Raw genomic sequence first — 72089 nt, forward strand, 5'->3', positions numbered from 1 at the left:
CTGTGAAGCCAATGGGTGGAGCGTTGATGACTTTTGGTGGAGTCTGACCTGTTCCTCAATATTAGTTTGTTCATCACTATATACCCTTAGACTGGATAGGAGTGTCTATCTGTAGAGTAGTTATGAGAATTCAAGTATATACAGTCACTAACCAGCTAATTAATAAAAAGAATGGTACCAGTTAAGCATTCAGTCATACTCATTAATAACCATGCCATTTTCTTTAACAAGACATTCAGAAATTCATGATTCTTTATGTCTGAGATGTTCAAAGAAACCAAAGGGAATTAAATGCCCAATTGCCATGGAAAATCTCTCAGAATTGGGCTTCTAACTCCCATAGGTCCCTTTAAAATCCAAGGTGGCTTTATGGGTAAACATTATGTTATGTGTATTCACAGAGTATCTCCAGATTGCAAGAACAATTAAGGTTTTAAAGAGTTATTTTATTCTGAGTAGCATTATTTATTATTTTATAGCACACACAGGTATGCTAAAAATTTCACAGAAAATTACTATTCCATAAGAAATGAGTTTATGATCCCACTGAATGACATTTTAAGATACATCAAAACTTCAGCAATCCCATGATATACATAAGTGATAAAAATGCTTGGCACTTCTAACCTAGATGAGGTTAACATGAGCTTGAATTTTTACCTCTGCTGAATGGCTTTTGTTTTACATTGGTTTAAATTAGAGGGGAATCTGTACTATTGACTTGAGTGAATTTTTCATAGAATCAAACATTTTAAGGCCAGTGGGGACTTTAGGCAATCCCATCCGTAGAATCTCAGCTGGCAGCTCCTCAGTATAACCCAGCAAGTTCAGCTGAACATAAGGATACTTTTCAGAGAGATACCCCACCCCTTAGATAATACACAGATTCTAAGGCCAGAAGGGACCATTCTGCTCATCTGGTCTAATCTCCTATAGAGAACAGGCCAGAGAATTTTCCCCAAAATAATTCCTTTTGAACTAGAGCAAAACTTAAAAAAAACCCAATCCAATCTTGTTTTAAAACTTGCCAATGATGGAGAATCCACCACAACCTTTGGGAAATTGTTTTCATGATTAATTAGTCTCTCTCTTAAAAATTATGCCTTATTTCCAGTCTGTAATTAAGTTATTACTTCCCCTTCACTTCAATAAGCAAAATACAGATAGCTCCTTCAGTCTCTGCCATGAGACAGTTTTCTAGACCATGAATCAGTCTTCTAACCTTTCTCTGAAACCATTCCAGTTATTCAACATGGTTTTTAATGTAGGGCCACCAGGACTGGGAACAAAATTCCAGTGATGGTCTCACCGACATATTATACATTTACATGACCGTGAACGTAAGGAGAAATAATCCTTCAATGGAGAGACGCATGATTTGCACCTGTCTGAGAGGAGAACACTGAAGGCGGTTTAGACATGAATATTACCTATTTAAGACAAGGATGGAGCTGCACAATTTCCCCACTCCCAGAGTTTCCCAAGCACAGCACACAACAATATCATACCATAGATTTTGCCTGAGGGAACCTTTTCCTTCCTGTTGATTTCCTGAGAGCACATTTTATCTCCCTGTTCCTCGGGCTGTAAAGAACAGGGTTAAATGTTGCAGTTAGCACCAGGTAAATCAAGAAAAGGAGCCTGTCTTATACTGGTATCGTATACTGGTATAGCTTATTGCCCCTGATTGGTATCATATTGGTACCATAGCATCTGCACTAGGGGGATGTTACACTTTTAACAATATGGGTGTGGTACAATTTGTGTGTGTAGATGAGCCCTCAGTCTCTCCTTCTCACTCAGTGACTTCTTTATTCCTCTCCCATCTCTGTTTTCAATCTATTTCCTATGAATTTGTATTCCGCACCCTTGTATCTGAAAAGACTTAAGTCCCTGTGTTTGATCAGTGTTCGGGTACAATTTTCAAAAGCACCTAAGTGACATAGATATTATATTTTTATCATTTATTAGTTGATTTTTTCTTACAATAGCTCCCCGGTCATGGACTAGGACCGCGTTGTTCTAGGCGCTGTACAGATGCCGAACAAAAAACATGCGTCCTGCTCCAAAGAACAAAACTGATGGAATTTTTCACAGTAATAAATTTAAGCTTGTGGGGCTATGGCCCCATTGACATTCATGGCACTGTGGTGACAGGATATGTCCTACGTAGCAAAACTTCTCCACAGACTTGAGAGGAGTGTTATTGATCTTAATAACTGGGTAGACATGAATCCCTGGGCAAAGCTTGGTGCTGACCCATATAAACTGGGAAGACTAAAGCCTTTCAGGCTGCAGGAGACTAAACTGTTTGAACCCAGGCAGAAACAGAGAGAGTGAAGTTCCACCAGTGACCAAGGTCCCTGCAATGGCATGGAATGGATTAGCTGAGGTATGCCCAGGTGATCCCAGCAGGATCCCCACGCTGCAGAGGATGGTGAAAACCCTCAAGGTCCCTGCCCAATAGGAACTAGGGGAAAAATTTCTTCCCCATCCCAAATCTGGTGATTTGAAGACCCTGCACACATGAGCAACACCCACCAGCCAGCCATCTAGAAAGACGATTATCCGAACCACCTCATAGCTCTGTCTCATCTCATTCCATGTCCCATCATAGTTGTAGCCAATCCCTGATGCTTCACAGGAAGCTGACCCTGCCAGCCCTCCCCCCATCTGTGCAATTGTGCACTGTTAAAAAAAATCACCATAGTATCTGCGCATCGCATAGTCTTTAATGTACCCTTCATATGCCACAGCTGTAACTGTTATGAAAATTAATGTATGTAGTGTTGTTGTAGCCGTGCTGGTCCCAGGGTATTAGAGGGACAAGGTGGGTGAGGTGATATCTCGTATTGGACCAACTTTTTTGGCGAGAGAAACCAGCTTTCTAGTTTACACAGAGCTGAGGAAGAAGTCAGTCCAATAACAGATATTACCTCACACACCTTTTCTTATGAAAATTCATGACAGAGATCGGTTTCATTGACTTAAACTGAAGGAAACGCATGTGCAGTAAAAACTGTGTGTAATCCGTCTGGAGCCTGTGCCTTATTTTTTACTGACTCCTTATTAGAGGGAATGGAGCTGAATCTCTTTTCACTCACATGGTGTAAATCAGGAGTAACTTCACGGGAGTGAATCGGGCTCATTTTCCTCTGGCACACCTGGTGTAAATTAGAGTCTTTTGTTCCTTCATCTGAAACAACTAGATCTGTCCACCGTTGAGGATATGTCAAATTTCAGAATTTATGTCATAAAATGACCAATGGTACAGTCAGGGAGAAATGCCTATCGAACAGTGAGGGTGGGGCTATTTATGCATCCCAGGAGCGAATGTGATGCTGGGATGCATGAACAGGGGAATGTCAAGTCAGAAAGGAGAGGTTATTTTACCTCTGTATTTGGCCCTGGTGTAACCACTGCTGGAATATAGTGTCCAGGTTTGATGTCCACAATTCAAGAAGAATACTGATAAAGTAGAAAGGGTTCAGAGAAGACCCACAAGAATGATTAAAGGATTAGAAAACATGTCTTATAGTGAAAGGTTCAAGGAGCTCAATCTATTTATCTTCACAAAGAGACAGTGAATGGGTTACTTGATTACAGTTTATAAGTATCTACTTGGGGGAAAATATTTAATAATGGGCTCTTCAATCTTGCAGACAGAGGTCTAACTCCATCCAGAGGCTGGAAGTAGAAGCTAGATAAAGTAGAAGCTAGACCCAACTGCTGGGCAGCTAAATTGCAGAGAGAGGGGAATCTCAATATCTTTGGAATTAAATGGAAGATGTTAGTTACAAATTTAATTGATTTTCTTCTCTCCTTTAGATGCAATCAGTGGAAAACACTGAGCGGGGAAATCAAGCCACCATCACAAAATTCATTCTCGTGGGATTCGGAAATCTCCCTGAACTGCAGATTATTCTCTTCCTGCTGTTTTCATTAGCGACTTTGTGACGATGGCCAGGAACATCCTCATTGTTGCTCTGGTTGTGGGTGATCAACAACTTCACACCCCCATGTATTTCTTCCTTAGAAAATTGTCCTGCTTGGAGACTTGCTACACCTAGCCCACCCTGCTCAGGATACTGGCCAGTCTCCTGACTTGGGACAGAACTATTTCTTTTGACGGCTGCATTGTACAAATGTATTTCTTTGGTTCTCTGGAGCTAAAGAATCTAGCAGCAATGTCGTATGATCATTATTTAGCAATGTGTAAACTCCTGCACTATGTAACCCTTATGAATAGGGTTCGGTCTCCTGCTTGCAGCTGGCTCTTGGATAAGTGCATTTCTGGCTCTTACCATAATAGCATTGTTCGTATCACAATTAACTTTTTGTGGCCCCAATGAAATGGACCATTTCTTCTGTGATCTCAGCCCTGTGTTAAAGCTCTCCAGAACTGACATCTTCTGATGGCACTTACAGCTTTCATATTCGGCTCGATTTTCACTTTCCCCCCAATTCTGTTAATTGTTATGTTGTCTGTTGCTATTATAGGCACCATCCTGAGACTCTCGTCTGCCACGGGGAAGCAGAAGTCCTTTTCTATCTGCTCCTCTCACCTCATGGTGGTTGCAGCTTTCTATGGGACCCTGACGATTGTGTATGTCTTACCCAACAATGATACCCTGGGGGACCTGAACAAAGTGGGCTCGGTCTTCAACATGGTCCTGACTCCCTTGCTCAATCCTCTCATTTACCACCTGAGAAACTGGGAGGAAAAAGAGGCCCTGAGAAAAAGGTTAAGTAAATTTGTGCTGTGCACGAGAATGCAGACACTGTGAGCCAATTTATTTAGGATAAAATGAAATGGAGAGAATCTATGGTCCCATTGCAACAAATGGGAGTTAGGCACCTAGGTGCTCCTGAAAGTCTCAGTAGGTGCCTAAATATCTTTAAAGTTCTGGCTCCTGTATCCTAAGTTACTCAAAGGTCATCAAAGTTGAATTCAACCATATTAATAGAGAAAATAGTTTTTTAACAAAAAAAAATTAATGTAAAAAATGACTTATTTTACAAAAAAAGTTGTCACCGAAAAGATAGAAAACTTTTTTTAAAAATTCCATTTTTTAATGAAATTATATTTTTATAAAAAAGATTTGAGAGGTTCTTCCTCCTCTCCTTCCTTTTTGCCCTTTTTGTCCCTTTTTTTCAGTGGCAAAATGGGAAAAGGACAAAAGGTGCGTGACCATTTGGGGAAAATCGTACCTCTTATGAATGCTAGTGGATCCTGGGGATTGTCCATGCTTTTCTGTGTCAGACTGCAAACTTCTGTTTGATTTTAAGGCTGGTCTTTGCGTTCCTGCTGTCTTTTTGCTTCCACCCTAGACTAACATTCTAAGAGGTATAGTGAAGAACTAACAGCAAAGGGTCATTCAACTTTGATGATCATTCATTTAAATGGAGCACTTGCTGTGATGGAACAAATAAATCCCACACTATCTTAAGGGAGTAGCAGGCTTAATTAGGGATGAGCCCCAGTGGGTGGATAATATAAAGGAAGGACTTCAGGGCAGTAAAAAGGAACAGAGTGAGTGGCTAGGAGTCCTGATTGTCTCTCCTAGGTAAGGAGACTGAGGGGGAGAATAGTACTTGGCATTCTCTCCTGTGATGGGAGCTCTGTCAGAGAGACCAGGAGCAGTAAAGGCTACATAGGGAGTTTTTACCCTGGTATTGGCCCGAGAGGGGGAAGGGCAGCAAGGGTGAAGAGACTCCTGAAGCATGCCTGGGAGAAGAATTCTAGGGAACAGCCCTGAGGGTCAGCGACTTGGGGGAGCTCAAACTCCAGAAAAAAAGCCCTGGGAACAAGCAATCTGTAGTAGATCAGGAAACAATTTTCCAGAGCCTGGGAGAGTTGATGAAGAGTTTGCCAAGGACTGGGCCCAGGGAGGACAGAAGAATTTATGTTCTTTTGTATTTTGCTGGACTCTTTGTTTTACCCCAGAAGGGATGGGACAGAAAGTGTCCTGGCTGGTGGGCCAAGTCACTGAACAAATGGACCACTAGCAGGCCTGAATAGTGTCTGGTGGAGGCAGCTGAGGAAAGCACCCTGCAACAAGGCACACAGCCATAAGGGGGTTGCATGCTGGTGAGACACCCTTCCACAATCCGCCTTGCACAACGGCCTTGCCACCTGGGGCAAACCCACTTTTTAACACCGAACTCCAGGGGTGTGGAAGTGTCCAACAACGAATCACCTGGTAGGGTGCATAGGCTGGGTCTACACTACTACTACTTAGAAGTTAGATGGCCTTAGCTATGTCTTTCAGGGCTATGAAAAATGTTATGCACTGAGTGCTGTAGTGGGATCAACCTAACCCCTGGTGTAGATGCAGATCGACAGAAGAATTATTCCATTAAACTAGCGACTGCCTCTCAGGCAGGTGAATTAACTAAACTGATGGAAAATCCCCTCCTGATGATGAAGAAAGTGTCTACATTATGGTGCTAGAGCTATTCCATAGCTATGCTGGCCGAGCCCCCTCATCTAGACACCGCATACGCTGACAGAAAAAGGTTTTCTGCTGGTGTAAGAACAGCACCTCCCAAATGATGTTAGCTCTGCAGACAGTACCCTCTTCTGTCCACATAGCTGTGTCTAAACCAAAGGTTTTCTTGGCATAGCAATATTGCTTGGGGTGTGGTTAAGGGTAGGCCATGGCTTTGATCACATGCTCAGTCTGACTTGGGAAGTGGTCACCTGACAAAGGGGATGGGAGGTTAGAGAGTCTCTCACCAGTTAGTTGAAAGAGAGAGTAGAAGGACACTGACTGCAGGGGTCAGAGATAGAGATTCAATTCAATTCAGAGAAGGAGGCATGAGCTACAGGAATGGGAATCCTAAGTACCATAAAGGATTCTGGCTCAAGTCCTAAGAATGCCCCAGATGGGTGAGGAAACTGAGGCAGGGAAATATGCGTAAGTTTTCTACTGTTTTGTTCAACACAGTGTATTTCTCATTCAATCTAGGTAAAGAGTAATTGTGTTTAGAGGCCTTCGCAAAGCCTGTGCATCTGTTTGCTTTATCTTTCATCTGCCCCTGGAGCAGTGAACTGTAAACTGAGAGCACCTACGTGGGTGGATCTTTGGGATCTTTGGGATGGGAGGTCCTTGACGTACTATGGCATCTGGGGCACCTCGGGGACTAAGGTAACTGGGTCATGTTGTTCCATTTCCATGACGGGTTAGAAAGCAGAAACCATGCTGCAGCCTGCTGAGATCCGGGAAAGCTTAATGCACACATGGCTACAGTACTGGGACCCAACCCAGCTGCCTGGCGAATATCCAATTTTGGTTCCAAACAAACCAATTTTTTCCTCTTTTTTTGAGTCAGCCACTGAACCAAAATCAATTTTTCGCTCAGTTCTAATCTTCAGGCACCTTATTATCTATAAGGCCTGGCCCTAAATGACTTATAAATACAAGTCCAACTGGCAGGTAGATGATTTAGGTAATAATATGTATTATCCACACCATATATACGTTAGTGTGCATTAAGCACAAATAATATTAAGCACAAATAATACAGCATAGCCTAAATTGGCTTACGCCTTAACTATACCCAATTCTCTTATTCTAAGTATCCCATAAAAGCCTGCATTATCAAAAATCAGCTTTGACTGAAGTATATTGTATAGTTGCCCAGATCAGGATAGATGATAATTTTAGCATAGTGACAGCTAGGGAGTTATTTTCACAGGTGTGTACTGGAATGACCCAGACAGGACAAGACATATGTCTGTTCTGCCCTAGTACAGGCCTAGCAGATGCTTTCATGCCCTTTGGTGCTTGAAATGCATCTCTTCAGACCAAGGAGATAATGGGTACACCATAGAAAGCTGAGACTGAAGCAGCTACCAGAAGCTCTCCGCTACCAGAAGCTCTCCTGTCCCACCGCTCCTGCCCTGCGGAGATGGGGTACATGGGCAGGGGGGAGTGAGGGAGGGGGACACCCTGACATCAGCACTCCCCTTGCCCCCCCTGCTCTGCACAGCAAACAGCAGAGTGCCAGGAGCCGCTTGCAAGGGGCTACTCTGAAACCTGTCATTATGCAAGGCACTATATAGTCATGTGTCCCAGTTCCCTCAGCCTCTCCCATCCTTATTCAAGATGTGGGCATACCCTGCATTTATATAGATGCTGTATGATATTTTCTGTCTTATTATCTATTCCTTTCTTAATGATTCCCAACTTTCTGTTACCTTTTTTGACTGCCACTGCACATTGAGTGGATGTTTTCAGAGAACTATCCACAGTGACTCCAAGATGTCTTTCTTGAGTGGAAACTGCTAATTTAGACCCCGTCATTTAGTATATATAGTTGGGATTATGTTTCCCAATGTGCATTACTTTGCACTTATCAACATTGAATTTCATCCACCATTTTGTTTCCCAGTCACCCAGTTCTGGGAGAGCCTTTTGTAACTCTTCGCCGTCTGCCTGTCACTTAACTATTTTGAGTAGTTTCGTATCAACTGCAAATTTTGCCACCTCACTGTTTACCTCTTTTTCCAGATCATTTATGAATATGTTGAATAGGACTGGTTCCAGTACAGAACCCTGGGGGACACCACTATTTACCTCTCTCTATTCTGAAAACTTACCATATATTCCTACCGTTTGTTTCCTATCTTTTAACCCGTTACTAATCCATGAGAGGACCTTCCCTATTATCCCATGACAGCTTACTTTGCTTAAGAGCCTTCAGTCAGGGACCTTATCAAAGGCTTTCTGAAAATTTAAGTACACTATATGCACTGTCCTCACAGTTGTTGACCCCCTGAAAGAATTCTAGTAGATTAGTGAGGCATGATTTCCCTTTACAAAAACGGTGTTGACTCTTTCTCAGAAAATTACGTTAATTTATGTGTCTGACAATTTTGTTCTTAACAATAGCTTCAACTAGTTGTCCTGGTACTGAAGTCAGGCTTCTAATTGCCTGGATCACCTCTGGATCCCTTTTTAAGAATTGGTGTCAAACTAGCTATCCTCCAGTCATCTGGCACAGAGACTTATTTAAATGATAGGTTACAGACTACAGTTAGTAGTTCTGCAATTTCTCTTTATCAATTTGTTCCAAAACCTCCTCTAATGACACCTCAATCTGGAACAGTTCCTCAGATTTGTCGCCTAAAAGGAATGGTTTGGGAATCTCCCTCACAACCTCAGCTGTGAAGACCAATTGAAAAAAATCATTTAGTTTCTCTGCAATGTCCTTATCATCCTTGAGTGGTCCTTTAGTATCTCGATCATCCAGTAGCCCTACAGTTTGTTGAGCAGGTTTCCTGCTTCTGATGTATTTAAAACATATTTTTTCTATTACTTTTTGAGTCTTTGGCTAGCAGTTTTTCAAATTCTTTTTTTCCTTCCTAATTATATCTGTACACTTCATTTGCCAGAGTTTATGCTCCTTTCTCTTTTCTCTCTAGGATTTAGCTTCCATTTATTAAAGGATGCTATTTTGCCTCTCACTGCTTCTTTTACTTTGTTGTTTAGCCACGGTGGCACCTTTTTCTTTCTCTTACTATATTTTTTAATTTGGGGTATACATTCAATTTGAGCCTCTATTATGGTGCCTTTAAAAAGTTTCCATGCAGCTTGCAGGGATGTCACTTTTGGTGCTGTACCTTTTAATTTCTGTTTAACTGAACCTCCTCATTTTTGTGTCGTTCCCCTTTTATGAAATTCACTGCTAAAGCGTTGGGCTGCTGTGATGTTTTCCCTGCCACGGGGATGTTAAATTTCATTATATTATGGTCACAATTATCAAGAGGTTCAGCTATATTCACTTTTTGGACCAGATCCTGTGCTCCACTTAGGACTAAATGAAGAATTGCCTCTCCTCTTGTGGGATCCAGGACTAGCTGCTCCAAGAAGCAGTCATTTAAGGTGACAAGGAACTTTATCTCTGCGTCCCGTCCTGAGGTGATATTTACCAGTCAATATCAGAATAATTGAAATCCCCCATTATTATTGAGTTTTTATTTTAATTTTCCCTCTAATCTCTCTGAGCATCTCACAGTCTTTCTTCTAGCATTGGTATATAAGCACTTTAAAATCTTGTCACTTTTTAGCTGTCTGCCATTACATGATGTAATTGAATGTGCCTTTTTACATTTGACTCTTTCTCATCAGATCCTACCTGTATTTTACCATCTTCCATCCTTTCCTCCTTACTAGGACATAGAGAGTCTCCATTAATAGACTCTCCCCTAAGAGATGTCTCTGTCCAAACCATGTGCTCCTCTGCACCTGTCGGCTTTCCCCCAGCCCTTAGTTTACCTCTCTTACCTTTTTAATTTTAAGTGCCAACCTCTTAAGGATAGGAGTCTTCCTCTGTTTATTGACAACGTCACTTTTCCAGTGGAGAGATGCAGTGGCACGAGGTTACCTGCTCCAGGTTTCTGCCAGTGTAACCGACAGCACAACCTGACGGCGTGTACTCCATCAATATTTAATGATTTTCTGTTTCTAGGTACATATTATGGAGAAAGCAGAAGTAAGAAATCAAATGCCCATTGTGGAATTCATCCTCTTAGGATTTGGGAATGTCCCTGAACTGCTCATAAGACCTGACTTTCCTCCCCCACCTAAATAAAAAGAAAGGAATGAATTAAAATGAATAGGAAATGAGACCAAAATCACTAGAAAACTTTTCAAATCTCAGCCTAGATAGTGTCACACGGGCCTCCCTCATCACAGACAGCAATACGCTATACACCTAAAAATATTTACCACCCAAGTTTGACAAAAATGAATTAAAGAATAAAATCTCACTGAGACTCCCTGGTATTTTTGTTCTTCCTCCCAATTTTTGGGCCATGTGTTTTGCCAAAAAATATCATGATTCCCCTGCTCTCCTTGAAACTGGTTAGGTGTCCATTGCTATCCTGACCACTCATCCCACCCTCCTGCTGTCCCCTGATGCAGGGCCATGTGGGGTTCATAGACAGGGGTATGTACAGTTTGTGGCCTCATGTATCAGGCTTTGTTTGGATGGAGAGTTGATTTGGTCAGCTCGAAGTGATTCATGAATTTAACTCAAATTAACTGAATACTTTCAGCAAATATCAATCCAGATCTTTCAGGACTTAGATGCTGGGCAGCAACCCGGCCTGTTATAACATTTAACCTGATGGTTAGAGCACTCATGTGGAGTGTGTATGTGTGTGTGTGGAACACCCACGTTCAATATCCCCCCTGCCTGATGCGGAGCTGGAGTCTTCAGTCTCCCGCACTGGAATACTCTCTGCAGGAGTTCACTCTCTCTTGCTCCTGTTAAAGTGGTTCCGTTTGGTATAAATAATTAAATAATCATTGAAACAGGGAGTTGAACCTTGATCTCTTTGTAGCTAAAATGTGCATCTTAACTACCAGGCTACAGAGTCATCCTTGGACTCGCTTTCAAGCTCAATGTCTATTGTGGTAAACCCAGGACAAACAGCTACAAAAGGGGGGTAGTAACTAGTACTAGGGGATGAAAAGATATCCCCTGAGGAGAGATAACCAGGGGGCAATAAGGTTCAGCTGGAAAAGGGGTTGCTAGGGTACCAATTAGGTTCAGCTGACTCCAACTACTTGGGACCTTTTTAAACCCTCCCCTGGGTGGAAGGAGGGAAGAGTGAGAGGAGCGAGGAAGCTGCCAGTAGGCTGTTTGCAGCAAGACACCAGACCTTTCCAGTAGGGAGGCTGCAAGGGACTGACTGAGGAGAGGAGTAGCAGGACCCTGTGCCACCTATAAGGATTCATCTTGCCCCAAACCTGAGTTTCCAAGGCTAAGAAGGACTGAGCCTACTGAGGCAAACAAGGTATTTTGCCACACTATTCATTCTCCTCTTGAATGACACTGACTAGTCATTGGGCTAGGACAAGCAAGTGAGAATGACTTCATAGCTTGGTGGTAAGGCTTTTGTTTTCCATAACTGCCAGAGAAATGAAAAATCTTTGGTTCACTGAGCTCTAATTGTCATCTTCTGCCACAGAACATCTGGCAGGTCAGAAATACACGCTGAATGGGTTATCCATCAAAGGTTGTGTGTCCTGTGGTTAAGACATAGGTATGAGAATCATGAATCTTCGTTTCTCTTCCTAGATCAGCCACCTCTCCCTGTTGGCCTGAAAGTTTGTCACAAAGAAATTCATCCTTATCCAGAGTGTAGTGTATTGAAAACTGTGTTAAAATTACAAGCTATCATTCTGAGTGTAAGGGGTTTTTCTGGTCCTGCTTGCAGATGTGGAGCTCTGTACGGAAACATATGCTCTGGTTGTTGTGAGTCATTCTGCAGCCTCCCAGCCTAGAGTTAAGCCTTTTTGTTTGAGGGAGCAGCCTGCTTTGTCTCTCAGTTTTTGTGTCGTATGGGTCTGAATTCTATGAAATATAGTAATGTTACATTGCAACCTTCAAGCAAGACTGTTTTATGTTTTTATCTGACTGTGAACATAACACAGATGCATGGAAAAAGAGGTTGGGAAATGGGATTTTTTTCTCATGGGGGGTTGTTTTTAAGCACAATACAAAAAAGGTGACTTACAGCTGGTCAAAAGTCAGTGTTTTTTTGCAGCAATTGTGAATAACTTTTTTTGTTGAAAAACTAAAAAAGTTCTGTTTTTCTGCAACCACAAACCATAATGTTTGGGCTGAAGATTGTGGAGGACTAACAATTTTGGGATGGAAACTAAACACTTAGCAGCTGAAAACTGATTTTGTATGTTTGTTTCTTTGTATCTGATTTATTATTATTATTATTATTTGGAGGTTGTCTATTTCTGACAAAAAAAAAAATTAGAATGTTTGAGGAAAGCCGACACAAATGTTCATTTTACTGAAAACCTATTTTCTTGAAAAGAAAAATTGATGGAACAATGTCAACACTCCTGATGTGAACAATAACTGATTTTCCAAAGCGTCTGAGTGACTTAGGAATGTACGTCCCAATCAAAGTCCATTGAAACTGCGCACTTAAACACTTAGGGATGTGTCTACACAGCAAAGAAAAACCCTGTCTGGCCTGTACCGCTGACTTGGGCTGAGGGGAGGTTTCATTGCTGTGAAGCCATTCAGGTTTGGGCTGCAGCCCGAGCTCTGGGCCCTCCCACATCACAGGGTCCTAGAGCCCACGTTCCTCGAGTCTACACCGCAATGAAACAGCTCCGCAGCCCAAGCCCCATGATCTTGAGTCAGCTGGCACGGGGCAGCTGTGAGTTTACTTTGCTGCATAGACGTAGCCTTAGGCACTTTGGGGAATCCTCCCCAACATCTCTTGCTTTTCAACCCTAAGAGTAAAATCCCCCATTTTAGTGTAGGGTTTCAGAAGCACTCAGTGCAGACCTATCTCTGTGTCTTTGATAATATTTAAGCACGTTTGCAAATCCCACATCTACCTACAAATTGAATTGTTATTATGTTTCTGTTAAGCAGTAACACAGAAAACTGAACAGGTCAGTGAACTACAAATAAAGAAACAGATTCAGAGTAAGTGCTTCCGACTCCTCAGGCAGTGCTATTCAGCCATATCACTATTACTATTATTCTTACTATCCTAGTACCTTGGCACACCATTGTGCTAGGTGCTGTACAAACAGAGAACAAAAAGCCAGTCCCTGCTGCAAAGATTGTACTATCTAAGTAATCCCAGTTTAATTGGACAGTTTGCTCTTGCTCCTTTTCATTTTGCAGGAGAAGCTGAAAGCTGCTAGAGATTACTAGGGAATCAGGCCTTAAAATTAAGATAAATGAAATGATATCTACGTATATGGAGGCCAGGGTTGCAGGCCCATCCTTAAGGCTGATATCCATTTTGTATTTAAGACACGGATTTTGTCCTTGTTATCCCAGGACAAAATAACCTGTGCAGGAGAATTTTATCATGGGTGTCAAATCACAGAAGAAATGGCTACTTTCACTGGGACCAGAAAAATGGAGGCACAAGATGTTGATGAGGAGATTTATACACTAATCATGGAGCTGCTAAGCCTGGAGCCAACTGCTAAATGGGTACAGGCCTTGAAGTCTATGAGAGGTGCACAGTGCAATGGGTTCCCTACAGGAAACGCTCTGTAGTTGCCAAGTACCCAAGGAAATATTATTCTGTGATATAGGCTCTGACAGAAAATATTATTATTCTCAGTCGGGCAATACATCAGCATCTGGGGTATGATGGAGGATGTTTAACAGGTCTCCAAGCAGAACAAATTTCCCAGGACCACAGGCGTGTGAAGGTGGTGATGAACGACAACTAAGGTGGAAAGGTAGATGATGAGAAACACCAGGAAGAGTAGGATCTGCATCTCATAGGGGTTCTTAGATCCCATCAGTGTGAAAGTGGTGATGGATGTTTGGTTTCCTCTTCCTCTACTGAGCATCTAGCTAAATGAAATAAATGAGAATCAAGGGAGATTATAAAATAGAAGCAAAATGTAGTATCACCTGTATAATTTTAATGTGTTCACAAATATCTCACTGTTACATTATTCTTCCCTTATATGTTTGCCATCTTCACATCACTTAGATTTTAGGGGCCAGAATTTCCACAGATACCATTGTCACCATATAGTCTGACCTCCAGCATAACACAGGACAGAAACAATGAATCATAGAATAACAGAGTTGGAAGGGACCTCTGGAGGCCACCTAGTCCAAGCCCCTGCCCAGAGCAGGACCAATCCCAACTAAATCATCCCAGCCAGGGCTTTGTCAAGCCTGACCTTAAAAACTTCTAAGGAAAGGGATTCCACCACCTCCCTAGGTAACAAATTCCAGTGTTTTACCACCCTCGTAGTGAAAAAGTTTTTCCTAATATCCAACATAAATCTCCCCCACTGCAACTTGAGACCATTACTCCTTGTCCTGTCATCTGCTATCACTGAGGATAGTCTAGATCCATCCTCTTTGGATCCACCTTTCAGGTAGTTAAAAGCAGCTATCAAATCCCCCCTCATTCTTCTCTTCCATAGACTAAACAATCCCAGTTCCCTCAGCCTCTCCTCATAAGTCATGTGTTCCAGACCCCTAATCATTTTTGTTGCCCTTCGCTGGACTCTCTCCAATTTCTCCACATCCTTCTTGTAGTGTGGGGCCCAAAACTGGACACAGTACTCCAGATGAGGCCTCACCAGTGTTGAATAGAGGGGAACGATCACGTCCCTCCATCTGCTGGCAATGCTCCTTCTTATACACCCCAAAATGCCCTTGGCCTTCTTGGCAACAAGGGCACACTGTTGACTCATATCCAGCTTCTCGTCCACTGTAACCCCTAGGTCCTTTTCTGCATAACTGCTGCCTCGCCATTCGGTCCGTAGTCTGTAGCGGTGCCTTGGATTCTTCCGTCCTAAGTGCAGGACTCTGTACTTGTCCTTGGTGAACCTCATCAGATTTCTTTTGGCCCAATCCTCCAATTTGTCTAGGTCCCTCTGTATTCTATCCTTACCCTCCAGCGTATCTACCACTCCTCCCAGTTTAGTGTCATCTGCAAATTTGCTGAGGGTGCAATCCACACCATCCTCCAGATCATTTATGAAGATATTGAACAAAACCGGCCCCAGAACCGACCCTTGGGGCACTCCGCTAGATACCGGCTGTCAACTAGACATGGAGCCATTGATCCATACCCGTTGAGCCCAACAGAGAACTGCCCCAAAATAATTCCTTTTGGAACTTTTAAAGGTATTTAGGCACCTAGTGGGATTTTTCAAATCATCTAGGGACACCTAAATTTTAATAGGTGTTAAGCACCTGGACGCTTTTGCAAAGGCAGCAAGTCTCCTAAATACATCCTGATGATGATGATGATTTAGGGTAAAATTCAGAGGGCCAGCAAAAGGTCTTTGTAACCCAATGGTCAGTGTGTGTACCTGATCTTCAGAGGATATGAGTCGGTTACTGTCATAGCTAAGCAGACTTGGCACTTTAGAGCAACTTGTAATAGTTTAAACTTTTTAGCTCTGTGGGTCTCAGTTTCAAACCCCAGTGGGTTGGCTAAGATGATGGCCATTTCACATGCATCACATAAGTCCAACCTAATTGGCAAGGACTGGAGAACATAAAAGAGAAATCAGAAATTTTGAAAGCTGCCTAATGGAATTGGGTGTCCAAATCCCCTACGCATCTTTGTACATTGCAGCCTCAGGGTGAAATTAACTGAAAATCACTTCAGTCCCACCCAACCTCTAATTTGAGGATTTAAGGGAGATTTAAGTATAACAAAGGCCTTGTGCTGGTCCTGTGCACAGCAGTGAATTTCTCTCTTGTCTATTTAGTCTGGATTTTAATAGAGCCTAAGGGAGTTGGGCACTCAATGCCAGTGAACACTTTTAGTCTCCTTTGACAATCAGAGCCGGAGACTACAAAGTCTTTGGAGGCTGGGATTGTCTCACTATGTGTTTTTTCTAGAGCCTAACACAAGCGGTCCTTCATCCCTGCTGGAGCTTCTAGACACTCAAATCATCATCAATCATCATCTCAAAGGAGAACACAAGGGAAAGATTTGACATCTTTCCTAGGCCAGATGAATGGAAATTCTGTAATTTGGGGTATGGAAAGCAATGCACATTCCTTGGTCAAAGTCACTCTCCAGATTTCTTTTACAGCAAAAATAAGAGAAAATCAGCACATTTTCTCTGCCCCTTCCTGCCAGAAATGCTGATGCAGGCTGTGTCTAAACCATATCTGGTTTAGGTATGTCTTTACAGATCTGAATCCAGACTGGTTAATTCTAACTGTTTTTTTTTTCAACCAGCCATTCAAACTTTTGTGAAAATTCAAATTTTCAGACACTTTGGAAAAATTCAAGAATATTTTGCATTAACATTTTTTCACCATTTTTCAACCAAATTCATAGGAATTGAATATTCACATGTTAGGCAGCTCTAATATGCCTTATTGATTGATAGAGGGTGTGTATGGAGAAAGCGAGCCAGAGCACTATTTGGTTGTAGCCAGAGTACTCCCCATGGATGTGAGAGTCCCCCAGTTCAATTCCCCCATTCCACCTGAAAGGGTGAAGTAATTTGACTAGTGATCTTCTATCTCCTATGTAAGTGACGCAACCACTGAGCTATGGGATATTCTGATGTGGGTTCCATCAATCTTTTCTGTGGAAGCTGTTCCAATGCCTAAGCCCTAAGGGCTAGATTTACAAAGGGGGCTCAGTGCTGCAATGGCCAACTTTAGGCACCCCGCAGCCTGGCGGAATCTAGAGTTCTGAGTCAGGCGCTCAGGGTGCTTATACAACGCAGGGGCAGTTAGGTACCTAAGAAAGTTGTTAACAAGGCCAGCACGCTGAACGGGTAACTGCCTGAGCATCTTCACCCTGATGAGATTTGAAAGCATCCATGAGCTACAGATCCTGCTCTTCCCAGTGTTTCTCATCATCTACCTTTCCATCGTGGCCATGAATTGCCAGATAGTAGCTTTCGCTGTAGTTGACCATCACCTTCACACCCCCATGTATTTCTTCCTGGGGAATTTGTCCTGCTTAGATGTTTGCTACATATCCTTCATTACACCCCAGATGCTGAAGTATTTCCTGACAGGGGATAACACTGTTTCTGTTAGCTCCTGTTTCACGCAATTATATTTTTTGGGGGTTCTCAGTAGCTAGAGTGTTTCCTCTTATCAGCTATGTCTTACGATCGCTATTTGGCCATATGCGACCCATTGCTCTGTTCATCCCTCATGGACTTCAAGGCCGGCATCTAATTAGCGTCTGGGTCAGAGAGGCACGAGCAGCAGGTGGCGGTGGGGGGGTCTTGGGGGAAGGGGAGGCGCAGGAATGGGAAGAGGCAGAGCAGAGGCGGGAAGAGGAGCAGCATGGGTAGGGCCAGGGGGTGGAGAGGCACTCGTTCAGTGGCAGTACTCCAAAGGCAGCAGGACAGGGCTCCTCCAAAGGGAGGTGTGCTGCGTCCCATTTGGGGAGGCTTAGCCTCCCTTGGCCTAATATACCCCTGTCTCTGGTGAGAGAAACCTCTTTTGTGCCTTGTTGCCTCTGAGATCTGCACCAGAGACAGGCACCAGCCCATCCCTACAGTTCTTCAGAGGATGGGTTTGTGGCCACTGATTTCACAGATTCTTTGATCCTAACTCCAGCCTTAGCACAGGGGGCAGATATAATGTACGTGGATGTTCTGGGGCTGTTTTTCTATGGATCCAGGTTCTTTCCCCTGCCTGTCAGGAGAGAAAAGATCAGCTTTGAGATCATAGACGCAATAGTTTGTAGGCAGCTGACTCTGGGATGACAGACATGGCAGCTTGTGGGAGGTAACACCAGGGATATGCATCACTATTGTAAGGGGAGATGCATAGAGACCATGCTGACAGGGAAGGTGAGATGTGCTTGCAGAGATTACATTTTTAAATGATAGATCCTTTTCTATTCTAAAGGGGTTTACAGGTATTTGTTGGGTATTTCAGAAGAGCCTAAGTCAGTTAGGAAGATAACAGCCCACAGGCCTATCACTGTCTGAGACCGTCGCATGATTAGTTCTGTGTCACTAGTCTTCTTCCATGGCAAGGGCTCTAAGTTGCTAAAACCTGCAATGCATTTTTTCTGCGGCAGGTTGGAGATGGAAAATGGACCAGAGAAGTGCCCAGATCTGCATATAAAACCAGAGTGAAATTTCCACCGTGGACTTCTTTCAGTTAGAATCTTTCATGTTTTTAAGCTTTTGAATAACTTTAGTCTGGAATTTTCTCAGTCAGCACATTTCAGAATTGTTCATGGAGTCACACATTCTGGGACCAGAAGAGGCCAGAGAATTTTCCCCAGAATAATTCCTACAGCTAGCTCTTCTTTTCTATAAGATCTATCTTGATTTACAAACTGTCAGTGTTGGAGAATCCACCACAACCTTGGTAAGTTGTTCCAATGGAGTTGGGCACCTAACTCCCTGAGAGCTGAGAGCACCTCCCATTTACATGAAGATCCTAAAATGCTTAAAGGTGACTTACTTCACAACAGATCAAGGTGTAGCCCACGCTGAACTAATGAGGCACCTCTCTACTGGCTAGAGCACATACAGAGCACATCTGCTACAGGCTTTGAATTAATGGCTCTGATCTTTTATCTCAGCCAGTAGACACTGATGTGTTTCTATTGAGAGGTTATGAGTTCAACCCTTGTATATGTCCCTCTCAAATTCCCACAGCAGCCTAAGAAATGCAGCAGCCTCTGGAATCTCTGAAGTCTAGATGAGGGAGTGATCATTCCCCCACTGCCTTCCACCCAAGTTCTCCACCTAATTACTTGCACGGCCCCAATCATCACGGTACCCATGTGTCTGACAATCCTTAATGAATTAACCTACCCAGACTCCTGCAATGTAGGGGAACTATTGCTAATCTCAATTAAGAGAGGAGGAGCAGAGACAGGGATTTTCAAAGGACCCGAGGAGTTTAAGCATCCAACTTCCAACAAAGATCAGCGGAGGTGGGCACCTAATCTTCTTCTGCCTTGAAAAGCCAAGACTGAGAGGAGGTGAGAGTTATCCGTAGTCACAGAAGCTGTCTGTAGCAAAGCAGAGACTGAACCCAGCTCCTGAGAGTCTAGTGCTCTACCTTCAACGCCATCTTCTCCAACTACTCAGACCAAGCTGAAGCCATCCTTTATGGTCAAGGTTTTTAGAGACAATTGACATCCTTTTGCAAGCCATGTCCACAGACTGCAGATGGGAAAATCTGTTTGTGAGCTTTTTTACCCAATGGTTTTTCATCTGAAAATGTCAATCAAAATTAACTTTTTCCTTTAATTTAAAGCAACATTTTCTTTTGAAAAGACTGTCATGACAGGAAAAAAAGGTTGGATGGAATCAAAATATTTAATGGGAAAATTGTTTTTTTTTCAATTATTTCTTTTTGCTTTTTCATGAGAAATTTTCAAAATATAATGAAGCTTTTCATTTCACTTGGATACAAAATTTTCACTTCTTACACTTTTGCATGGTGAATTGTGAGAAAGTCAAACTTTCTCCCACTTTTCATACTTTCCTTTTCACAATTTTAGGGTGGAAAAGTGGGAGTTTTATTATTTTATTTTATTTTTTTTTTAAAGGAGGGGAAAAAAGACTGAAAATCCAAAACCTAAACATCGAAAAAAAATGGAGAGGTCTAGAGCATCAAAGTTGAGGATGGATGAATGGACACTGTAAGGAACAGGGACACTTTTGTAGAGCAAACCACTCCCTGTCACTCCCAGGACAAGTTCACCACTGGAGGAGTGAAGAGGGTCTGCTGAGTCAGGATTCTCCTGAATGCAGCTGTGCACACAGTGTTTAATTGAGAAAAAATATGAAAATTTCCAAACACAATTTGTTTGCTAACATGGATTTAACAAAAATGTAATATCAGTCACTTAGGCTATGTCTACACTACTGCACCAGATCAACGCTCTGGGGATCAATGCACGGGGAGGGGGTCAATTTAGCCCGTCTACTGAAGAGCCTGTCAGACCACAGATCGCTCTCCGGTGAACCCCAGTACTCAATCCTGAAAGAGAAGAGTAAGGTAAGTCGACGAGAGAGTGTCAACCTCAGCTATGCTGACTCCAGCTACATTATTAACGTAGCTGGAGTTGCATAACTTAGGTCAACTTACCATAGTAGAGTACACATAGCCTTAGAGCAGTGGTTCCCAAACTGGGGTTCGTGAACCCCTGGGGGTTTGCAGAACGTTACAGGGAGTTTTCCAGAAAAATGTCAGTAAAGGTGGCCAGAGGACCCCGGGCATTGGAGGCAGCAGGTGGGACCCAGTTGCAGGGCAGACAGCCCAAGCCCCAGGGAGAGCAGGGCCAGACAGTTGGGGCTGGCAGCCCGAGCCCTGCCCCCATCAACGGGGGAACCGGCAGCCCAAACCCCAGCACTCCGCACAGGGCTGGCAGCCCGAGCCCCAGGGAGACTGGGGCTGGGCAGTTGGGGCTGGCAGCCCTAGCTCCAGCGGTCAGCGGGACCTGCAGCCCGAGCTCAGTGGAGCTCAGCTGTCTGTGGCGTCCAGCAGCAGGAGCCCCACAGTTGACTGTGGGGTCCAGCAGCAGGAGCCCCAGGGAGTGCGGAGGAAATTTAAACTTAAATCCCTGGAAATATTCATTTTTAGGAGTGGGTTCATGAGATCTCGGAATTTAGAGAAAGGGGTTCACAGGCTGTTAAAGTTTGGGAACCACTGCCTTAGAGGGAGAAGTGGGTAGAATTACAAAAAGGCCATAACTGTTGTTGTTATTTCTGTTTAATTGCAGATATATTTTAAGTCCACAAAATGGACCAGTAGAATCTCACCACTACAATGGCTGAATTTGTGCTCCTGGGACTCACCCAGAGTCCTGAGTTACAGCATTTTTTTGTCATTGCCTTCTTCATAGTATATGTGACCACTTGGTTGGGAAATTTCACCATCATCACCACGGTGATCTCTGACCGCCGGCTCTCCACCTCTATGTACTTCCTCCAGGCCAACCTGGCTTTCCTAGATGTCAGTGACTCATCAGTCAATACTCCCAGATTACTGTTGTGTCTCCTCTCCCAGTGTAAAACTATCTCGTTCAATGCCTGCCTTCTCCAGATTTTCTTCTTCCACTTCATAGGGGTCGCAATGGTATTTTTCCTTATAGGGATGGTAGTTGATTGGTATGTGGCCATCTACAAATAACTGAGATACTTGATTATCATGAACCGGAGTGTGTGTGTGGGGATAGTGGCACTGACGTGGCTGGCTGGATTTGCTCACTCTGCTGTTCAGATTGGACTGCTCCTCCAGCTACCATTCTGTGGGCTGAATGTCCTGGACAGTTTTTACTGTGATGTCCCACAGGTCATCAAACTGGCCTGCACTGACACCCATGTGATCAAGCAGAAGATGGTCTTCAATAGTGGAGTACTCCTTCTAACTGTATTCATCATTTTGCTCATTTCCTACATCATCATCTTAGTCCAGATCAGGTTGCATGTCACCGATGGGAAGTGCAAGTGTTTGTCCACCTGTGGAACCCAGATTACTGTGGTGTATTTAATGTTCATACCCACCATCTTCATCTATGCTCAGCCCTTCAAGAAGTTTGCCCTGGACAAAGTGGTTTCTGTCATTGACACAGTAATCACTCCAGTGCTGAACTCAATGATCCACACGCTGAGAAATGCTGAGATGAAAAAGGCCATCAAGAAACTGATGAGCAGATTCCTGTTCTCATGCAGGAAACTAAAAACATAATTTATTTTTGAATGATCATTTCTATTAGAAACTAGATCTTAACATATCAGAGAGGGGATGAATATGCCACATGAATTGTGTATCCTATCAAAAGAGATCACATCCTGCACACTACTATGTTGTGTGCATCAATAAATTATGGAACAAGGGCCATAATCTCCACTGAAATCTGTGGAGCCAGTTGGTGCAAATCAGCATAGCTCCATTGGAGTAAATGGATCATATCTCCAGCTGGTGTAAATCAATGTACAGTAGTTGCTGTGATGAAGTGAGGTTTTTTTCCACCTTGTTATGTTGCATGTGTCTTACTGTCCTATACTAATTCTGTATGGACCTCAGTTTCCCTGTGTCTAGGTGGTGGGAATTGGGTGTGTGACTTTTGCCCTCAGTGCAGGTGAGGCTGCCCAGCTGTCTGCACATAGGCAACGGCTGGTGCCCTTCAGAACCTGAGATCCAGGAGGAGGATGAGACCAGGTGACACTGCCCGGGAAGCAGGACAAAGCCCGGGGGAGGAGCAACAGGCGTGTTGGAGGTCAGGCAGTGGGGTTCAGGATATTTTGCGGTGTGGGACTGGAAGAGGGAGAGTCCAGGGTGTCTGTCCTGGGACCCTGCCCAAGATGAACTTGGCTGAAAGTCACTGATTTCTGTGCTAACAAGTTCTGTTCCATGCTGTGTACCTCTCGACTAATAAACCTTCCATTTTACAACATTGGTTGAGTCACAGCTGACAGAGGAGTTGGGATGCAGGGCCCTCTAGCTTTCCTAGGAGCCCCACCTGGGCAGACTCGCTGCGGGAAGCACCCGGTGTGGAAAGGGATGCTGAATGCTGTGAGGTCAGATCCAGGAAAGTCGAAGCTGTGCAAGCTTCTTGCCCTGGCGACAGTGTGCTCAGAGATGAGGCTCCTCCGGAGTCCTGGCTGGCTTCATATGGAGTAGTTCCAGAGCATCGGCCCGGTGACTCCATGACAGTTGCATTGGAGCCAATAGACCATATCCCCAGCTGTAAACCTGCATAGCTCCATTGGAGTCAATGGGTCAGATCCCCAGCTGCTGCAATTCAGTGTGTTCCCTGAATATTTTCCAACAGCAGAGGATTTCACCCTGAGAAGTTTTGGTAAAAAAAATATTCTATGAATATTTCCAGTACTGAAAATAAGATCATAGTCTTCTCAGGAGAAAAAAATTCAAATAAATTAAAATATATGTAATTTAAATAATTCTTAACTGGTAGGAGTCTTTTATTATAAAATGTTCCTCTAAATTAACTAGAAAATTCTAATATTTTATGGTTTATCCTTTTCTCTCTTGTACAATTATACAGCTTATTTATATTTCCCATGTGACAAGCTGGCAGTATGATTTATCTTTATTTTTACCATGAATTAGTGGGATTGGATTGTTTGTTTGTTTTAACACAAACCTTCCATTTCTATTTCTATCTTTACAGGTTCAACTAAAGTTGTCTTTGACTATCTAATCCTGATGTAAAGGTGTATTTATAAATAAAGCTGGGCAATCTTTGTTCTTTAGTTGAAAAGGCTTTTGTTAATGTGTGTTTTTTTTTTTTAAATTGACAATCGGGAAATAAAAATTTTCATACTTTTCCAGATTTTCAGAGGAAAAAAATTAAAAAATATTCTCTCATTTACTTCTTTAGGTTTTATTTTTTTCCCCACTTTTCTCCTTCCCTACTGCCCTTTTTCCTTAGAAAAAGAGGAGAAAGTAAAAAAGAGAACCAGGAGAGAAGTAGGGAAAAAAAGGAAAACTGACAAAAACAAAAACTAATAGTTATTAGATAAAAGTGCTATTAATACTACTACCACAAATAACTACTTTCCAAAACTTTTGCAATGAAATGTTTTTGAAATTGTTCCGTAATTTTCTGAATTTTTGTTTGTTTGTTTTCCAATCAGATCAAAATGTATAACTTTAAGTAGTTGAAATACAGCTCCACTTGTAAAATCTAATTAAGTAACAAAAGACCTCTTTGTAATCCACAGACCTGCAATCCAGGGGTATCAGAGTTGGATTGTCAGGGTTAAAATAATTTTGACCCCTGCTAGCCCTGCAGACCCAGCAGAGCTCTGGGATGGTGGCTGGTTGCTATTTACAGCTGAAATATCAAGAGAATTATTAACTAATTTCCAGCCTATGAAACCTGTGAAAAACCACTGACTTATCAGGGATGCCCATGGCTGGAGATGGGACAACTGAGGGTGTGAGATGGGCTCTGAGGTTGCACTGAGCATTCTCCCTCTTAGGTGCTTGGCTGGTGGATTTGAACATGCTCAGGGTCTAACAGATGGCCATATGTGGGCTCAGAAAGGAGTTTTCCCCCAGTTCAGATTGTCAGTGAAGTTGGGGATTTTTCACCTTCCTCTGCAGCACTGGGTGATGGTCTCTCACCAGGATTATCTGGGTATACCTCAGTCATTTTCCTACCATTGAGGTGTCCTCCGTCATGGGTGCATCCCTGTCCCTCCTATTCTCTGCGTGTGGCACATAACAGCCTAGTCTCCTGTGGGCCGTAATACTTTGTTCCAATTTCAGTGGCTGGATTTAGTGTGAGGGCGCTGAGTGATGTTAGCAGCCTGGGCTACACAGGGAGTCAGACTAGATGATGTAGCAAACAAAACATGTTTGAACACAGCCAAATGCAAAGGTATTCATCAAGGAACAAGGAAGAAAGAGCTAAAGGCAGAACAGGAACCAGTGGCTGGAAGCTGAAGTCAGACAGATGTAATTTAGACACAAATTTTTAACATTAACCATAGCAACACGCTACCAAGGGAAGTGGTGAATTCTCCATCTCTAGATGCCTTCAAATCCAGATGGGGTGCCCTTCTAGAAGATGTTGTGGGGCATAGGGGCCATTGAGTCCTCACCAGACCACAGTTTGGGTGGCTTCCCTTTTCTAGCACTCACTGACTCCTTCCCCTGCTTGGGGCATACCAGAGTGTCTCAAAACAAAAAACAGTGCAGGGAGGATCAAAGTAAATAAAGGGGAAAGGGGGGTTAGTCTCTTGGTCACTCCTTTGGGGCCCAGCTTGTCTGTAGGCTTTTTAGTGTCCTGCTAAAGATTAGAGTCCGTCCTTAGACCCTCACACCACCTTTTTGTAACCTTCATTCTGTATCAGGGGCAGACAGTGTCAAGGGCAGCTGGGTCCATGACTCACTCTCCCTTTGCTGATCTGCCCTTGTAGCCAGCTTTCTCCCAGCTATCTGCTCCTACTTGCCAACCCTTCCTGTGGCAGGCTTTTCCTTTTTGAATCCAGTCCTGCACGTCTCTGTCTAACACACCGTACCTCACTCTCCTCCCATATTTGGGAATATAGTCCAGGAATATGGACATAGACTTCTCTTGTTATAACTCACTTGACCCACTCCCCACCCGGAGGGGAAAGAAGCAGGAGCCTTTCTATTAATCATCCTCCGTATATTTCTTAAACAAGCACCTAAGTGACAAAGGGATGTAAGTCCCATTGACTTTTAATGAGACTTAGGCACTTTGGAAAACATTACCCAAGTGTTCTGATCACTCATTCCCACTTCCCTCTCAGAGCCAAGGAAAGAAATAAGGGGTTCTGACTACCACTATCCTTCTGAAAACACTTCATCATGTTCCCCTCCCAGGTAGAGAAGGAGACCCCAGGAGTCATGGGTTTTTCTCTCTCTCAGGAGTCAAGGAAACATCTAACTTTTCTCTGAGTCTCATATGTTTTCCAGCAACTCAACACTCAGTTAACTCCACACAAAGAAAACACTTGCAAAATTTAAATCCAAAAACTGAAACTTCTGTGAACTTTTTCATAATCCCACTTGGAATCAAAATGACATGTGCATAATGCCCAAGGTAGCATCTTTCTTGACCATGTCTAGTGAAACTCTGATGGATTCCAGAGGATTTTTCATCCTAATACCAGTGTTAGTGGAAGGGTCAGAAATGATATAATAAGATGACTTTTGAGGCTGATTCCTCTTTCAGCCTAATGTGACAGTCTGTATCCCTATGTTCACCCTTTTTACAAAACTAGAATGGATTTTGTACAAAGTATACCTTGTGAGGTATCATTTAAAAACTCATAATGTGCTGATCATTATTGTCATGGTAAAATATGTGTGGTAACATTGTAGGTAAAGTTATAAGATTCTACTGTATAACATTATTGAGGCATATTCCAAGCAGGCAAAAACCAGTCCCTCAAAGACAAAAGGCAAACTGATGCCTCAGCCAGGTGTCAATAAAATTAAATGGACTATTACATGGTTAAGCGGCCATTCTTTGGCAGGAAAAAGGATGTGAGCAAGGAATTTACATGTTGGCAAAGAAACAGGTGGAAGTTCCCATCGCGCAGACTTTCTGTCTCCTGAACCCCTGCTGGACATGATTCTCAAAGAGGAGGAAAAATATAAAAATGGAGAACAGATGCCCCAAATGTTCTCTCCCTTCATCTCTACTCATGTCAGCCACAACACCTGAAGAACAAAGGAAACAGCTTGGGACTGGAGGGGTGTTCCTGATGGATAGATTCAGCCAGCGAGGCTGCTAGAACATGTGGCGAGAGAGACTTGCACTTTGAATTCATTGAACTTGTTTAAGGCTGCTAAGTTGGCAATGCTACCAGTGCTACTGTTCTTGGAGCTCTGGTGTTAGCTGCACAGAGAGTGAAGCGTGCTGATTCAGCAGATCTCCATGTTATGCATAAAGAAAGACCACAGGCTCTGTACAGTGGGGAGGGCACTTTGCCCGGTTAATTGTCGACAAAGCACAGTACGAGGTCCTAATAGAAACACTTAACATATGGATGCCCATGAGAATGGTACTGGTTCAGTCAGGACACCAGAATCCTGTCCCCCTACACCTGCCCAAAGATGCTCCTCCTATGACTTCTCCTTTTATACATTGAATCATAGGACTGGAAGGGACTTGGAGAGGTCATCTAGTCCAGTCCCCTGTATTTATGGCAGGACTAAGTATTATCTAGACCATCCCTGATAGGTGTTCGTCTAACCTAATCTGAAAAACCTTCAATGATGGAGATACCACAACCTTCCTCCTTGATACAAACAAGTTATGTATCACACTCCAGATGTTGTTAGGTTTCAGAGTAACAGCCGTGTTAGTCTGTATTTTTGCAAAAAGAAAAGGAGTACTTGTGGCACCTTAGAGACTAACCAATTTATTTGAGCATAAGCTTTCGTGTAGCTCACGAAAGCTTATGCTCAAATAAATTGGTTAGTCTCTAAGGTACCACAGTACTCCTTTTCCTTTTGCAGATGTTGTTAGTTACCATCCTCATCCGGATACCTGCCAGTTTGAATAAAACATCCTTATCTGTTATCCTCTCATCCCCTCCTTATCTTTTGAGGTGCCCACGTGTTCCTGTGCCATCTCTTAGGAATGCATCTATGTGGTTACCTGAGAAATCTGGGTATTTTGGTCAGGAATATCCTCGATTGGTTTGATGACACCTAGTGTGTGCTACTACCTTGCCAAGTCCAGGCCTACTCTGGTTCACGGCCTTTGGTTCATGCTGCTGGTTTTGCCAAGGGCTCCAGCAAGGCCTGTGGGTGGCATTGACCATTACATTCTCCAGGTTGCACTGCTCATCCAGCTCCCCTTCTGTAGGCCCAATATGCTACACAGTTTCTCCTTTGTTGCCCCCCTGGTCATCAAACTGGCCTGCACTGACATGTACATGATGAAGCTGCTGCTGGTCTCCAGCAGTGGGCTGGTCGCCACAGGAGCCTTCATCACGTTGTTCATATCCTGTACCATCATCTTGGTCCAGATAAGGGCACACGTCATGCAAGGGAAGCACAAAGCCCTGGCTACATGTGCCACTCAAATCAAGGTGCTGAGATTGCATTTTGGGCCCTGGATTTTTATTTATGACTGGCCTTTCCAGAAGTTCATGATGGACAAGCCAGTGTCTGTGCTGCACAGTGATCACTCCAGTGCTGAACCTGAAGATCAACACCCTGAGAAACACTGAGATGAAAAGCCCGTCAGGAAGTTAATAGAGAGGAAATCAAAACTTTGATAGACTTGTGCAGTGATTAGTCGGAAGTCTCCTGCGTCTTTCCTCTGGCTTCAGGTGGGGAGTGGGTCTAGTGAGATATAGCAAGAGAAGTCTGAGTCCAGATTCCTGGGCTATATCCCCAAATCTGTAAGGAGAGTGGGGTCCAGTGGGTTAGACAGGGGTGTGGGGGACTGGATTCATAAAGGGAAAGCCTGCCACATGAAGGGATGGCAAGTAGGAGCAGATAGCTGGGAGAAAGCTGGATATAGGGGCAGATCAGCAAAGGGAGAGTGAGTCATGGACCCTGCTGCCCTTGACACTGTCTGCCCCCGATACAGAATGAAGGTTACAAAAAGGCTGGGTGGGGGTCTAAGGATGGATTTTAATCCTGAGCAGGACACAAACCAGCCTATAGACAAGCTGGGCCCCAAAGGAGTGACCAAGAGACTAAGCCCCCTATCCCCTTTATTTACTTTGATCCTCCCTGCACTGTTTTTGTTTTGAGAGATTCTGGTACGTCCCAAGCAGGGGAAGGAGTCGGTGAGTGCTAGAAAAGGGAAGCCACCCAAACTGTGGTCTGGTGAGGACTCAATGGCCCCTATACCCCACAGCATCTTCTAGAAGGGCATCCCTCTGGATTTGAAGGGATCAAGAGATGGAGAATCCACCACTTCCCTTGATAGCTTGTTGTGATGGTTAATGTTAAAAATTTGTCTAAATTACATTTGTCTGGATTCAGCTTCCAGCCACTGCTTCCTGTTATGCCTTCTTCCCCTAGATCAAAGAGCCTTTTAGCACCTTCCTTTCTTGTTCCTCGATGAATACCTTTCCATTTGGCTGTGTTCAAGCACATTTCATGTGAGTTGAACTGACTTGTTAAGTGATCCAGAGCACGCTGTGTCACTTCCCTGTCCTCATAGTTATTTACCACTCCACCAATCTTTGTGTCATCTGCAAGTTATATCAGCAGATGTATTTACTTCCAGATCATCGATTAAAATGCCGAGTGGCAACAGCATTGAAGAATCTCACTAAAGCAGGGGACAGCAACCTATGGCAAGTGTGCCGAATGAGCTGATTTTCAGTGGCACTCTGCTGCTGGCTTGGTGTCCCATCCACTGGCCCCGGGTCCTGTCTGCCGGCCCCCTGCCAGCCGGGGTCCTGGCCACCAGCCCCGGAGACTCTGCTGTTGGCCTGGGGTCCTGGCTGCCAGCCCCTCTCAGCCTGCTGCCAGCCTGGGGTACTGGCCGCTGGCCCCTGCCAGCTGGGGTTCCATCCACCAGCCCCGCTCAGCCTGCTGCTGGCCTAGGGTCCCAGCCGCTGGCCCAGGGCTCTATTCCTGGCCTTGGCCTGGCGCTCTGCAGCCGCTCCCAGCTTTGGCCCACTGGCCCCAGCCTGGGGCAGTGAGGGGTGTAGCCAGGGGCAAGAGCGGGCTCAGCTCAGCACCCGCACCTTAAAAATTGTTCCAGCGCCACTGGGATATTTTTAAGTTCTGATTTGCTGCTTATACCACGCCACGTGGAAAGCGCACTGTGTTTGATGGTGTGCATGCCGTCTGTTGCAATTTTTTTTCTCACTGTGAACTGAGGGGTACATTTGACAAAATGCCAGCTCCTAAGAAAGCAAAGTTAGATGTCCATTCATTTCAGCCTTCTTGGACAGACACATTTGGATTTATTCAAAAGAAGGACCTTGCTCTTTGTGCTTTCCTTTGTGAAAGTGTTGTCTGTCGCACATCAAGTGTTCAACAACATTTTGAAACGAAGCACAAGAAAACCTTTCTTGATGAAGCAGACAAGGCAGAATCGATCAAAAAGGCGGTAGCAGGATAGGAGAAGCAAAGCAGTGTTTTTAAATGCTTAAGTATAAGTAAAAATCAACCTACAGAAGGAAGTTACAAGATTGCACAGTGCACTGCAAACAAAGGAAAGCTGTTTACAGATGGGGAATATATAAAAGAAGTTTTTCTCAGCAGTTCAGAGGTTTTGTTCAATGATTTTCCAAATAAAGATACGAGCGTATCTAGAATAAAAGAACTGCCTGTCTCTGCCAGAACAGTTGAGAGACGCATAAGCGAGATGGCAGAAAACATTACAAAAAGCAGACGACTGCATTAAAAGACACAGCAGTGTTTAGCATTGCAGTTGATGAGAGCATGGATATAAATGAAGTTCCACGTTTGGCAGTTGTTTCAAGATATTGTGCTTCTGATGAAATCCCAGGGGAACTTTGTTGACTAAAATCCCTGCATGGCACAACAAAGGGGGAAGATATAGTGGAAAGTTTTGTAAACCATTTTGAAGAACGCGGAGTTAATATCAGAAAAATATTTTGTGTGACAACAGATGGTGCTCCTGTCATGGTCGGAAAACAGAAGGGAGTTGTAAAGTTATTTGAAGATCAAATTGGCTGCCCGACAGTCAAATTTCACTGTATCATCCATCAAGAAACCCTGTATGCTAAAATTTCTAATTCAGAGCTTAAGAATGTGATAATGCAGTGATGCAAATTGAGAATTTCCTTGTTGCTCGATCTGCTTTGACTCACAGACAGTTTCAAGCACTGCCAGAAGAGATGGACAGTGCTTATAATGACATTCCACTTCATAGCAACATTCGGTGTCTAAGTTGTGGCAAGGTTTTGGTGTGCTTTGTAAACTGTTTTGATACAATCAAGGCCTTTTTGTCTGAAAAAGCACAAAACTACCCCAACCTAGATGATGGCAAATGGCTGTGTAAACAATGGCTCACCTAAACAAACTCAACCTCTGTCTCCAGGGTGCTGGGCAAATGGCTCTGGATGTTTATGAAGCCTGGAAGGCATTTGTTGTAGAGCTAGCATTTTTTTCTCAGGATATTCGAACTTCGATTTTGCACTACTTCCAACACATGCAAGAGCTATCGACACATTGCACTGTCAGTGTTGATGAGATTGGAACGTACATGCAAGAACTGGAATCAGGATTTTCTGACAGATTTCAAGATTTCCAGCGATTTGGCCCAATGCTTTCTTTTCTAATTAAACCTGAAAAGTTCAACGAAAGTGACTTGGATTTGTCTGTATTTCAGTGAATGGGTGTTGAAGATTTCGAGATGCAGCTCATTCAGTTAAAAAGCTCAGAACTGTAGGCATCAAAGTTTGGAGAGCTGCAGAGTGCACTTGAAGCTACCGAGAGAGATCATGGGGCCTCTATTCTGACCTGCTGGACGTCCCTGCCAGTGAAATTAAACTGTTTGAAGAAAATTGCGTTTGCAATACTTTCAGCATTTGGATCCACATACCTGTGTGAACAGGTATTTTCACACATGAAATCTGTCCTCTATCCCTCTCGGTTAATAACAGATCACTCAGAAGCCTGTGTGCAGTATCCAAATACGTGCCAGACATTGGAAAACTCAGCAAGGAAAAGTAAGGTCAAGGATCACACTAATCTGATAAGTTCTGCATTTTCATTTAATTTTAAATGAAGTTTCTTAAACATTTTAAAAACTTTATTTACTTTACATACAACAATAGTTTAGTTATATAATATAGACTTAAAGAGAGAGACCTTCTAAAAACGTTAAAATGTATTACTGGCACACGAAACCTTAAATTACAGTGAATAAATGAAGACTTGGCACACCACTTCTGAAAGGTTGCTGACCTCTGCACTAGAGGATGAATCCTCATTAATGACTTTTTTTTTAAAAGTATGCAGTGTAGTTGCAGCCATATCAGTCCCAGGATGTTAGAGAGACAAGGTGGGTGAGGTAATGTCTGTTATTGGACCAACTTCTGTTGCTGAGAGAGACAAATTTTTGAGTCACACAGAACTCTTCTTCTGGTCTGTGTGGAGCTCTGTATGGCTTGAAAGCTAGTCTTTCTCACAAGCAGAAGTTGGTCCAATAGAAGATATTGCTTCACCCACTTTGTCTATTTTTTTAGATCAATCAATTAACCAATTCTTAATCTGTTTAATATGTGCTGTATCGATGTTCTGAAGTAACATTTTTTTTAATTAGAATGTCAAGTAGCACTAAGTCAAACACTTTTGATGCCTAAATACAATACTAAGCTCTTCAAAATCTCTGCTCAGCTCGCAGGAGTGTGCACTGTCTCTTCTTCTGGCATATTTTACAAAAATTGGAACTTCAGCAGGAGGGAGGAAAGACACCCACCTCAGTATACCCTACAACGCAGCAGTTAGGACAGTCATGTGGGAGGTAGGTGACCTGGGATAACATTGTTGCTCAGAATGAGGCAGATTGGAGGTTTAAACTGGGGTCTCTAACATGCTTGGTGACATCTTAAAACACTAGGCTTCTGGTTACAATGGTGCACATACGTCCCTTCTTTTTGTGCAAGAAAGGGCTGACCTGGGTTAGCTGTCTGAGTCCAGGTGAGTGAGCATAAGAACATAATATAAGAAAGGCCATACTGGGTTAGGCCAATGGTGCATCTAGTTCAGTATCCTGCCTACAGTAGCCAGTACCCGAAGCTTCAGAGGGAATGAATGGGACAGGGAAATTATTGAGTGATCCATCCCCTATTGCTGAGTCCCAGCTCTGGGAGTTGTAGGTTTAGGGAGACCAAGAGCATGGGGTTGCATCCCTGACCCTCTTGGCTCATAGCCATTGATGGACCCATCTTCCATGAACGTATCTAATCCTTTTTTTGAACTTGGTTATACTTTTGGCCTTTACAACATCCCCTGGAAACGAGTTCCACAGATTGAGTGTGAGTTGTGTGAAGAAGTAATTCCTTATGATTGTTTTAAACCTCCTGTCTTTTAATTTAATTGTTTGACCCTTGGTTATTGTTTTATGAGAAGGGGTAAATAACACTTCCTTATTCACTTTTCTCACACCAGTCATGATTGTATAGACCTCGGTCATATCTCCCTTGGTCATCTCTTTTCTAGGAAGAACAGTCCTCATCTTTTTCCATCCCCTTAGTCATTTCATTGCTGTTTTCCTCACTTTATCCAATTCTAACATATCTTATTTTGAGACGATGTGACTAGAACTGCACGCAGTGTTCAAGGTGTGAATGCACCATGGATTTCCATGGGGGGCATTATGATATTTTCTGTTTTATTATTTATCCCTTTCCTAATGGTTCCTAATATTCCATTAGCTTTTTTGACTGCCGCTGCACATTGAGCAGAAGTCTTCAGAGAGCTATCCATGATGATCTGTTTCTTGAGTGGTAATAGATAATTTAGATCCCATCATTTTGTATGTATATTTGGGATTATATTTTGCAATGTGCAATACTTTGCAATGATCAGCACTGGATTTCAATTGCCATTTTGTGTCCCAGTCACCCAGTTTAGTGAGATTCTTTTGTAACTCTCCAATCATCAGATTTGGATTTATCTATCTGGAAGGCATGGGATGCACTGTCCTAGGGTTGGGGGTTCCACGACCACCGCTCCCAAGAGAAGGAGGCAAGTGGTGGTGGTCAGGGACTCTCTCCTCAGGGGGACTGAGTCATCTGTCTGCTGCCCTGACCGGGAAAACAGAGAAGTCTGCTGCTTGCCAGGAGCTAAGATTCACGATGTAACGGAGAGACTGCTGAGACTCATCAAGCCCTCAGATCGCTACCCTTTCCTGCTTCTCCACGTGGGCACCAATGATACTGCCAAGAATGACCTTGAGCGGATCACTGCGGACTACGTGGCTCTGGGAAGAAGGATAAAGGAGTCTGAGGTGCAAGTGGTGTTCTCGTCTATCCTCCCCGTGGAAGGAAAAGGCCTGGGAAGAGACCGTCGAATCGTGGAAGTCAACGAATGGCTACGCAGGTGGTGTCGGAGAGAAGGCTTTGGATTCTTTGACCATGGGATGGTGTTCCAAGAAGGAGTGCTAGGTAGAGACGGGCTCCACCTAACGAAGAGAGGGAAGAGCATCTTCGCAAGCAGGCTGGCTAACCTAGTGAGGAGGGCTTTAAACTAGGTTCACCGGGGGAAGGAGACCAAAGCCCTGAGGTAAGTGGGAAAGTGGGATACCGGGAGGAGGCATGAGCAGGAGCACGTGAGAGGGGAGGGCTCCTGCCTCATACTGAGAAAGAGGGGCGATCAGCAGGTTACCTCAAGTGCCTATATACAAATGCACGAAGCCTGGGAAACAAGCAGGGAGAACTGGAAGTCCTGGCACATTCAAGGAATTATGATGTGATTGGAATAACAGAGACTTGGTGGGATAACTCACATGACTGGAGTACTGTCATGGATGTATATAAGCTGTTCAGGAAGGACAGGAAGGGCAGAAAAGGTTGGGGAGTTGCACTGTATGTAAGAGAGCAGTATGACTGCTCAGAGCTCAAGTATGAAACTACAGAAAAACCTGAGAGTCTCTGGATTAAGTTTAGAAGTGTGAGCAACAAGGGTGATGTGGTGGTGGGAGTCTGCTATAGACCAGCGGACCAGGGGGATGAGGTGGACGAGGCTTTCTTCCGGCAACTCGCAGAAGTTACTAGATCACAGGCCCTGGTTCTCATGGGAGACTTCAATCACCCTGATATCTGCTGGGAGAGCAATACAGCGGTACACAGGCAATCCAGGAAGTTTCTGGAAAATGTAGGGGACAATTTCCTGGTGCAATTGCTGGAGGAACCAACTAGGGGCAGAGCTCTTCTTGACCTGTTGCTCACAAACTGGGAAGAATTATTAGGGGAAGCAAAAGTGGGTGGGAGCCTGGGAGGCAGTGACCATGAAATGGTCAAGTTCAGGATCCTAACACAAGGAAGAAAGGAGAGCAGCCGAATACAGACCCTGGACTTCAGAAAAGCAGACTTTGACTCCCTCAGGGAACTGATGGGCAAGATCCCCTGGGAGAATAACATGAGGGAGAAAGGAGTCCAGGAGAGCTGGCTGTATTTTAAAGAATCCTTATTGAGGTTACAGGGACAAACCATCCCGATGTGTAGAAAGAATAGTAAATATGGCAGGGGACCAGCTTGGCTTAACAGTGAAATCCTTGCTGCTTTTAAATACAAAAAAGAAGCTTACAAGAAGTGGAAGATTGGACAAATGACCAGGGATGAGTATAAAAATATTGCTCGGACTTGCAGGATTGAAATCAGGAAGGCCAAATCACACCTGGAGTTGCAGCTAGCAAGAGATGTTAAGAGTAACAAGAAGGGTTTCTTCAGGTATGTTAGCAACAAGAAGAAAGTCAAGGAATGTGTGGGCCCCTTACTGAATGAGGGAGGCAACCTAGTGACAGAGGATGTGGAAAAAGCTAATGTACTCAATGCTTTTTTTGCCTCTGTCTTCATGAACAAGGTCAGCTCCCAGACTACTGCACTGGGCAGCACAGCATGGGGAGGAGGTGACCAGTCCTCTGTGGAGAAAGAAGTGGTTCCGGACTATTTAGAAAAGCTGGACGAGCACAAGTCCATGGGGCCGGATGCGTTGCATCCGAGAATGCTAAAGGAGTTGGCAAATGTGATTGCAGAGCCATTGGCCATTATCTTTGAAAACTCATGGTGATCGGGGAAGGTCCCTGATGACTGGAAAGAGGCTAATGTAGTGCCCATCTTTAAAAAAGGGAAGAAGGAGGATCCTGGGAACTACAGGCCAGTCAGCCTCACCTCAGTCCCTGGAAAAATCATGGAGCAGGTCCTCAAGGAATCATTTCTGAAGCACTTAGAGGAGAGGAAAGTGATCAGGAACAGTCAGCATGGATTCATGAAGGGCAAGTCATGCCTGACTAATCTAATTGCCTTCTATGACGAGATAACTGGCTCTGTGGATGAGGGGAAAGAGGTGGACGTGTTGTTCCTTGACTTTAGCAAAGTTTTTGACACGGTCTCCCACAGTATTCTTGCCAGCAAGTTAAAGAAGTATGGGTTGGATGAATGGACTATAAGGTGGATAGAAAGCTGGCTAGATTGTCGGGCTCAATGGGTAGTGATCAATGGCTCCATGTCTAGTTGGCAGCCGGTATCTAGCGGAGTGCCCCAAAGGTTGGTTTTGTTCAATATCTTCATAAATTATCAGGAGGATGGTGTGGATTTCACCCTCAGCAAGTTTGCAGATGACACTAAACTGGGAGGAGTGGTAGATATGCTGGAGGGTAGGGATAGGATACAGAGGGACCTAGACAAATTGGAGGATTGGGACAAAAGAAATCTGATGAGGTTCAACAGGAACCGAATGGCTCGGCAGCAGTTCTGGAGAAAAGGACCTAGGGGTTACAGTGGACGAGAAGTTGGATATGAGTCAACAGCGTGCCCTTGTTGCCAAGAAGGCCAAGGGCATTTAGGGATGTATAAGTAGGGGCATTGCCAGCAGATCGAAGGACGTGATCGTTCCCCTCTATTCGACATTGGTGAGGCCTCATCTGGAGTACTGTGTCCAGTTTTGGGCCCCACACTACAAGAAGGATGTGGAAAAATTGGAAAGAGTCCAGCGGAGGGCAACAAAAATGATTAGGGGACTGGAACACATGACTTATGAGGAGAGGCTGAGGGAACTGGGGATGCTGAGTCTTCAGAAGAGAAGAATGAGGGGGGATTTGATAGCTGCTTTCAACTACCTGAAAGGGGGTTCCAAAGAGGGTGGCTCTAGACTGTTCTCAGTGGTAGCAGATGACAGAACAAGGAGTAATGGTCTCAAGTTGCAGTGGGGGAGATTTAGGTTGGATATTAGGAAAATCGTTTTCACTAGGGAGGTGGTGGAATCTCCTTCCTTAGAAGTTTTTAAGGTCAGGCTTGCCAAAGCCCTGGCTGGGATGATTTAATTGGGGATTTGGTCCTGCTTTGAGCAGGGGGTTGGACTAGATGACCTCCTGAGGTCCCTTCCAACCCTGATATTCTATGATTCTATGATTCATAACCACAATGCCACGGATGCTCTCTGACCTGGTGTACTGCAGCATCCCTATCTCCTTCCGTGCCTGCTTCATGCAGGGCCACTGAGTGCTTCTTCCTTTCCACAGTGCCACTAAATGCTTTTTCCTCTCGGACATGGCCTTGGATAGGTTCCTAGCCTTCTACTGCCCCTTGTGCTGCCCTGTATTCATGTCCCACCAGCTCTGCTGGGCCCTGATGGCTCTCCAGCTTTCTGTGGTTCATGATGCACATACTCCTCATTTCCCAGCTCTCCTTCTGTGGCCCTGTGGTGGTGTATGCACATCCTGTCCCACTTCAGAGTGGATTGTGGGTGCCCTGACGCCATGGTTACAGTCTGCCGGACTGTCTTGGACCTCAGAAAAGTGTGGCCTAATGGCAGAATCAAAGCAGCAGCCCTTGAATTATGGGTTGCGTTGCCTAATGGCGCGAGACAATATGGCTGCCTACCAGCCTAGCGTGGTGTGGTCTAGTGGCTAGAGTCAATATAGCCATCCTCGAATGCAGGGCAGCATGTCCTAATGGTCAAATCTGGGGGCTGTCACCAAAAGGCGGGGGGGCGGCAGGGGTAGGGGGACCTGAGTCCATCCAACTCCACTGGGTTCTGACCCAGGGCCCTAGGAGTGGCAGAGTGGTCTGCCACTGGGTCAGCAAAGAATCCAACTGCAACATGCTGACTTTACACGGGTAGGAGACACCACATACCCTATCATAGAATCATAGAATCATAGAATCATAGAATATCAGGGTTGGAAGGGACCCCTGAAGGTCATCTAGTCCAACCCCCTGCTCGAAGCAGGACCAATTCCCAGTTAAATCATCCCAGCCAGGGCTTTGTCAAGCCTGACCTTAAAAACTTCCAAGGAAGGAGATTCCACCACCTCCCTAGGCAACGCATTCCAGTGTTTCACCACCCTCCTAGTGAAAAAGTTTTTCCTAATATCCAATCTAAACCTCCCCCACTGCAACTTGAGACCATTACTCCTCGTTCTGTCATCTGCTACCATTGAGAACAGTCTAGAGCCATCCTCTTTGGAACCCCCTTTCAGGTAGTTGAAAGCAGCTATCAAATCCCCCCTCATTCTTCTCTTCTGCAGGCTAAACAATCCCAGCTCCCTCAGCCTCTCCTCATAAGTCATGTGTTCTAGACCCCTAATCATTTTTGTTGCCCTTCGCTGGACTCTCTCCAATTTATCCACATCCTTCTTGTAGTGTGGGGCCCAGAACTGGACACAGTACTCCAGATGAGGCCTCACCAATGTCGAATAGAGGGGGACGATCACGTCCCTCGATCTGCTCGCTATGCCCCTACTTATACATCCCAAAATGACATTGGCCTTCTTGGCAACAAGGGCACACTGCTGACTCATATCCAGCTTCTCGTCCACTGTCACCCCTAGGTCCTTTTCCGCAGAACTGCTGCCTAGCCATTCGGTCCCTAGTCTGTAGCGGTGCATTGGATTCTTCCGTCCTAAGTGCAGGACCCTGCACTTATCCTTATTGAACCTCATCAGATTTCTTTTGGCCCAATCCTCCAATTTGTCTAGGTCCTTCTGTATCCTATCCCTCCCCTCCAGCGTATCTACCACTCCTCCCAGTTTAGTATCGTCCGCAAATTTGCTGAGAGTGCAATCCACACCATCCTCCAGATCATTTATGAAGATATTGAACAAAACCGGCCCCAGGACCGACCCTTGGGGCACTCCACTTGATACCGGCTGCCAGCTAGACATGGAGCCATTGATCACTACCCGTTGAGCCTGACAATCTAGCCAGCTTTCTACCCACCCTATAGTGCATTCATCCAGCCCATACTTCCTTAACTTGCTGACAAGAATACTGTGGGAGACCGTGTCAAAAGCTTTGCTAAAGTCAAGAAACAATACATCCACTGCTTTCCCTTCATCCACAGAACCAGTAATCTCATGATAAAAGGCGATTAGATTAGTCAGGCATGACCTTCCCTTGGTGAATCCATGCTGGCTGTTCCTGATCACTTTCCTCTCATGCAAGTACTTCAAGATTGATTCTTTGAGGACCTGCTCCATGATTTTTCCAGGGACTGAGGTGAGGCTGACTGGCCTGTAGTTCCCAGGATCCTCCTTCTTCCCTTTTTTAAAGATTGGCACTACATTAGCCTTTTTCCAGTCATCCGGGACTTCCCCGGTTCGCCACGAGTTTTCAAAGATAATGGCCAATGGCTCTGCAATCACAGCCGCCAATTCCTTCAGCACTCTCGGATGCAACTTGTCCGGCCCCATGGACTTGTGCACGTCCAGCTTTTCTAAATAGTCCCTAACCACCTCTATCTCCACAGAGGGCTGGCCATCTCTTCCCCATTTTGTGATGCCCAGCGTAGCAGTCTGGGTCACTTCCTACTGGGCTTCCTGAAGCTTCAGCACATATGACATCGGGGTGTCTGGGCTCCTTGGCATAGATACTCCCTGGACTCTGACTCTAACTGGTCAGCTATAGACAATAGGTCTACCTGGCCCCATTGCTGGCTGCTTCTTGCACGACAGCTTTCTGGACTGAACAGGCCTGAGCACCCTCATCATCTTCACCACCATTCTCTTCATCCTGGCTTCCTATGGGCTAGTTAACAGGGCAGTGCTGAGGCTGCCGTCAGGGACTGAGCAGCACAAGGACTTGCAGCTGGTGATCATGGTCCTATTCTACAGCTCTGTCTAGTCAAACTGGCAGCCTCGGGGAGCAGCAGGAAGGTGGTGACTCTCTTCTACACAGTGGGAACCCTGCTGATCTACAGCCTGCTCAACCTGCTGATCTACAACCTGAGAAACAAGGAAATGAAGGAAGCTCTGAGGAGGATGCAGCTGGGGGAGCGGTAGGGGGTTCTGCTCTGGCCCCAGTCTGTAAAGACTGGCCTGTCAGGCATTGGTCAATGGAGTATGAGGCCTTCCCCTTCCAGGGGGTGCTTGGTCCAGTCCTGCAGGGGGAACACACATAGAATTTTACGTGACCTGCAGGGGTCACTTGTAACATAAAAAATGGCTGTTTGATGATACACCCAGATCACAAGGGGAAATGGGGAGGGTGTGGGGGTATATGTATCCTTGCTCTAGGAAATGAGCCCTGCTGAGTGTGTGTGTGCAGGGGGTAGGAAAGCGAACCAAGTGCATGTACAGGGAGGCTGGCTCGTATCTCTGCCCTTTTTGTGCAGCTGTATTTTACAATTGTTACATGGATAAATGAGTTATCACACTTAGATTCAGAGAGTAAAGTTCTGCTCTTCTTTTCTCTGCTGTCAATCAGGAGCAACCCTGATGATGTCAAGAAACTGACACATATGCAGGGGGGACCAAAATCATGGCAACATTATATTTGTATGTTACAGACCACACTCCTTTCCCACAGCCAGGGATAGAACCCAGGAGCACTGACTACCTCCTCCCCTCACTGCTCTTATCCACTAGGCCCAAGCACCCTCTAAGAGCTGGAAAAGGAACCCCAGGAGTCCTGGCTCCCAGACCAGTCCTCTGACCACTAGAGCTCACACCCACTGCCTGCGCTGTGTCGACTCGTGGCATTAACGGAGGCTGTCCAGGAGGGGCGTCCCTCTGGTATCTTTCATGGGAATTAGAGCCCCTTAATAAATCACACAGATCAGACTGCAAATCATAGACTATCAGGGTTGGAAGGGACCTCAGGAGGTCATCTAGTCCAACCCCCTGCTCAAAGCAGGACCGATCCCCGACTAAATCATCCCAGCCAGGGCTTTGTCAAGCCTGACCTTAAAAACCTAAAAGGAAGGAGATTCCACCACCTCCCTAGGTAACCCATTCCAGTGCTTCATCACCCTCCTAGTGAAATAGCTTTTCCTAATATCCAACCTAGACCTCCCCCACTGCAACTTGAGACCATTACTCCTTGTTCTGTCATCTGCTACCACTGAGAACAGCCTAGCTCCATCCTCTTTGGAACCCCATTTCAGGTGGTTGAAAGCAGCTATCAAATCCCCCCTCATTCTTCTCTTCCGTAGACTAAACTATCCCAGTTCCCTCAGCCTCTCCTCATAAGTCATGTGTTCTAGTCCCCTCATCATTTTTGTTGTCCTCCGCTGGACTCTTTCCAATTTTTCCACATCCTTCCTGTAGTGTGGGGCCCAAAACTGGACACAGTACTCCAGATGAGGCCTCACCAATGTCGAATAGAGGTATAGATACAACCCAGGTGCACTGACTACCCCCTCTCCACATTGCTCTTAGCCACTAGACCCAACTGCCCTCTGAGAGCTGGAAAAAGAACCCAGGAATCCTGGTTCCCAGACCAGCCCTCTGACCACTAGAGCTCACACCCTCTGCCTGTGCTGTGTCGACTCATGGCATTAACAGAGGCTGTCCAGGAGGGGTGTCCCTCTGGTATCTTTCATGGGAATTAGAGCCACTTAATAAATCACACAGACCAGACTGCAATTAGCTTGTGTTGATGTCTGAACATTTCTTGCTCTGGGTATTGATGACTTGGGCCGCTGGCGAAGCCAATTAAAGAGCTAAGCTGAGTTTGCCGCTGGTTCCTGCTTGAAAAGTTGGAACCAGGCAATTCAAAGCAAAAGTTATCTCATCTCCTCAGAGAGCTCAGCACAGATCCCAGTGCTAGAGAGGGGTGGGGCTGAGAGTCAGGACTGAGGGGCACGGGCAGAGAGGGGAACTGGGCCTCCAGGATCTGTTCAGATCTTGGTCTCTAGCAATGAGCAGAGCTATTGAATATCAGGTTCAAATGGACCCCTGCTCTGCTGGGAACCAACCCACACATTCTATATGGGACTCACTGCACAGAGTAGGCAGTGATACAGCAGGGAAGAGGTGAGGGTGGAGGGGCCTTGATGGGCTTGCTAGGGGTCTCCTAGTCCCAGTGAGATTTCTTCCCTCCTGGGATCAGCCCTTTCGGTTAGTATATTGGGGCAGAACCTGGGTCTCACTGAGTGCAAGGGGAGGTAGGACCATCTTTAGCAGAGAGCATGGGAAACGGGGACTCTCTGTCCCTCTCAATAGTGGGGATCGCCGCATTCTAAGGTACCCTGCACCCCGGCCACACCAGTCCCTCTCTGTTGGGGAAACAACCCCATTCTGAGCTCCTCATATATGCCCCCCACCCCAGGTGCCCAAGTCCCTTTCCACAGGGGGGATCACGATGTTCTGAGCTCCCCCATCTACACCCCTCAGCATAGCCACACAAGCCACACCCTTCATCCCCACTCCAACCAGCCCCCACATACTGACCCCTCACCTCCACTCAGTACAGCCCCACCAGCCAGGGCCCTGTCGCCCACTCCATCCAGCACCCACAGCCAGGCACCTCACCCCCAATCTGTCCTGTTCCCCCAGTCAGGCCCCTTTCCCCCAATCCATACAGCCCCACCCCACGTCCCTCACCTGCAATCTGTCAAGTCTCCCGAGCCAGAACTCTGACTCCCAATTTGCCCCCCCTCCACCGCAAGCCAGGCCCCTTACCTCCCATCTGTCCAGCAGCCCTCCTCCGCAGCAAGGCCCCTGAACCCCACTCTCTCCAGCCCAGAAAGCTAGGCCCCTCATCACCCCCAATCTGTCCGCCCCACCATTGCATGTCATCAAGCACCCCCCACCCCACCGCCAGGCCCCTGACTCCCACTCCATCCAGCTCCCTGCCATCCAAGCCCTTCAGCCCCACTCCTTCAAGCCCCCCTGCCAGATGATCCCTCAGCTGCATTTCATCAAGCCCCCCCCTCCCCGACAGCTAGTCACCTCACTCCCACTCCATCCATCACCCTGCTTCATCCAGCCCCGCCAGCAAGGCCCCTGAACCCCATTCTAGCCAGCCACCTCATCTAGGCCCCACACCTCCATTTGATCCAACCCCCCCAATCTCCAGCCAGGCTCCTGTCCCCTGCTCCATCCAGCCTCCAAAACCAGGCCCCTCATGCCCACTGCTTCCAGCCCCAAAGCCCTTGAACCCCACTCTATCCACCCTCACAAACACATCCCCCTCCACCACTTTACCCAGGCCCCCCATCCAGGCCCCTCACCCCCACTCTGTCCTGCCCCACCCAGCAATGCCCCTGAACCCTACTCTGTCCAGCCCCCACAAAAAGACCCCTCACCCTAACTCTGCCCAGCCCCCACATTCAAGGCCCTCCCCCCACTCCAATCAACCCCTCCCCCACAGACATGCTCCTCACCCGCACTGTATCCAGTCCCCATAGCCAGGCCCTTCACCCACACTAGGTATCACCCCCACTCTGTCCAACCCCTGTCCAGCTAGGCCCCTCACCTCCAGGACCCCCTCTCCATAGCAAGGCCCCTGAAGCCCAATCTGTCCAGGCCCCATAACCAGGCACTTCACCCCCACTCCATCCAGTGCCCCCCAGACATACACCCCACAACCAGACCCCTTACCCCAACCTGTCGAGCCCCTCCAGTCACCCCCTCACTCCCACTGCAGCCAGCCTTGCCACCCAAGCCCCTTACCCCCCATTGTTAGGGGGCTTATTCCTTCACCCAGTTACTTCCCTGGTCCTTCTCGCATGAACAGGCCTTAGCCTAAGAACAGGGCCTCAGACTGTCACAGTAAGAGAAGGACCTTACACCGGCAGACAGTGATTTTGATTCTTTCTTTTATACCTCTAGAACTAGCCAAGTGATAAGAATGCACCTAAATTCTTAGAGTACAGGCCTTTACCGACAGGCCTGAATATCTATATCCTAACACCCACTACAGTCAATACCCCTCAGCCAGGCCCCTCACAGCCACTCCACCCCCGCCCCCAGGAAAGCCCCCTCATCCCAACTCTGCCCAGCCCCCACATCCAGGCCCCTCCCCCACTCCAATCAAGCCCCCCAGTCATGCCCTCACCCGCAAGACATCCATTCTCCATCGCCAGGCCCCCTCACCTCCCACTCCATCCAGGCACCCAGCCAGGCCCATCACCCCCACTCTATCCAACCCCTGTCCAGCAATGCCACTCACCTCCAGCACCCCCTCTCCTCAGGAAGGCTCCTGAACCCCAATCTGTGCAGCCTCCACAACCAGGCCCCTTACCTCCCACTCCACCCCCCCCCCCCGGAAGGCCCCTGAACCCCACTATTTCCAGCCCCACAACTAGGCTCCTCACATCCCACTCCATCCAGTTTCCCCAGCCAGGCCCTCACCCCCACTTTGTCTAGCTCCCACAACCAGGATTTTCACACTCAATCTGTCCAGGCGCCCAGCCAGGCCCCCCAGCTGCACACCATCAAGCCCACACCGCCAGCTAGGTCCCTCAACTCCACTCTCTCCAGTCCCCCAGCCACACTCCTCGCTGATACTCGGCCCAACCCCCCATTTTCTGCCCCCCCCCCCCCCCCCCCCCCCCCCCCCCCGCTGCTCTCCACATTCCAGCCAGCCCCCAGGAGATTACCCTGTTTATTTTGGTGAAAACTGGAAAAACCTGATTTTAAGTGGCAAGTTTTCCAGTTTTCACTCTCATCTATTAGATTCTGACCAGAGTGGGGGTTTGGGGCTGACCATAGTGGGGACAGGGCCCAGCCTGGTGAACAGCTTGGCCTAGAGAAGCAGGGAAGTGTGCAACCTTCTAGTTAATGATTAATGAGGTGCCAGCTAAGTATAGGACCCACACTATGGGAAGCTCGGAGTTTTGCTTTTCCCTTGGCTTGGCAAAAGAGAAACACATCATCTCCCCGCATTGCAAGGTCTACACTTGCCCTGTGTTTATAAAGCATCTTCGCCCTTCCACTCCATGTACATAGCACAGGTGAGATGTCGCCAGCTCTGGGATGGGGCAGCTGGGTGACAGCCGCAGAGTGACACTACATGGAGATGGCGCACCTGCAGCTGAGATGTAGCCAGCTCTGGTGTGACGTAGCTCGGTAACAGCGACGCAGCAACACTGCATGGAGATGGCTCGCCTGGTGCTGAGATGCAGCCAGCTCTGGGGAAGGATGGCAGGGGAACAGCCACAAAAGGATGCCGCAAGGAAATGGCTCGCCTGGCACTGCGGTGTAATGTCTGTGCCTGCTGCTGTCTGCTGGAGGGAATGAACCCTGCTCAGTGGGTGCAGAGAGCGGGAGAACCCAGCACCTGGTAGAAGATGGAGCACTGCCTTAGTACTGCCAGCCCGGGCTTCAATTTGTCATGTGTCCGAGGGGCTGGTGCTGGAGCTTTCAATGTGGCCTCATCCTGACACCCCCAAGGCCTCTTTGTGCGAGTTGGGAGCTGTGTGTGTGGAGGTCTCTGTGTGTGTGTGTATTGTGGGAGGGCTGGGGGGTGGGGCTGTGTGTGAGGAAGGGCAAGTGTGGGGGGGAGGCTGTGTGTATGTGGGAGGGGAAATCGGTGTGGGATGTTTGTATTAGTGCTGTATGGAAGGCTTGGCGGGGCTCTCCCTGACACTCATACAGGGATCAAATCCAAACCTGGCCGCTCCTACCCACCCCAGAGACCAAGTCCCAGGGACCCAGTGGGTCAGAGAGCAGATATCAGCCCCCTCTTGCCCAGCTCCCTTCACAGCAGAGGCAGAGAGAGAAGGCTGAGATCTCACAGCCAGGTGGGTTTTCACACACAGCTTCCTTCTTGCTTCCATTCTTCCTTGGCCGCTGCACTGTTCTGCCGCCCGCACCACCCTGCTCCAACACTAACCCAGCCATGCACAAGTGCAGGCTGGAAATTAGCAGGAGGTTTCTAACCATCAGAGGGGGGATGTTCTGCAACAGCCTCCCAGTAGGAGTTGTGGAGTTGAGCAAATTAGTTTTAAGGGTGAGCTGGACAAATATATGGGTGTGATTGTATGATGGGGCTGCTTGTGATGGTGGGGTCAGGGCAGGGCTCAGCAGCCCAGGGGTTCACTTCCAGTAAATGTTCTATGTCCCTGAACCTCATGCTTCAGGGTTCAACTGGCCATTGGCAGGGGCCAGAAAGGGATTTCCACCATCTGTTCCGAGAGGTTTTTGTTTGGTTGGTTTTTAAATCTGCTTCTTCTGAAGCACCAGGCTATGCCCATGGCTGGAGATGGGATGTTGTGGGCTGGGCCAGGGCTCTGAGGTGGAGTTTGGGACGTGAGATGCATGAAATAGACTGACTGTGGCTGTGTGCGCGAGTCCCTACTGCGGTAACCACTAGACCCCTCTCCAGTCCCAGATCTCTGAGCAGCCCCTTAGAATCCTGTTGATTGTTTCCTTTCAGCTCCAGGGCCCCCGGATGAATCCAGTCAATGGCACCATCCCGGTGACCAAGTTCATCTTGCTGGGTTTCCCCTCCCTGGGCCGGCTAAGCCGCAATCTCATCTGTGCCCTTTTTTCCTCCACCTACATTGGGACGCTGGCAGGCAACCTGTGCATTGTGTGGGCCGTTCTGCGGGACCCCCGCCTCCAACGCCTGCCCATGTACATCCTGCTGGGGAACTTCTCCTGGCTGGAGATCTGCTATGTCACGACCACCATGCCCCGGATGCTCTCTGACTTGATGAACCCTGGGGTCCCCATCTCCTCCCATGCCTGCTTTGTGCAGTTCTATATCTTCTTTTGCATGGGGACGACCGAGTGCTGCTTCCTCGCAGCCATGGCTTTGGACAGGTACCTGGCAATCTGCCACCCCCTGCGCTACCCCGTCCTCATGTCCCGCCACAGATGCTGGGTGCTGGCGGCCTCTTGCTGGGTCACCGGCTTCTTGTGGTTCGTAGTGCCCGTCATCCTCATCTCCCAGCTCTCCTTCTGCATCCTCACCCTGGATCATTTCGTCTGTGATCCAGGGCCACTGCTGGCTTCCTCCTGCGCCCCAGCTCCCCAGGCTGAACTGGCCACCTACATCCTGAGTTCCCTCATCATCTTTGGTGCTGCCTTCTTCACTCTGACCTCCTACGGGCTAATCGTCAGGGCAGTGCTCAGGCTGCCCGCAGGGGCCGGGAGGCACAAGGCCTTCTCCACCTGCTCCTCGCACCTGGCCGTCGTGGGCCTCTTCTGGGGCTCTGGCATGGTCACCTACATCAGCCCGTCAGCTGCAGGGGGCAGCGGGAAGATGGCGACCCTCTTTTATGCACTGGCGACCCCCCTGCTTAACCCACTGATCTACAGCCTGAGGAACAAGGAGATGAAGGATGCTCTAAGGAGGACCCTGCTGGGGAAGCTGTAGGAGGTTCTGCTCTGGCCCCAGCCTCCAGGGACTGGCCGGTCAGGGGGGTGTGCAATGGGATATGAGTTCTTTTCCTTCTAGGGGTTGCTCACTCCAATCCTGGAGAGTGAACGCACACAGCATTTTGCATGATCTGTAGGAGTCACTCCCAGTATAAAAAATGCCTGTTTGATGATACAACCAGAATGCAAAGGAGCTGGGTGGTGGGATTTGTGTGTGTGGGGGGGGAGGTGGGTGTATGTGCCCTGCTGCGTGTGTGTGTGTGTGTGTATAGAGGCTGGCTCACATCTCTGCCCTTTTTGTGCAGCTGTATTTCAAGATTGTTACCTGGATAGATGTATGTTCACACTTAAAGTCAGAGAGAAAAATTCTGCTCTCATTTTCTTTGCTGTCAATTAGGAGCAACCCCTGTGATGTCAAGAGACTGACAGGTGAGACACAAATCACGGCAGCTGTATATTGTTTTTTTATGGACCTCATTCCCCTTTCACAGCCTTGGATAGAACCCAGGAGTCCCAGACACCCCCTATCTCCCGATCCAACCCACTCAATCCCATTTGCCTCCCACAGCCAGGGATAGAACCCAGGAGTCCCAGCACCCCAGATCTAACCCACTAGACTCCACTCCCCTCCCATAGAAAGGGAACAGAAAGAAGAAGACACTCTCTAACAATGAGAGGAATTGGATTCTGGAATACCCTCCAAACAGGAGTTACGGGAGTAATCAACTTCATTCATTTTGAGGATGAGCTAGACAAATCTATGTGTGGGATTTTTTGATTGAATCTCTTGTGATTGGGAGGAGGGGGTAGCAGGGCTTGGCAACCCATAAGGTCCCTTTTGGTTCATGTCTGATGATCCTAAAAGCTCATAGAATCATAGAAGATTAGGGTTGGAAGAGACCTCAGGAGGTCATCTAGTCCAACCCCCTGCTCAAAGCAGGACCAACCCCAACTAAATCATCCCAGTCAGGGCTTTGTCAAGCTAGGCCTTAAAAACCTCAAAGGATGGAAATTTCACCACCTCCCTAGGTAACCCATTCCAGTGCTTCACCACCCTCCTAGTGAAATAGTGTTTCCCAATATCCAGCCTAGACCTCCCCCGTTCAACTTGAGCCCATTGTTCCTTGTTCTGTCATCTGCCACCAGTGAGAACAGCCTGGCTCCACCCTCTTTGGAACCCCTCTTCAGGTAGTTGAAGGCTCCTACCAAATCCCCCCTCACTCTTCTCTTCTGCAGACTAAATAAGCCCAGTTCCCTCAACCTCTCCTCATAAGTCATGTGCCCCAGCCCCTTAATCATTTTTGTTGCCCTCCAGCTTCATGCTTCAGGGTTACAGCTAGTCACCTGCAGGGGTCAGGAAGGGATTCCCCCCACCAAAAAAAAATTTCTATTGACATTTTCTTCCTCCAAAGCATCAGGGATGGCCACGGCTGGAGATGGGACATCAGACAGAGTAGGCCAGGGCTAGAGATGAGACATTGGATGGGGTAGGCCAGGGCTCGGAGGCAGCATTCTCTGTCTCGAGTGCTTGGCTGGCTGGTTCTTGCTCACATGCTTAGGGTCTAACTGGTCGCCATATGTGTGGTGGGAAGGAATTCCCCGTTGGTCAGACTGGCAGTGACCTTGGGTTTTTCCATCTTCCTCTGCAGCTTGTGGGTGTAGGTCAGTTGCCATGGGGGGGAGGGATAGCTCAGTGGTTTGAGCATTGGCCTGCTAAATCCAGGGTTGTGAGTTCAATCCTTGAGGGGGCCATTTAGGGATCTGGGGCAAAAATTGGGGATTGGGTCCTGCTTTGAGCCGGGGGTTGGACTAGATGACCTCCTGAGGTCCCTTCCAACCTTGATATTCTATGACTATCTGGGTGTATCTCCTTTAATCATTTCCCTGCCATTGCGGGGGCCTTAAGGAATGGTGCATATCAGTCCCTACTTTTCTTTGCCTGTGGCACATCACAGTTTAGCCTTCCAAGCACTGTCCTACTTTGGTCTATTTTCAGCTGCTGGGTGGTGTCAGTGGCCTGTGATCTACAGGTCAGACGAGATGATCTGGTGATCCTCTCTGGCCTTAAACTCTAACCCAGGAGTCCAGACTCCCACATCCTGCTCTAAGCCACTGGATCCCACTTTCCCACTTCTCTCCCAGAGCAATATATAGATCCCAGGAGTGCTGACAACCCATCCCTCCCCACTCTAAGCTACTGGACCCCACTGCCCTCTGAGATCTGGTAACAGAACCCCGGAGTCCTGGTTTCCAGTCCAGCCTTCTGACCACCTCACACCCTCTGCCTGTGCTGTGTCAACTCTTGGCATTAACAGAGGCTGTCCTTCTCTGAGAGTTGTCTAACTTTCATGGGAGTTAGAGCCACTTAATAAATCATACAGTCCAGACTGCAAATCCCCTGGCGGAATTAGCTTGTTTTGATGTCTGAATATTTCTCGCTCTGGGTATTGATGATTTGGGCTGCTGGCAAAGCCAATTAAAGAGTTTGATACTGCTTCCTGCTTGAAAAGTTGGAGCCAGGCAATTCAAAGCAAAAGTTATCTCATCTCGTCAGAGAGCTCAGCACAGATCCCAGTGCTAAGAGAGGGGTGGGAGCTGTGGGTCAGGATTTTTGACAGGCCGTGTGTGCAAAAAATTTCTTCTGTGCAAATTTTTGAAGCAGAGTTCAAATTTGTGCGCCATGTGGCAAATGCGCCCAAGCGAGTAAAATGCTTATATATTTAAAAAGTTTTAATTTGCAATTTGTAATAATAATAGTTTTACACCATGTTATTTTATAAATGTCATTTTTAAATACTTAGAAAAAGGAAATTTAACCATTCTTCATGAAGCACAAGTTAGTTTTAAGCATTACGCTTTATGATCTTTTTTATAGACAATCACGAGCATATATCAAGCACATATTAATCATGATCATTATCAGTCCATAGGCTTCTGCTCATTGGTGTCCACTTTCACCTTTCATTCTATACACATGTCCAAAAAGATTTTGATAAACATATAATAAAGACAATTTAATAAGTATGCCATTATGTCAATTTATATGGGTTTTCAGATAGAGACATCATAAATAAAAAAAGAAAAACAAGAGTTTGTGTTTTAAATTTAAAAATTTCCTAAAAAATATCAATAAATAATTATCAGCCAAGAATAAGATATGCAATTACAAATGCATTTTAATTTCCTTATTGGTTGAAATGTCCAAGACTGCTAAACTAACCTTACTGTTTTTCCCTGCAATCTTTTTTTCATTTGCCCATTCAATATAAACTCTGTCCAGATCTATCAGTCCTCCATCCAGCTGGTAACTCTTAATACACATCAGCATGTCCAAATGATCTACTTGTAAACGATTCCATAGTTTGTTTTTTAGAGTGTTCATTAAGCTATAGCCACGCTCACAGTCTGCACTTGATGCTAGGAATGTTCCTCCAATATCCATCAACTTTGCAAGATCCTGAAACTATTCGTTCTGGTGAGTAAACGTCACCATATCTGGGAAATTTAAAACCAATTGGCTTTTGATTCTTTTGGCTACTGCAAACTTGAAGTCATTGTACTGACTGACTATAACAATCTCTTCAGCAACAAAGTCTTTGTATTTTGAATATAGGGATTTGACAGATGACTCTTTAAGAAATCCAACTTCTATACATCATTCCACATTCTTCCGGTTGAAAATTCTCAAGAAGCTCTGGCATCTGAATAATATGCACAAACCACTCCTTTGTCCTCATCATATGTGAATATTTCACAAAGTTTACGAAGCATTACACTATGTGACTTCGGTATAACCGTCTCTATAGTTTCATCCAGCCATCCAGATTTAAATGAAGTTGTTGTTCTCTTACATGTTAGACCTCTAGACAGTGACGTTTTGGAAATGATTTTTACCAGATTGGTTTATTTAAAATTAAAACTTTTATTATATGACTATCATTTCAATGCGCTTAAGAGCATGACTCAGCAAAAGGGCAAACGGGAGATCATTCAGATCAGGATACCAGAAGTTTGTGCATAGCTCCGATCATGTCCATGCATCTGTGGCAAAAAAATCAGGAAAGTGGAGATGTGTGGGTCCCGATCGTCCCAACGTGATCAACATTACATGTTCGAAATGCTGGCGGGGAGGGGTACGATTCATTGCCCTCCTTTCCCTTCCCCCCCTTGCCAGCTAGTAGAATCTGGCTGTGTTGATAGATGGCAGGAGAACAATGTCAAAAGTCGCCTGTAAATGGTATTTTGGCCTGGCTCCCATTTCTGTGCTCGGTGTTTCGCTGTTTGCGCGGGGTTTAGGATCTGTGTGCGTGTGCGCACACACGCTCAGCTTAGAGGGAACGGTGATCAGGACTGAGGGGCACGGGCAGAGGGGGGAGCTGAGTCTTCAGGATCTGTTCAGCTCTTGGTTTCTGGCAATGAGCAGAGCTACTGAGGCTCAGATTCACATGGATCCCTGCTCGGCTGGGAACCAACCCACTCATAACACATAAGACCCACTGCACAGAGCAGGCAGGTGTCACTACTGCCCTGCAGTGATAGGGAAGAGGTGCAGATGGAGGGGGCCTTGATGGGCTTGGTAAGGGTCTCCTAGTCCTACTGAGATTTATTCCCACCCAGAATCAGCCTGTGGATTGGTTTATTGGAGTCCAGGGGGCAGAGCCTGGGTCTAGCTGAGTCCAAGGGGAGGTGGGACCATCTTAAGCAGAAAGAGCATGGGAAAAGGGGCATCTCTGTTCCTCTCCATAGTGGGGATCGCTCCATTCTAAGGTACCACGTCTATGCCTTGCACCCCAGCCACACCAGTCCCTCTCTCTAGGGTGAACAGCCCTGTTCTGACCTCCCCATATATGCCCTCCACCCCAGGTGGCTCTCCACAGGGGGAATTGCCACGTTCTGAGTTCCCCCAGCTGTATCCCCCAGCACGGCTACACAAACCACAGCCTTCACCTCCACTCCATCCATTACCCCCAAGCCACAACTCACACTGCACTCATCTCACCCCCCCCAGCCATATCCCTGTCCCCTACTCCAGCCAGCCATCCCCCGTCCCCCACTCCAGCCAGCCCCCCACTCCCCACTCCATACAGCCCTCCCCCCAGCCACCCATCACCCCCCAACTCAATCCATCACCCCAGAACCACACCTCTCACCACACTCCAGCCCCTACCCCCCCAGCCAGGCCCCTCAGCCCCAGTTCATCCAGCCCCACCCACCAAGGCCCCTGAACCCCACTCTGTCCAGCCAACACAACCAGACTCCTCACCCCCACCCCAGCCAGGCCCCTCACCTCCACTCTTTCCAGAACCTCCCTCCACTGCAAGGCCCCTGAACTTCACTTTGCCCACCCCCCACAACAAGCCATCCCACCTCTACACCATTCACCCCCAGAGTCAGGTCCCTCACCTCTACTCCCTCCATCCCCACAGCCTGGCTCATCATCCCAGCTCATCATCCCAACGTCATCCAGCCCCCAAGCCTGGACTGTTACCCCGACTCCATTCAGCTCCCCCCATCCCCACCAGGCCCCTCTCCACCACTCCAGCTACCCCAGGAGATTACCCTGTTTATTTTTTTGCAAAAACTGGAAAAGCCTGATTTTAAGGGGCAAGTTTTTCCAGTTTTCACCCTCATCCATTGGGCTCTGGCCAGAGTGGGGGCTAGAGGCCAGCCATAGTAGGGACAGGGCCCAGCTGGGTGAACAGTTTGGCCTAGGGAAGCAGGGATGTGTGAGACCTTCTAGTTAATTAATAAGAATGTTTAATAAGGTGCTGGCTGAGTATAGGGCCCACTCAATGGGGATCCCATAATGGGTTATGCTTTTGCCTTGGTTTGTCAAAGGAGAAATACATCATCCCCCCCACAGCACGAGGTCTGCACTTGGCCTGTATTCATAAAACATCTTTGCCATTTGACTCAATGTACACAGCACAGGTGAGATGCAGCCAGCTCTGGGGTGGGCAGCTGGGTGACAGCCGCAGAGTGACATGGCATGAAGATGTTTTGCCCGATGCTGAGATGCAGCCAGCTCTGGGGCAAGGTAGCTTGGTAACAGTCACGCAGCGACACTGCATGGAGATGTTTTGCCTGGTGCTGAGATGCAGCCAGCTCTGGGGAAGGATGGCAGGGGAGCAGCCATAAAAGGGCGCCGCAAGCGGATGGCTTGCTTGGTGCTGAAGGGCAGGGTATGTCCCTGATGCTGTCTGAGGGAGGGAATGAACCCTGATCTGTGTGTGGAGACAGCGAGAGAACCCAGCACCTGGGAGAAGACAGAGCACAGACTTAGTAATGCCAGCCCCGGCCGGGATTCAACATGTAACCGAGGGGCTGGTGCTCGGTCTTTCAATGTGGCCTCATCCTGACACCCCCAAGGCCTGTTTGTGGGGACTGGGGGCTGTGTGTATGTGTGTGAAGAAATCTGTGGGGTGTGTGTGTGTGTGTGTGTGTGTGAAGCTGGGTGGGCTCTCCCTGGCACTCCCCTGGGGGTCCACAGATCTTTCAGGGATCAAATCCAGATCTGGCTGCTCCTAAACACTCCAGAGACCAAGTCCCAGGGACCCAGCAGTTGAGAGAGCAGATATCACACCGCTCTCACCCTGCATCCTTCAAAAAAGAGACAGGGAGAGAGGAGGATGAGTTATCACTGACAGGTGGGTTTTCACCAGGGATCCTAGTTTTCCTTGATAAAACCCCCAAATTCTGTGATAAAAAAACATAAAAATCTGTGCTTTTCCATGATTAAAATGGAACACTTAATTTTAGTTTCCCTATCCCCAGTAAAATGTAACCATGCTTATCCAATCTAATAGGGACCGGAGCCAGATTGGATCATCAAAAACTGCAATCATCCATAGAGCTTCATCCCTGGTTCAGTTAATACACAGAGCTGGATAATGGAGACTCTGGTAAAGAGGATACTAAGAACATAAGAACAATCAGACTGGGTCAGATCAAAGGTCCATCTAGCCCAGGATCTTGTCTTCTGACAGTGGCCAATGCAAGATATTTCAGAGGGAATGAAAAGAACAGGTAATCATCAAGTGTCACCCATTCCCAGCTTCTGGCAAACAGAGGCTAAAGACACCATCCCTGCCCATCCTGGCTAATAGCCATTGATGGGCCTATTTTCCATGAATTTATCTATTTCTTTTTTGAACCCTGTTATAGTCTTGACCTTCTCAACATTCTCTGGCAAAGAGTTCCACAGGTTGACTATGCGTTGTGTGAAGAAATATTTCCGTTTGTTTGTTTTAAATCTCCTGCCTCTTAATTTCATTTGGTGACTCCGTAGTCCTTGTGTTATGAGAAGGAGTAAATACCACTTCCTTATTTACTTTCTGCACATCAGTCATGATTTTATAGACCTCTATCATGTCCCCCCTTAATCGTCTCTTTTCCAAACTGAAAAATCCCAATCTTATTAATTTCTCCTCATATGAAAGCTGTTCCATTCCCCCTAATTATTTTTGTTGCCCTTTTCTGTACCTTTTCCAATTCCAATATATTTTTTTTGAGATGAGGCGACTACATCTGCACACAGTATTCAAGATGTGGGCACATCATGGATGTATATAGAGGCAAGATGATATTTTCTGTCTTATTACCTATCAATTTCTTAATGATTCCCAACTCTCTGTTACCTTTTTCGACTGCTGCTGCACATTGAATGGATGTTTTCAGAGAATTATCAACAATGACCCCAAGATCTCTTTCTTGAGTGGTAACAGCTAATCTAGACCCCATCATTTTATATGTAGAGTTGGGATTATGTTTTCCACTGTGTATTACTTTGCATTTATCAACATTGAATGTCATCTGCTGTATATGTTTTTATTTTTTTTACAAAATATAAAAACTAAAAATTCTCTGCAAAAATGCAAATTTTGTGTTTTTCCTATTTTTTCTGTGGAAGACAGATTTCTAGGATCCCTGATTTTCACCTACAGCTTCATTCTTGCTTTGATTCTTCTGTGGCTGCTGCATTGTTCCGCCACCCACCCTTCTCTGCTCCAAGCACTAAGCACTCCATGCACAAATTCAGGCTGCAAATTAACAGAAGGTTTTGAACCATCAGAGGGGGGATGTTCTGCAGCAGCCTCCCACTAAGAGTGGGGGAGCAACTTATTTTTTAGAGAGAGTTAGAGAAATCATAGAATCATAGAATATCAGGGTTGGAAGGGACCTCAGGAGGTCATCTAGTCCGACACCCTGCTCAAAGCAGGACCTATCCCCAATTTTTGCCCCAGATCCCTAAATGGCCCCCTCAAGGATTGAACTCATAACCCTGGGTTTAGCAGGCCAACGTTCAAACCACTGAGCTATCCCTCTCCCCACCCCCACCAATGTTTGAGTGTGATTGTACGATGGGGCTGCTTGTGATGGTGGGGGGGGCAGGTCTCAGCAGCCCCGGGTCTCACTTCCAGTTAATGTTCTATGTTCCTAAAGCTCATGCTTCAGGGTTTCAGCCGGCCATCGGCAGGGGGCAGGAAGGAATTTCCACACCTCCACCCCATGTATTCAGAGAGGGTTTTTTTTTTCCCCTTTTTAGTTTTTAAGCTGCTTCTTCTGAAGCACCATGCGATGCCCACAGCTGGAGATGGAACACGAGGTGAGGTGGGGGGGTGGGGTGAGCCAGGGCTCTGAGGTGGCACTGAGCATTCCTTGTCTCAGGTGCTTGGCTGGCTGGTCCTTGCTCAGATGCCCAGTGTCTCACTGATATGTGGCCTGGGGAACCACATCTAGGAACCACAACACAACATTATTAACTTACCATTTTAATAAATTCAGGACATAGTATAAAATGCACTTATTAATTTAAGATTTTGATCAAATTTAGGCAAAAATAATACATAATTCCTAATTTAGTATGTTAAAATTTGAAAAATAAGAATTTATTATTATTTTAATCATAACTGGAATTAATATCCTATGTAAATATTAATTTAACATGTGAAGTGAATCTAGAAATCAATGCAGTATGGATTTAATACTAATGAGTAACTCTAATATTAATGAGAAAGTATTTCCACTGAATGTAGGAATGAAAACAATATTGAATTCTTAATTTATTATTTTAATCACACAAGTAATGAATATAATATATAGTTATTCATTTATTATTTAAACTGAAGATAGAAATGGTTAGCATATATAGTTATTAATTTATTTTAATTAAATATAGGAATTGATATCTTAGGTAGTGATTTATTTTAATAAAATTATAATATAGTTATTAATTGTATGTTTTAATCAAATCTAGGATTTTTACATTCTGAGTCTCAAAATTAATATGAATTGCAACTCAATCAATCTACCACATTAATCTAATGTGGAAAACATAATGTGTAAATTGTCTGCAGCAGGGACCTTGTTTTACTTCTGTGTTTGTGCAGCAATTAGCAGAATGAAATTGTAGCCTGTGACTGGGACTCCTAGGGGTTACTTCAATATAAATAAACAATAAAATAATAAATAGTGTAATTATCAACCAACTCGATACATTAAAACACATGTACTGATTGTTTGTAGAGTTTAATCATATCACTATATTAATATAGATTTTACTATATTAGATCTAGATTTTCCTTCTGCAGAGCCTTCATGGCCAGTCCATGACTGATATTGTCCTTGGATCCAAACAAAGGGTAAGGGATTTTTAAAAGTCCTCTTGATTCAATTGTGTGTCACTCATTAATTAGATATGGGGAAAGGTTTGGGGTAACATTTTCCTAGGTGCTTAAGTCTAATCCCATTTCCAAAAGGGATTTGAGGTCAAAATGTGAAAGGGATTTAAGTGCCTAAAGATGCAGCCCAAGCCCAAGAAATTTCAATTTAGCATCAAAGTGCAGGGAGGAGGGAATGTTAAATCAGCTCCCTGTGCTTCTCTGAGCATCATCTACTGTATTGACCTGCACAGATGGGGTTTGTGATCCTAGACTGGTCCAGAGAAGCTGATCCAGCTATGGAATGAGGAGTAAGAGTTCATTGGCCAAGAAGAACAGCTGGCTGAATGTCTCATAGAAGGAGCTTTATCCAACCAAAAAGGTTTCAAAAGGCAGAATAAACCCAGTTTAAGCATCAGATCCCAGGTAGTTTGGAATGTGATATGTATGAGAGAGAGAGATTGACTGTGACTTTGTGTGTTTGTGTGTGTGGGTGTGTCTGCTATTCCCTACTACAATTTCTATCCCAGATCTCTGGATAGAACCTTGCTACCCTGTTGATTATTTCCTTTCAGCTCTTGGACCCCTGAAGAATCCAGCCAATGGCACCATCCTGGAGACCAAGTTCACACTGGTGGGTTTCCCCTCCCTGAGTCAGCAGAGCCGCACTCTCCTCTGTGCCCTTCTCTCCTTGGCCTATGCCGAGACGGTGGTAGGGAACCTGTGCATTGTGTGGACCGTACTGCGAGACCCCCACCTCCAATGCCTGCCCATGTACATCCTGCTGGGGAACTTCTCCTGGCTGGTGATCTGCTACGCCACATCCACGGATGCTTTCTGACCTGCTGTCCCTTGGCGTCCCCATCTCCTTCCACGGCTGCTTCCTGCAGTTCTACTTCTTCTTCTCTCTGGAAAGCACCGAGTGCTTCTTACTTTTGGTCATGGCCTTAGATAGGTACCTGGCCATCTGCCACCCCTTGCGCTACCACATCCTCATGTCCCACCAGCTCTGCTGGGCCATGGTGGCCTCCTGCTGACTCTCTGGTTTCCTGTGGTTCATAGTGCCCATTGTCCTCATCTCCCGGCTCTCCTTCTGTGGACCCGACACCCTGGATCATTTTCTCTGTGACCCAGGCCCATTGCTGGCTGCCTCCTGCACCCCAGCTCCCTGGACTGAACAGATCTGCTCCACCCTGAGATCCGTCATGATCTTCATCCTGGCCTCCTACGGGCTTGTCATCAGGGCTGTGCTGAGGCTGCCCACAGGGGCCAGGTGGCACAAGGCCTTCTCCACCTGCATCTCACACCTGGCCATGGTAGGACTGTTTTATGACTCCATCATGGTCACCTACGTCAACCCGTCAGCCTCCGAAAGCAGCAGGAAGATTGTGACGCTTTTCTACACAGTGGGGACCCCGCTGCTCAACCCGCTGATCCACAACCTGAGAAACAAGGAAGTGAAGGAGGCTCTGAGGAGGACCCTGCTGGGGGAGCAGTACGGGGATCTGCTCTGGCCCCAGACTGCAGGGACTGGCTAGTCAGAGGGTAGGCACTGGGATATGAGGCCCTTCCTCTCCAGGGGGTGCTGGCTTTAATCCTGCAGGGGAAACACACAGCATTTTACATGATCTGTAGGGGTCACTTGTAATATTAAAAATGACTGTTTGTTGATACAGACAGAACACAATGGGAGCAGAGGGAGGTGTGGTGGTGTATGTGTCCTTGCTGGAGGAAATGAGCCCAGCTCAGTGTGTGTGTGTAGGGGATAGGAGAACAAACCGAGTGTGTGTGCAGGGAGGCTGGCTCCCATCTCTGCCCTTTTTGTGCAGGTGTATTTTTGTGAAGCGAGATAAATGTGTTATCGCACTTAAATCACAGAGGGCAACATTCTGCTCTCCTTTTTTCTGCTGGCAATCAGGAGCAACCCTAGTGATGTCCAGAGACTGGCATCTGTGTAGCTGTTGCCAGAATGATGGGGACATTATATTTGTATGTTATGGACCACACTTCTCTCCCACAGCCAGGGTTAGAACCCAGGTGTCCCAGTACCCCTCCCCCCCAATCAAACCCCATAGTCCCCACTCTCTTCCCATGGCCAGAGACAGAAATGAGAAGGTCTCTAACCATCAGATGTGTAAGGTCCTGGAGCAACCTCCCAAAGGGAGTGGTGGGGGTTAAAGAAATTAATGAGTTTAAATGGATCATCAGATAAATTAATGAGTGGTATTGTATGGTGGTGTTGGCAGCCCTGAAGGTTCCTTGTGGTTCATGTCTTATGTTCCTAAAATCTTCAGGGTTTCAGTTAGTCACCTGCAGGGGTGAGGAAGGGATTCCACCCCACAAAATATCTATTTTGGAAGGGAGGGGGGTTGTTTGTATTGTCTTCTTGTTCTGAAGCTCTGGGATAGCCACAGCTGGAGCTGGGGCACTGGGTGGGGTGGGTCAGGGCTCCTATGTGGTACTGAGCCAAACTCTCTCTCAGGTGCTTGGCTGGCAATTCTTGCTCACATGCTCAGGGTCAAACTTGTTGCCTGATCCTTTTAATGGTCAATAATTCTTGTATTGGTTGCCAGTTGATCTGATTAATGAACTGGGTGTCAGATGGTTCTTGTCCCAGAAGGCTACCCTGAACTAAAACCAATAAGTTCAATATCTTGTAGGGAACCTAAAGGTGTAGAGCAAAGCAAAGCCTTGGAGATCTTTATTAAAATCAGTATAAAAGCCAGAAAAGCTCCAAGCCACATGAACAGATAGAAATAATACAGTGCGGGGGATATCTGTTGTATCAGTATGAGCATAGGATCTTTGATTTGAATACTACACCCTTCCTTGAGGACCTGGTGGAAAGTGACAAAGGACAAGCCCTGTCTCTGACATGCCAAACAAGTCCGATGGTCGAGGTTCCTCAATGCCCAAAATTGATGGTAGATAACAATAGAGCCGAAGGGTCAAATGATGGAAAGCTCAGGTTGGTTTGACCTATTTTGGTTGGTTTGCCCTGAGCACTATCATGAATATTCATGCTTACGCTTAGCCTTCCATATCCAAATCTAACTTCCTCACCCCCCTAATATTGGGGTGCACGATCCGATAGGTTACCATCTTAATATATATTAAGGCCATTTAACCCATTACCATGCCTGTCGCCTCTTGCTGAGACAGATTTGTGGTTATCACTTCCATGGTCCTATGGTTTCCATATACTATTAGGTTCTAACTTCTACCATTAAGCAAGCTATCCCTAGTTCCCCCAAATCCAAGGGTAACTGTGGGGCATTTATCTACACCAGACATCACAGGGAGGCCTACTATACTTGACTATACTTATGCTAACTTGCTTTAGTTAAAGTCTGACAGGATACAGGCCTGTAGGTTCCTTGCATAGGTGCTGACTCCATGAGTGCTCTGGGGTTGGAGCACCCATGCAAAAAAATAGGGGGTGCTCAGCACCCACCAGCCATCCTCTGATCAGCTGTCTGGTGGTGGGCAGGAGGCACTGGGGGGAGGGGAAGACTGGGGTAGGAAGAGGCAGAGCAAGGGTGGGACAAGCTCAGGGAAGGGGGCGCAGGTGGGGAGGGAAAGGGCAGGGTCTTGGGGAGAGGGTGGGAAGGCACAGAGCAAGGGTGGGGCCTTGGGAGAAGGGGCGGAGTGGGGATGGGTTCTTGGGGCACAGCAGGGGTGGAACACCCAACGGAAAGAAGAAAGTTGGAGCTTGTGGTTCCTTGTGTTACAGCTGGGTATAATGAAGACAAGCAAGCCCGACTGGCCAGAAACTGGTCACCGTATGTGAGGTGGGGCAGGAATTTCCCCCCAGCTCAGACTGACAGTGACCCTGGGTTTTTCAATCTTCCTCTGCAGCATGTGGGTGTGGGTCAGTTGCCAAGATTAGCTGTGTGTATGTCCTTTAATCATTTCCCTGTCATTGTGGGGACTGGTGCACATCAGTCCCTGCTATTCTCTGTCTGTGGCACATCACAGTTTAGCCTCCTGAGGTCTGTAATACCTTGGTCTAATTTCAGTTGCTAGGCGGTGTCGGTAGCCTGAGATCTACAGACAATGAGCCTAGGTGATGTTCTGGTCCCTTTTGGCTTTAAACTCTAACTCAGGTGTCCAGACCCCAACCCCACTGCTCTAACCCATTGGACCCACTTTCCCACTCTCCTGCCATACGTATAGATACAAGCCAGGTGCTTGGTATCGGTCTCCCAGTCCAGTGGTTCTCAACAAGGGGTACGTATACCCCTGGGGGTACGCAGAGGCCTTCCAAGAGCGTCATCAACTCATCTAGATATTTGCCTAGTTTTACAACAGGCTACAAATAAAGCACTACTGAAGTCAGTACAAACTAAAATTTCATACAGACAATGACTTGTTTATACTGCTCTATAGACCAATGTTTCTCAAACTGGGGTCTGTGGATCCCCGGGGGTCTGTGAGGGTACTTCACAGGGTCCCCGAGTCATGGCCAGCTCCAGGGGGTCCACGAGTCATGTCCTGGGCTGCCAGCCCCACTGATCAACTCCTTCCCCTCTCTCACAGTGCCTCCTGCACGCTGGGGAACAGCTCTTCAGCGGTGTGCAGGAGGCGCTGGGAGGGAGGAGGAGAAGCGGGGATGGGGCACGCTCAGGGGAGGGGGAGAAAAGAGGTGGGGAAGAGGAGGGGCAGGGGTGGAATGGGAGCAGGAAGAGATGGGGTGGCCCTTGGATAAAAGGTGTGGAGTGGGGGCAGGGTCTGGGGCTGAGTGGGGATTAAGCACCCCTGCGGAAAATTAGAAGCTGGCTTGGGGGTCCGCAACATTTTTTAAATGAAAATGGGGGTCATCAAGTTGCTAAAATTTGAGAACCGCTACTATAGACTATCCACTGAAATGTAAGTACAATATATTCCAGTTGATTTATTTTATAATTATATTCTAAAAATGAGAAAGAAGGAATTTTTCAGTACTAGTGTGGCTGTGACACTTTTGTATTCATATTTCTGATTTTGTAATCAAGTAGATTGCAAGTAGATTGATAATTTGCCATTATCCAATTCGAGGTGAAACTTGGGAGTACGCAGGACAAATCGGACTCCTGAAAGGGGTACAGTCATCTGGAAAGGTTGAGAAACATTGTCTTATCCCAGTGAGATTTCTTCAAACCTGGGAACAGACCTTTGGGTGGGTTTATTGGGGTACCAGGGGGCAGAGCATGGGTCTAGCTGAGTGCAAGGGAAGGTGAGACCAAATTAAGCAGAGAGAGCATGGGAAAAGGGGAATCTCTGTCCCTGTCCTTGGTGGGGATCGCCCCATTCTGAGGTCCCCTGACTGCCTCGCAGCCTGTTCACACCAGTCCCTCTCTGTAGGGGGAACAGCCCCATTTTGAGCTCTCCATATTTGTCCACCCACCCCAGGTACCCACCGCCCTCCATTCATCCCCACCCAGCCAGGCCCCAGAACCCCACTTGGCCCAGACACCAGAACCAGGCCCCTCACCCCCACCCCAGCCAGACCCTTGCCCAGGCTGGCCCCTCAATCGCACTACATCCAGCACCACAACCAGGCACCTGATCCTCACTCCATCCAGCCCCCCCACCCACAGTCCTCTCACCCCACCCAGCCCCCCAGCCACACCCCTCAGCCCCAATCTTCCCATCCCCCCAGCAAGGCCCTCACCCACACTCCATCCCAGCCAGACTTCTGACCCCCCCACATCAATTACTCCCACAGCCAGGCCACTCACCCGCACTCCATGCAACCTCCCCGCATACACCCCTCACCTCTACTACATCCAGCCCCACCCCCCGCCCCCTCACCCCAGCTAGGGGAACAGCTTGGCCTAGAGAAGGAGGGAAGTATGTGACCTTCTAGTTTACTAACAAGAACGTTTAATGAGGTGTCAGCTGAGGAAAGGGCCTACACAATGGGGATCCCATAATGGGTTTGCTCTTCCCTTGGCTTGGCAAAGGAGAAACACATCATTCCCCCCCAGCGTGAGGTCTGCATTTGGCCTGTGTTCATAAAGCATATTTGCTGTTCCGCTCCATGTACGCAGCACACATGAAATGCAGCCAGCTCTTAGGTGGGTTAGCTCAGTAACAGCCACAGAGTGGCACTGCATGGAGATGGCTCAGCTGGTGCTGAGATGCAGCCAGCCCTGGGGAAGGATGGGAGGGGAGCAGCCACAAAAGAATGCCTCAGGGGGATGGGTCGCCTGGCACTGAGGGATGGGCTAGGGTATGGCCCTGCTGCTGGAGGGAATGAACCGTGCTCTGCTGGTGGACAGAACAAGAGAACCCAGCACCTGGTAGAAGACGGAGCACTGCTTTCTAACTGCCAGCCCCTGCCTGGGATTTGCCATGTGCCCCAGGGGCTGGCGCTGGGACTTTCAATGTGGCCTCCTTGGTACTCCTCTGGGTGTCCATAGATCATTCAGGCATCAAATCCAGATCTGGCTGCTCCCACCCGCTCCAGAGACCAAGTCCCAGGGTTCCAGCAGCTCAGAGAGCAGATATCAGCCCCCTCTCGCCTAGGACCCTTCACAGCAGAGGCAGAGAGCGGAGTCTGGGATCTCACAGCCAGGTGTGTTTTCACACACAGCTTCCTTCTTGCTTTGATTTGTCCATGGCTGCTGCTCTGTTCTGCTGCCTGCCCCTCCCTGCTCCAACCACTAACCCAGCCATTCAAAAATGCAGCCTGGCAATTAACAGGATGTTTCTAACCATCAGAGGGGGGGAAGTTCTGCAGCAGCTTCCCTGTAGGAGTTCGGGGGGCAACATAGTTTTAAGAAAGAGGTAGAGAAATGTATGAGTTTGATTGTATGATGGGGCTGCTTGTGACTGTGGGGGGCAGGGCTTAGCAACCCCAAACTCACTTCCAGGTCAATGGTCTATATTCGTAAAGCTCATGCTTCAGGGTTTCAGCTGGCCATTGGCAGGTGCCAGGAAGGGCTGTCCCACCCCCCTCAACGCATGTATTCAGAGACGTTTTTTTTGTTGCTGTTTTTAATCGGCTTCCTCTGAAGCACCAGGAGAGGCCCACAGCTGGGGGGAGGGTGAGGGGGAATCAGGGATCTGAGGTGTCACCTTGCATTCCCTGTCTTGGCTCCCTGGTACTTGCTCACGTGCCCAGCATCTGAGTGATATGTGGGCTGTGGAAGGAATTTCTCCCCAGTTCAGACTGGCCATGACCTTGGGATGGTTTCACCTTCCTCTTCAGCGTGGGGGGTGGGCCACTCAGCAAGACGAGCTGGGTGTATCTCTCATAATTGTTTCTCTGCATTGTGGGGGCCTCAGGCACTGGTGCACCCTAGTTCCTCCTATTCTCTGCCTGGGGCAAGCAATAGTCTAGTCTCCTGTGGGCTGTGATACGCTGGTAGGTGGGTCAGTGTGCAGATGCTTGGTGTCAGGAATGTACAGAGGGTCAGACTAGATAACCAGGTGGTCTCTTCTGGCCTTCAGTTCTATGGCTCCATACCATTGCCCTCCTGAGCCAGGAATAGAACCCAGGAGTCCAGGCTCCCAATTGTTTGTGCCCTAAACCACTTGCCCCCTGCCCTCTCAGGCCCTAGACTGACACACGTTCAATTCCAATGGCTAGTTTACATGGTGGAGAAAGGTACTGTGTTTTCAGATTCTAACCTCTTCACCTCTTCGGTGCAGGTTAGTGCTTCCAACAAGCATCCCCCAGTCCTCCCAGTAATGACCCAGTAAAACCAGGGATGACCATACCTTCAGCAGGTATCAGCAACCTTTCAGAAGTGGTGTGCCAAGTCTTCATTTATTCACTGTAATTTAAGGTTTCGTGTGCCAGTAATACATTTTAACGTTTTTAGAAGGTCTCTCTCTATAAGTCTATATTATATAACTAAACTATTGTTGTATGTAAAGTAAATAAGGTTTTTAAAATGTTTAAGAAGCTTCATTTAAAATTAAATAAAAATTCAGATCTTATCAGTTTAGTGTGATCCTTGCCCTTACTTTTCCTTGCTGAGTTTTCCAATGTCTGGCACGTATTTGGATACTGCACACAGGCTTCTGAGTGATCTGTTGTTAACCGAGAGGGATAGAGGACAGATTTCATGTGTGAAAATACCTGTTCACACAGGTATGTGGATCCAAATGCTGAAAGTATTGCAAACGCAATTTTCTTCAAACAGTTTAATTTCACTGGCAGGGACGTCCAGCAGGTCAGAATAGAGGCCCCATGATCTCTCTCGGTAGCTTCAAGTGCGCTCTGCAGCTCTCCAAACTTTGATGCCCACAATTCTGAGCTTTTTAACTGAATGAGCTGCATCTCGAAATCTTCAACACCCATTCACTGAAATACAGACAAATCCAAGTCACTTTCGTTGAACTTTTCAGGTTTAATTAGAAAAGAAAGCATTGGGCCAAATCGCTGGAAATCTTGAAATCTGTCAGAAAATCCTGATTCCAGTTCTTGCATGTACGTTCCAATCTCATCAACACTGACAGTGCAATGTTTCGATAGCTCTTGTATGTGTTGGAAGTAGTGCAAAATCGAAGTTCAAATATCCTGAGAAAAAACCGCTAGCTCTACAACAAATGTCTTCCAGGCTTCATAAAGATCCAGAGCCATTTGCCCGGCACCCTGGAGACAGAGGTTGAATTCATTTAGGTGAGCGGTGATGTCATTTAGAAACGTAAGCTTACACAGCCATTTGCCATTATCCAGTTCGGGGTGGATCCAGTTCAGACAAAAAGGCCTCGATTGCATCAAAGCAGTTTACAAAGCACACCAAAACCTTGCCACAACTTAGACACCGAATGTTGCTATGAAGTGGAATGTCATTATAAGCACTGTCCATCTCTTCTGGCAGTGCTTGAAACTGTCTGTGAGTCAAAGCAGATCGAGCAACAAGGAAATTCTCAATTTGCATCACTGCATTCATCACATTCTTAAGCTCTGAATTAGAAATTTTAGCATACAGGATTTCTTGATGGATGATACAGTGAAATTTGACTGTCGGGCAGCCAATTTGATCTTCAAATAACTTTACAACTCCCTTCTGTTTTCCGACCATGGCAGGAGCACCATCTGTTGTCACACAAAATATTTTTCTGATGTCAACTCCTTGTTCTTTAAAATGGTTTACAAAACTTTCCACTATATCTTCCCCCTTTGTTGTGCCATGCAGTGGTTTTAGGCAACAAAGTTCCCCTGGGATTTCATCAGAAGCACAATGTCTTGCAACAACTGTCAAACGTGGAACTTCATTTATATCCACGCTCTCATCAACTGCAATGCTAAACACTGCTGTGTCTTTTAATGCAGTCGTCTGCTTTTTGTAATGTTTTCTGCCATCTCGCTTATGAGTCTCTCAACTGTTCTGGCAGAGACAGGCAGTTCTTTTATTCTAGATACGCTCGTATCTTTATTTGGAAAATCATTGAACAAAACCTCCGAACTGCTGAGAAAAACTTCTTTTATATATTCCCCATCTGTAAACAGCTTTCCTTTGTTTGCAGTGCACTGTGCAATCTTGTAACTTCCTTCTGTAGGTTGATTTTTACTTACACTTAAGCATTTAAAAACACTGCTTTGCTTCTCCTATCCTGCTACCGCCTTTTTGATCGATTCTGCCTTGTCTGCTTTATCAAGAAAGGTTTTCTTGTGCTTCGTTTCAAAATGTTGTTGAACACTTGATGTGCGACAGACAACACTTTCACAAAGGAAAGCACAAAGAGCAAGGTCCTTCTTTTGAATAAATCCAAATGTGTCTGTCCAAGAAGGCTGAAATGAATGGACATCTAACTTTGCTTTCTTAGCAGCTGGCATTTTGTCAAATGTACCCCTCAATTCACAGTGAGAAAAAAAATTGCAACAGACGGCATGCACACCATCAAACGCAGTGCGCTTTCCACATGGCGTGGTATAAGCAGCAAATCAGAACTTAAAAATATCCCAGTGGCGCTGGAACAATTTTTAAGGTGCAGGTGCTGAGTTGAGCCTGCTCTTGCCCCTGTCTTCACCCCTCACTGCCCCAGGCTGGGGCCAGTGGGCCAAAGCTGGGAGCGGCTGCAGAGCGCCAGGCCAAGGCCAGGAATAGAGCCCTGGGCCAGCGGCTGGGACCCCAGGCCAGCAGTGGGCTGAGCGGGGCTGGTGGTTGGATCCCCAGCTGGCAGGGGCCAGTGGCCGGTACCCCAGGCCGGCAGCGGGCTGAGTGGGGCCGGTGGATGGAACCCCAAGCTGGCAGGGGCCAGTGGCTGGTACCCCAGGCCGGCAGCGGGCTGAGTGGGGCCGGCGGCCAGGACCCTGTCTGTGAAGGGGCTGGCGGCCAGAACCCCAGAGTGGCAGCGGGCTCAGCGGGGCCAGCGGCCAGGACCCCAGACCGGCAACGGTGGTGGCCAGGCGGATGGGACCCCAAGCAGGCAGCAGAGTGCCAGTGAAAATCAGCTCACATGCTGCCTTCGGCACAGGTGCCATAGGTTGCTGACCCCTGCTTTACAGCCTTACCCATTTCAACCTGACCCAGTATCACTCACTGTGAATTTAAACCGATATAGCTAAGTGATTGCAAAATGTGTTGTGGATATTCTCACTTCAGTTTAAACCTGATTATTCTGGGTTAGTTTAAATCAATTAGGAATAGGTTTTAGTTAACCTGAAATCATCTTCTCTGAGACCAAAGTAAGTGTGTCCACACGCTGTTTTAATTATACCCGTTTAAAGGCCAATTCAAGTTATACCAGTTGCTTAGGCCTAAATTGTTAAGAGAGCCCAGTAAACATTCTTATACTGTCCAATAGTTCTTCAGCAAAAAGTAGATTTACATTTTAGACTAACAGGCAGACTGCTAGATAATTTTTAAAAAGTAATTGCGAAGATAGATAGATACAGAGATAGATATGTCCAATCCTTAATTTGTAATGAAAGAAGTACTGGGGCTCAAGCAATTCTTTTAATTTCATAACTGATGCGGCAAGCCCAGAGGTACTGGGGCAATGAACCGCCAAGCCCAGAGGTGCCGGGGCTCAGCCCTGGCAATCTCTGGCACAAATGAAGCACTGGATACGTCTACGTTTAATAGAAGGAAAAAATGCTTTAAACCATTGTGGGTGGACATTTTTTTCTCTTTCATAAAGAAGCAAGAAAAGAAAAAAATCCATTACCATTCCTCTGTAGATCAACTTTCTAAAGAGATTCTGATCTGTTGTATATTCTCTGTACTCCAATGATCAGAGCAGATAATTCTCTGGGTTTGTCTGGATCCCAGAATTTATGTGGGACTATTACAATGAAATCTAGAAATACAGAGAAAATATATCTTTTGATTTAACATTTCCTATCTCACTTTGAATCTTACAAATCTAATCTAGGTATTAATAAAATATATATTTACTACTTTCATATTTGACTTTAACATGGAAATTAGCACAATATACTGTTCTTAACCCAATATTTAACTGATTCTTGAAATTTTTCAGATATAGAATTATTAGCTCAATATTTGAATCACAAAATCTAAAAATATATGTAGCTGTTAACTGAATATTTTAATCAAATCTAGAAAATTATGTACATATTAGTTTAATATTTTAACCAAGTCCGGGAGTTACAATGTATCATTATTAAGTTAGTATTTTAATCAAATCTGTAAAATAGTACAAAATGTACTTATTAATTTAAGATTTTAATCAAACATGGACAAACGTAATATATCATTCATAATTTACTATGTTAATGAAAAATAAGAATCTATGAATATTAATTATTGTAAACATAATAGGAATTCATTTCCTATGTAATTACCAATGTAATATGTTTAACAAATCTGGAAATCATCACAATATATACTTATTAATTTAAGGTTTTAATAAAATCTAGGAATTAACAGGATAAGTAAATATTAATTTAACATGTGAAGTGAATCTAGAAAGCCATACATATGTATGTCATGTTAATAACTAACTCAGTAATATTAATAAGTGAATATTTTCATTGGATGTAGGAATGAACAAAATATCTAATTCTTAATTTATTTCAAAACTTAAATAAAGATAATATCTAATTATTATTTATTATTTAAATTGAAGGTAGTAATGGATAGCATATATAGTTATTGATTTATTTTAATTAAATATAGGAATTGATATCTTAGGTAGTTATTTGTTTTTTTTATCAAAATTGTATTATAGGTATTAATTTTACATGTTAATCAAATCTAGGAATTTATATAGCATGCAATGATTAATTTTACATTCTGAGTATAAAGTCTGCTGCAGTTTCCACGGTATGTATCTGATGAAGTGAGCTGTAGCTCACGAAAGCTCATGCTCAAATAAATTGGTTAGTCTCTAAGGTGCCACAAGTACTCCTTTTCTTTTTGCGAATACAGACTAACACGGCTGTTACTCTGAAACCTGTTAATATAAACTGTAACTCAATCGACCATTTTGATCTTGTTTGGAAAATATATTGTGTAAACTGGTTGGGGCTGGGGCTGTCTTTTTCTTCGGTGTTTGTGCAGCACTTTGCACAATGAGGTCCTGGTCTGTGACTGGTCTGCGACTGGGAGTGGCTGGGTCATTACACATATTGAATCTATTTCCCCCATGTTAAGTATCCTCACAACTTCTTGTCAACTGTCTGAATGGGCCATCTTGATTATCACTACAAAAGTTTTTTTTTCTCCTGCTGATAATAGCGCTTCTTAATTAATTAGCCTCTTACAATTGGTATGGCTACTTCCACCTTCTCTGTATCTATCTATCTATCTATCTATCTATCTATCTATCTATCTATCTATCTCTTCTTACTATATGTTCCATTCTATGCATGCGATGAAGTGAGCTGTAGCCCATGAAAGCTTATGCTCAAATAAATGTGTTAGTCTCTACGGTGCCACAAGTCCTCCTGTTCTTTTCTCGGATACAGACTAACACGGCTGCTACTCTGAAAACTCATCTGTGACTGTGGTTCCTAGGGGTTACCTCAATTATTAATAAATAATAAAATAATCAATAAATAGTATAATTATCAATTGACTCTACAAATTCATTCATACATGTACTGATTGTTTGTAGAGTTTAATCTTATTGCTATATTAATATAGATTTTTCTATATTAGATCTAGCTTTTCCTTCTTCAGAGCCGTTAGGCCAATCCATGACTGATGTCATCCTTAGATCAGTCCAAACTCAAGGCAAGGAATTTTTAAAATACCCTCTTGATTCAGCTCTGTATCACTCATTAGTTAGACAAGAGGAAAGGTTTGGGGTAACATTTTCCAGTGTGGTTTAGGAGTCTCATCTCGTTTCCAAAATGCATTTAGGTGCCTAAAGATACAGTCCTAGCCCAGTCAATTTCACTTTAGACTTGAAGTTTGGGGAGGAGGGAACATTATATCAGCTCCCCCAGCTTCTCTGAGCATCATCTGCTATTTTGACCAGAACTGATGGGGTTTGTGATCCTAGACTGGTCCGGAGGAACTGATCCAGCTATGGAAGGAGAAGCAAGAGTTCATTGCCCAAGCAGGATAGCTGGCCAAATGGCTCAATGCAGGATCTTTATCCAGTGCTGAGGGTTTCCAAAGGAAGAATAAACCCAGCCTGAGTGTCAGATACCAGGCAGTGTTTGACATATGATATGTATGAGAAAGAGAGACTGAGAGTGACTCTGTGTGTGTGTGCGCGTGTTCTTTACTACTCTAAAGACACTTCCCCACCCAGATCTCTGGGTAGAACCATGGCGTCCTGTTGATTGTTTCCGTTTACCTCCAAGGTCCCCTGATGAATCCAGCCAACAGAACCATCCTGGTGACCCAGTTCATCTTGCTAGGTTTCCCCTCCTTCGGCCTGCTGAGCCACACCTTCCTCTGTGCCCTTCTCTCCTCCGCCTACGCCAGGACGCTGGTAGAGAACCTGTGCATTGTGTGGGCTGTGCTGCGGGACCCCCACCTCCAATGCCTGCCCATGTACATCCTGTTGGAGAACTTTGCCTGGCCAAAGATCTGCTACATCACATCCACGGTGCCACGGATGCTCTCTGACCTGGTGTCCCCCGCTGTCCCCATCTCCTGCTTTGTGCGGTTCTACTTCTTCTTTTCCATGGGGGCTGCTGAATGCCTCTTACTCTTATCCATGGCCTTGGATAGGTACCTAGCCATCTGCCACCCCCTGCGCTCTCCTGTCCTTATGTCCCTCTGGCTCTGCTGGGCTTGGTGGCCTCCTGCTGATTCATAGGCTTCCTGTGGTTCCTGATGCCCATCATCCTCATCTCCCAGCTCTCCTTCTGTGGCCCCAACACCCTGGATCATTTTTTCTGTGACCCGGGCCCATTGCTGGCTGCCTCCTGCACCCCAGCTCCCCAGACTGAATAGACCTTCTTCACCCAGACCTCCCTCATGATCTTCACCAGTGTCCTCCTCATCTTGGCCTCCTATGGGATAGTCCTCAGAACAGTTTTGATACTGCCTTCAGGGGCCAGGCAGCACAAGGTCTTCTCCACCTGCAGCTCACACCTGGCCATTGTGGGCCTGTTCTATGGCTCCATCATGGTCACCTATGTCAATCCGTTGTGAAAGTTGTGATGGGAAGGTTGTGATGCTCTTCTACACTGTGGGGACCCCATTGCTCAACCCGCTGATCTGCAGCCTGAGAAACAAGTAGATGAAGAAGGCTCTGAGGAGGATCCTGCTGGGGGAGCAGCAGGGTGTTCTGCTGTTGTCCCAGCCTGCAAGGACTGGCTAGTCAGGGGGTGGGCAATGGGTTATGGGGCCCTTCCCCTCTAGGGCATGCTGGCTGTAATCCTGCAGGGAGAACACATACAGCATTTTGCATGTTCTATAGGGGTCACTCGTAATATAAACATTTATTGATGATACAACCAGCGCATGGGGGGCTGGCGGGAGATGTGGGGGTGTATGTGTCCTTGCTGGAGGAAAGGAACCCTGCTCAATGTGTGGTTACAGAGGGCAGGAGAGCAAACTGAGTGTGTATGCTGGGAGGCTCACTTGCATTTCGATCGTTATCTGGATAAATGTGTGTTCACACTTAGAGCCAGACGGAAAAGTTCTGCTCTCCTTGAAACTCCAGTGATGTCCATAGATGGACACTTGTGCAGCTGGGACCAAAATCCTGGCGACATTATATTTGTGTATAATGAATCATGTCCCACTCCACAGGCAAGGATTGAACCCAGGAGTCCTAGCACCATGTTCTAACTCACTCAATCCCGTTCACTTCCCAGAGCCAGGGATAGAACCTAGGAATCCAATTTCCCCCAATCCAACTCACAAGACCCCACTCCTCTCCCATAGCAAGGGACA

The 72089-nt window shown here is 46.2% G+C and overlaps 1 protein-coding gene and 3 pseudogenes across 1 annotated transcript; all 4 read left to right on the forward strand.

Moving 5' to 3' along the window:
- Positions 1 to 21240: 21240 nt before the first annotated feature.
- Positions 21241 to 22188, forward strand: LOC144273826 (olfactory receptor 4D2-like; annotated as a pseudogene).
- Positions 22189 to 46232: 24044 nt separating this feature from the next.
- Positions 46233 to 47162, forward strand: LOC144273872 (olfactory receptor 11G2-like). The gene has a single exon (XM_077832575.1). It carries the CDS (start codon positions 46233 to 46235, stop codon positions 47160 to 47162), a length of 930 nt encoding a protein of 309 aa, XP_077688701.1.
- An 8579-nt stretch (positions 47163 to 55741) lies between these two features.
- Positions 55742 to 58361, forward strand: LOC144273827 (olfactory receptor 11G2-like; annotated as a pseudogene).
- Positions 58362 to 70551: 12190 nt separating this feature from the next.
- LOC144273828 (olfactory receptor 11H4-like) lies at positions 70552 to 71511 on the forward strand (annotated as a pseudogene).
- The last annotated feature ends 578 nt before the right edge of the window (positions 71512 to 72089 follow it).

The sequence above is a fragment of the Eretmochelys imbricata genome, chromosome 13 (genome assembly GCF_965152235.1).
Source record: "Eretmochelys imbricata isolate rEreImb1 chromosome 13, rEreImb1.hap1, whole genome shotgun sequence".
In the NCBI taxonomy this organism is placed as follows: Eukaryota; Metazoa; Chordata; order Testudines; family Cheloniidae; genus Eretmochelys; species Eretmochelys imbricata.

Coding starts and splice junctions, on each gene's coding strand:
- LOC144273872 (XM_077832575.1), top strand. CDS start 46,233: ATGAATCCAGTCAATGGCACCATCCCGGTGACCAAGTTCATCTTGCTG.